Raw genomic sequence first — 59,391 nt, 5'->3', positions numbered from 1 at the left:
TTTTTGTTGAGACAGTGTCACTCTGTTGCCCAGGCTGGAGTGCAGTGGCACCATCTCGGCTCACTGCAAGCTCCGCCTCCTGGCTTCACGCCATTCTCCTGCCTCAGCCTCCCGAGTAGCTGGGACTACAGGCGCCTGCCACCACGCCCGGCTAATGTTTTGTATTTTTAGTAGAAACGGGGTTTCACCGTGTTAGCCAGGATGGTCTCGATCTCCTGACCTCGTGATCTGCCCGCCTCGGCCTCCCAAAGTGCTGGGATTACAGGCGTGAGCCACCGCGCCCAGCCCATCTACCCTATTTCTATTGCTCTGTTTCACTTTATTGATATCACATTATTGCTATTACAATTGTCTTAGGTGTTTGCTTATTTTCTCTCTTCTACTGATCGATAATGCTCCGCAAAGACAGAGACCTGGTACATCCCCTTTAAATTCTGAGTTTCCCAGTGCCTGGAACAGGGCTTGATTTCTGACAGGTAGTGTAGTGGGTTTGATTCCTGCACAAAAATCTGCTTAACTGCAGGCCTAGACTATAACTCTAGGAGGGTGGAGACCCAGTCTCCCTCCCACCCACGGCGTCCCCAATACTAACATGGAACCTACCCTGAAGCCCAGTCAATACTCTTGAAATGAATGATGGGCTGAACAGATGCTAAAATCACAGAAAAGCATCATTTAATCTTGTAATTATCAATCCCAGTTGACACATGGGGGAAACAGGCTCAATGCGGGGCTGATTTGTCCCTCCTCAAGCAAACAAAACAAAACAAAACATGGCTGAGAAGTGGAGAAGTCAAAATTAAAACCCAGGAGGCTAAGATCCAGCCTTTAAAGCTGAGCTTAATTAATCCTAACCACAGGTGACAGAGCTATGCCGCCAGCCTCGTCTTACTTCACCCCAGATGTGCGGGTCATTTGTTAATTTTTTTATTTAAAAAAATTTTTAAAAATTATTATTGCTTTTTTGAGACGGAGTTTCACTCTCGTTGCCCAGGCTAGAGTGCAGTGGTATGATCTTGGCTCACTGCAGCCTCTGCCTCCAGGGGTCAAGTGATTCACCTGCCTCAGCCTCCCGAGTCACTGGGATTACAGGCGCGCACCACCATGCCTAATTTTTTTATTTTTAGTAGAGATGGAGTTTCACCATGTTAGCCAGCCTGGTCTCGAACTCCTGGCCTCAAGTAATCCACATACCTCGGCCTCCCAAAGTGCTAGCTCACTTCAGCCTCAACCTCCTGACCTTAAGGGATCCTCCCACTTCAGCCTCCTGAGTCAAGTTGTTGGGATTATAGGAATGAGCCACCACACCCAGCTACGTTTTTTTTAGATCTCCTTGTGTTACCCAGGCTGATCTGGAACTCCCAAGCTCAAGCAATCCTCCCATCTCAGCCTCCCAAAGTGCTGGGATTACAGTCCTGAGTTACCACACCCAGACAATTACTAGAAGAGTCAATGTTGTTACCACTCCCTAATTTCTGTATGTAATATCCTCCCAACCAGGATACCCTACCCCCTCCCCTCAAAGTTCCTCCACTGGGCCAATATCCTTTCATCTATTCGATTCACAATTTAAAGTCACCTCTTCAAGAGGAAGCCAGCACCCTCGTATCCAGGTGATGGCCCCTGTCACAGCAGCCTATAAACCTACTCACAGTACAGTACAGTTGACGTGGAATCATCAGTTGCAATAATGATCTGTGCACGCCTTTGCTTAGTATTTACCTTCCTGGGGTTTATAACACACCCATACGCATGTGGAGGACAATGATTCTCCCCTCCCAACATGGTCTAAGTGTCTGTGAAAGGTAATACTTTCCTCAGTTTGACTCCAGACTGGAACCTTGCCTGGCCAGAGCCAGGTCCTCAAAATGAACATTAATTGGAATATGAAGAAATAACAAAGAATGGGCAGGAGGCGGAAGGGCATCAGGACAAATAGCTAATGGCTGTGAGGCTTAATACCTAGGTCAATAGGTTCAGCAAACCACCACGGCATGAATTTACCTATGTAGCAAACCTGCACATCCCGCATGTGTATCCCAGAACTTAAATTAATGAAAAAAGAAAGAAAGAAGTAACAGAATGAGGGCCTGGCGCAGTGGCTCACGCCTGTAATCCCAGCACCTTGGGAGGCTGAGGCGGGTGGATCACCAGGTCAGAAGTTTAAGACCAGCCTGGCCAACATGGAGAAACCCCATCTCTATTAAAAATTAAAAAAATAAGCTGGGTGTGGCGGTGGGCGCCTGTAATCCCAGCTACTCGGGAGGCTGAGGCAGGAGAATTGCTTGAACCCGGGAGGTGGAGGTTGCAGTGAGCGGAGATCGCACCACAGCACTCCAGCCCGGGCGACAGTGCCAGACTCCATCTCAAAAAAAAAATAAATAAATAAATAAAAGAAAGGAAAGAAAGAAAGAACAGAATGAACAAGCCAAAAGCTTTTTAATGCAAATTTGAAAGCTAGTGGAGGGTTTGGGAAACCAGACAGGCCTGCAGAGATCAGGGCTATTTCAGGGCTGATTTGCAAGACACTGAACTTTACCCTGATTCTATAGTCGCCCCACCCTCTCCAAACACTCCTAAATACAGGCGAGCACTCTCTGAATGAAGTTTTCTTTCTCTCTTTTTCCAAATACCCAGCCTTCAAAGAGATGAATGGATTTCTTTGTGACACTCTATTTACTGTTTTAGAACCTTCACTCCCTAAACTCTTCATTCTTCCTGAAAATCTTTTATGGATCATCTCGGGGCTATAATCCCATTTTGTGGAGAGCAGGAAGTTTTTTAAAAGGTCCCGAATCACTTTTTAGCCGGGGGGCGAGGAGAAACCAAGGGAAGTTGGGAGAGAGAAATTCTTCCTTTCTTTTTTTTTTGAGACAGGGTCTCAACTGCCTCCCAAGCTAAAGTTTACTGGTACAATCAAGGCTCACTGCAGCTTCAACCCACTCCTGGGTTCAAACAGTCCTTCCACCTTTGACTGCCAAGTAGCTGGGACTACACCATGCGTCTGTAATTTTTTTATTTTTTGTAGAGACGGAGGCAGGGGGGAGGGAGGAGGGGGAGGCAGGAGGAGGGAGGGAGGGGCACTATGTTGCCCAGGCTGGTCTTAAACTCCTGGGCTCAAGTGATCCGCCTGCCTCGGCCTCCCAAAATGTTGGGATTACAGGCGTGAATCACCTGAGCTCACCTCAGCTTTAATACTGAATATTAAGCTCCTTGAGAAGTTGGATGTATCCATTTTGTCCACCAAGGCATCCTGATACTTAAAAGGATTCCATGTGTGTTTTCAATTCTGGGTTTAGAATGTCTTCATCTACATGAGGAAAACCACCTCCACTTCCTGTATTTGTCTCAAAAGTCACCTTTGATTTGGTGATTCCTCAGAAATTTAAATATCACTTCAGTTAAGTTTAGGGGGGGAAAAGTTAAATACAGAATTACAGAATGATCTACTGGGCGCGGTGGCCCATTCCTGTCATCCCAGCACTTTGAGAGGCTGTAGCGGGCGGATCACGAGGTCAGGAGTTCGAGACCAGCCTGGCCAACATGGTGAAACCCCGCCTGTACTAAAAATACAAAAAAAAAAAAAAAAAAAATTAGCAGGGTGTGGTGGCAGGCGCCTATAATCCCAGCTCCTCACTGCAGGAGAGTCGTTTGAGCCCAGGAGGCGGAGGTTGCAGTGAGCCAAGATCACACCATTGCACTCCAGCCTGGGAGTGAGACTCTATCCCACCCCCAGCAAAAAAAAAAAAAAAAAAGGAGGAATTGCAGAATGATCTAGCAATGTCACCCCTGGGTATATCCAAAAGAAGTGAAACAGGGTCTATTTTTTTTTTTTTTTTTTAACTTAGGGCTACCTCATCTCTCCAGTAAAAAGCAGGGTTTGGGCCAGCGTGGTTGCTCATGCCAGTAATTCCAACACTTTGGGAGGCCAAGGTGGGTGATCACCTGAGGTCAAGAGTTCAAGACCAGCCTGGCCAACATGGTGAAACCCTATCTCTACTAAAAATACAAAAATTAGCCGGGCATGGTGGCACGCGCCTGTAATTTCAGCTCTTCAGGAGGCTGAGGCAGGAGAATTGCTTGAACCTGGGAGGCGGAGGTTGCAGTGAGCCAAGATCACGCCACTGCACTCCAGCCTGGGTGACAGAGCAAGACTCTGTCTCCAAAAAAAGTTTGTTTTGGTACTATCACGGAGATCATAATTTTAAAAAATTTTATATATATATAATTTTTATATATAATTTATATATATATGTATACACACACAATTACAAATAAATAAATAAATAATAAAGTTTGACTTTTTCCCCAACTGACATTTGACTTCATATAATTCAGTTCCATTTAAATGACTTCAGAAGCTTCTAGGCTGTGGAAAGGGGCTCCCTCTCCTGGTTAAGATCTGCCAGCTCTTACAATTTCCTTTTCAGGTCTACAAACCACTCCGCCCTTGTGCAGCCGTCACAGCCCTCCCTGCTTATCTCAAGACAGACTCTAGGTTAACTGGTGAATAGAGCTTTACTGAGCTATGTGCAGAGAAAACACGGAAGATTACAGCACAAAAAGAAACAACGGAAGCCTGAATATCAGACGTCATTGTTCAGAAATTCTTCAGGTTTAATGCATTCTCTGGGGTCTCACAGACTGTCCTTTGGTCCTTTTCCACCTTTTTTTTTCCTTAAATATTCTCCTATCCAGCCTCTCTCATCTTGTAGCCCCATCCGTACCCTCCGTGATGGTAGGACCCATTATTTCCTGAGCAAGTCTGATCTACCTCTTCTGAAGATTCCAGATCTCAAACAACTGCCATCTCTGGATCTCAGTCCCTTTTGCATTGGAACAATCTTTCCACACCAGAGGGGATCCCTTTTTAGGTTACTATGCCCAACAGTTCTCACTTTATCTTCAATTCTCCATTCTAGGCTATGTTTTGGAAATTGTCTTTCATAGCTATAAGACAGAGAAAGGCTATGCAAAACTACATAACATGGCTACATAATATCAACATTTATTTATTTACTTTTTTTTTTTTAAACAGAGTCTCACTCTGTCACCCAGGCTGGAGTGCAATGGCACAATTTCAGCTCGATGCAACCTCCGCCTCCCGGGTTCAAGCGATTCTCCTGCCTCAGCCTCCTGAGTAGCTGGGACCATAGGCGCCCGCCACCATACCTGGCTAATTTTTTTATATTTTTAGTAGAGATGGGGTTTCGCCATGTAGGCTAGGCTGGTCTCGAACTGACCTCTGGTGATTCACCAGCCTTGGCCTCCCAAAGTGCTGCGATTACAGGCGTGAGCCACCGCACCCAGCCATGGAGAGGTACTTGCCATAAACAAGACCAAACCCATGTTAACACAGAGAAAGCGCCAAAAACCTCCAGAGAAAAGAACAGAGGGAAACAGGCCAGAACGGACCTTAGGGAGCTGCTAGTTCAAGATCTGCATAAAATAAGATGAGAAGTGGCTGCTGAATTTGATTCAGAGTCAATGCAATGCCCCTTCCTCCTGATTCAGTTTCGCTATGAGAAAATGCAGGCCCACATCTTTGTGGAGAATGCCAGCATCGCCTAGGCACGGAAGAATGTCAGTGGCAAGATTAGGGACGAGGATAACAAAAATATGTCAATCTTTGTCAACCCCACTGATACCCCCTGCAGAGAAAGCTGAAGTCGGAAAAGGCAAAGCAGATAAAGCTGATGGTGAAGAAGCGATGTGATTCCTCCCAGTCCAGTCTTGACAGCCAGAGACTCCCCTTTGACCCAGACCTGGTGACCAGTGACTCTAAGACGGCATCGAAACCTAGAAAGTGCATGGCTGCCTTTCTGCACGTCCTCCAAGACAACATGCCTGAGGCGGAGTCTGTAGGACAGATGGACAGGGGAAAGGGCTGGAGCCAGGAGACGTGTGCAGACAGGAACTTCCTGTCTACCACTTTCCCAGACAAACAAGTCTAGCAACATAACCTCCATCCTGGAATTGTTCCCCAAATTATTATGCCTGGATGGTCAGCCATCACCTAGACCAGCTCTGTGTGGTATTGGAGTCCTCAAGGTTACCATCTTGCAAGGGAAGCTTCTTTGGATCTGACATGCTGCAGAATCTGCTCCTGCAATTTCTGCAGTAATAATTGCTTGCTCTACATCTACGGAGATTTCTGCAGTAATAATTGCTTGATCTACGTCCACGGAGATTTCTGCAGTAATAATTGCTTGATCTACGTCTACGGAGATTTCTGCAGTAATAATTGCTTGCTCTACGTCCACGGAGATTTCTGCAGTAATAATTGCTTGATCTACGTCTACGGAGATTTCTGCAGTAATAATTGCTTGCTCTACGTCTACGGAGATTTCTGCAGTAATAATTGCTTGATCTACGTCTACGGAGATTTCTGCAGTAATAATTGCTTGATCTACGTCCAGAGATTTCTGCAGTAATAATTGCTTGATCTACGTCTACGGAATGGCTCAGGGCGTGTATCTTACTGTGAGCCCATGCATTGCCAGATCTCCATCTTGCCACTGATGGCATGATGAACGGTGCATGCCAGCACTGACTGGTTTGGACCAATTGCTAGATCTCCTTTGTAAATACCCAACATCCTGCTCTTCTTTGAACTGGGTTACCTTGGTGACTGTACCTATGGTGTGTCCTGAAGGCAGTGACCTTTCACCAATGTCCACCCAGGACACTCATGAGTGCCCTGTCAATCTCTAGCAGTCTCCTAGCTGCTTACCATGACGGGGCCTGCCTCTGCCTGACCACTCCCCTCACCCAGAGAAACCAGCCTGGTACAGGTACTTCAAAAATAGCAGGAAGGCTGGCTATGGTGGCTCATGCCTGTAATCCCAGCACTCTGGGAGGTCGGGGAGGGTGGATCACCTGAAGTCAGGAGTTCAGGACCAGCCTGGCCAACATGGTGAAACCCTGTCTCTACTTAAAAAATAAAATTTAAAAACATACAAAAAAAAAAAAATTAGCCAGCGATGTGGCATGAGCCTGTAATCCCAGCTACTTGGAAGCCTGAGGCAGGAGACTCGCTTGAATCTGGGGTACAGACGCTGCAGTGAGCCAAGATCCCGCCACTACACTCCAGCCTGGGCAACAGAGTGAGACTCCGTCTCAAAAAAATAAAATTTAAAAAGACCAGACTGGTCAACATAATGAGACCCCATCTCTATAAAAAAATAAAAGAGAGTGGTGTTATCTGTTATGTCAAAAAAAAAATTTTTTTTAAAAGAAAAAGCGGCCGGACATGGTGGCTCCCACCTGTAATCCCAATACTTTGGGAGGCCAAGGAAGGTGATCACCTGAGGTCAGGAGTTTGAGATCAGCCTAGGCAACATGGCAAAACCCTGTCTCTACAAAAAAAAAATACAAAAATTGTCTGGGTGCAGTGGCTCACACCTGTAATCCCAGCGCTTTGGGAAGCCAAGGCGGGCAGATCATTTGAGGTCTGGCCATTCCTGGCCAACATGGCAAAACCCCGTCTCTACTAAATGTACAAAAATTAGGCGGGCGTAGTGGCGGGCGCCTGTAATCCCAGCTACTTGAGAGGCTGAGACAGGAGAATTGCTTGTACCAGGGAGGTGGAGGTTGCAGTGAGCCGAGATTGCGCCATTGCACTCCAGCCTGCGCAACAGAGCAAGACTCAGTCTCAAAAAACATAACACAAACAAACAAAAATATTAGCCAGGCATGGTGGCTGGCATCTGTGATCTCAGCCACTCAGGAGGCTGAGGTGAGAGGATCACTTGACCCCAGGAGGCAGAGGCTGCAGTGAGCCAAGACTGCACCATTACACTACAACCTGGGCAACAGAGTGAGACCCTGTCTCCAAAAAAGAAAAGAAAAGAAAAGAAAAGAAAAGAAAGAAAGAAAGAAAGAAAGAAAGAAAGAAAGAAAGAAAGAAAGAAAGAAATAAAGAAAGAGAAAGAAAGAAAGGGAAAGAAAGAAAGAAAGAAAGAAAGAAAGAAAGAAAGAAAGAAAGAAAGGAAAGAAAGAAAGAAAGAGAAGACTCCTTTTCTAATGATAGGGTGGAATGGCACAGGGCGTGTATCTTACTGTGAGCCATGCATTGCCAGATCTCCATCTTGCCACTGATGGCACGATGAACGGTGCATGCCAGCACTGACTGGTTTGGACCAATTGCTAGATCTCCTTTGTAAATACTGAACATCCTGCTCTTCTTTGAACTGGGTTACCTTGGTGACTGTACCTATGGTGTGTCCTGAAGGCAGTGACCTTTCACCAATGTCCACCCAGGGCACTCATGAGGAGAATCCGGTGGTCTGGAGATGGAAGTTTGGAGAGGATTAAGGAGGGCTGCTGCAGAAGGCAAGGGCAGGTGCGAGGCCCCTTTAACAAGATGGAGTTCTAACAAGGAATTCAACCCCCAAAGACAGAGAGAGGAATGTCCTAGGAGTCACAGAAGACCTGACTTCCCATTCTCACTGATACCTGACACCCAGGGAGCTACTGCTTTTCTTTTTTCTTTTTTTTCGAGATAGGGTCTTGCTCTGTCACCCAGGCTGGAATGCAGTGGTGCAATCTTGGCTCACTGCAACCTTTGCCTCTCGGGTTCAAGCAATTTTCCCGCCTCAGCTTCCTACATAGCTGGGATTACAGGCATGCACCAACATGCCTAGCTACATAGTTGCCCATAGCCTGGGCAACAAAAAAACAAAAAAAGAAACCCTGTTTGTCCTTTCATTTCAATGTTTAATTTATGGAAAACTGGAAAATACCCCTTTAAATTTAGTCAACATGTTTGCACACAGAATTTTTTTTGCAAGATTAGTTTTTACAAACCTTCCACAACTTGTTCAAACCGTGAGCTTATTCTTATCTAATTTAAAAATCACATAACCCTCTCAACTAGGTGAAAATTTACATTCTCCTGCCTTTTAAAAATATTTTACCAAAAACATGTTTCACTCTTCTCACACACTTTCCATGTAAAACTATTTTTTCAGTAGTTTCAATCATATGTTATAATGGTAACTAGCAACTTTTACTTTTGGTGGCTTAAATTTCCTTTCACGAACCCTTTCACGACTTTCCCAGACCATCTACAACATGCTTTGACTTTCTGACTTGTCCTTAACATCCCCTTTTTGAACAAACCAGTTATTTTACTTTAGAACAACAATTTACCATACAAGATGCTTTCTTATAGACCAAGGAGTCTAACATGTGCATGAGTCAGTGGCTCACACGAAAGCTGCCATGGCGCAATGAAGGTGAAGGCCAGCGTGCTATCCGGCTGAGGTGGGATCCCGTGGCCTCTTCAGTCCACTGAAGGTGCACCATCTCACCTGCTGTGCTGGGTAGGCGGAGCAGAACCACCTGTGGTTTTTGTTACTTAAAAAAAAAATCTCTTTTCTTTATAACCTTTGCATAGATAGAGTGCATGGCTAATTCCACATGTTCCCAGGCCTTATCTAGAATCTAATGCTCCCAAGTAGGTAAACTGAACAATTTTCAAAAGCCTAAGAAGCAGTTGATGACCTTAAAGCATCGAACAAACCTAATATCTGACCTGCCTAATTTAGACTAAATGTCTTCATTTTTCCCAATAATCTTTAAAACTTTTTATTTCCCAAAGATTACTAAAGTTATGTGAACTAAAAGGCATTAGTTTTTATTGTTCTTTCAAAATATTTGATTTAGGTGTTTATTTATTTGAGATTACTGGCTTTAGGGTGGAGTCCTTGGACAAAAAGGACCAGGAAAGCATGCAGTTTCTAGGGCCCAATATAATAAGTGGGCACAGCAGAAAGCAAAACAGGTCTCCAAAAATTAAGGGTCCCATTTTTACACCAGATCCTGAATCCCAAAAAGAACAGAGCCTTAGATTTCTGAAGGGGAATCTATCCATTTCTAATTCCTGTGGTTCCATGAGGAAAACAGGTTTTTTTCCAAAATGGCATCTCTGGTGCCTCCTGTTTTTCCCAAGGAGTCCCAGGCTGTTAGAATTTGAATATACACATTGCCGGGCACGGTGGCTCATACCTGTAATCCCAGCACTTTGGGAGGCTGAGGCGGGTGGATCACCCAAGGTCAGGAGTTCAAGACCAGCCTGGCCTACATGGCGAGACCCTGTCTCTACTAAAAATACAAAAATTAGCTGGGCATGGTGGCAGGTGCCTGTAATTCCAACTACTCGGGAGGCTGAGGCAGGAGAGTCACTTGAACCCAGGAGGTGGAGGCTGCGGTAAGCCGAGATCGTGCCATTGGACTCCAGCCTGGGTGACAAGAGTGAAACTCCGTCTCAAAAAAAAAAAAAGAATTTGAATATACACACACGTATATATATTTTATATACTTTTTTATTTTATATATATTATGTATATTTTATTATATATATTTTATTTTATATATATCATATATATTTTATTATATAAATATTTATATTTTTTAAATGAAAACCACAATTTTGTTTTTGGGTGCCACTTGTTTTTGCTTAGATTCACACTATTTCTTTAGTGCTAGTTAGCAGATACAGAAATGATCTTGCCAGGATGCACAAAATATGGAACGCTTCATGAATTTGCATGTCATCCTTGTGCAGGGGCCATGCTAATCTTCTCTGTATCATTCCAATTTTAGTATATGTGCTGCTGAAGCGAGAACTACACTTTTATTTTATTTTATTTATTTTATTTTATTTTATTTTAATTTAATTTAATTTATTTTTTTTGAGACGGAGTCTCGCTCTGTCACCCAGGCCAGAGCGCAGTGGTGAAATCTTGGCTCACTGCAAGCTCCGCCTCCCGGGTTCAAGCAATTTTCCCGCCTTCCTGAATAGCTGGGATTACAGGCGTGCACCAACATGCCCAGCTAATTTTTTTTTTTTAGTAGAGATAGAGTTATGCCATGTTGCCCAGGCTTGTCTTGAATTCCTGACCTCAAGTGATCCGCCTGCCTCAGCCTCCCCAAGTACTGGGATTACAGGCATGAGCCACGACGCCAGGCCAAATATCCACTTTTAATGTACCTGAGTTTTAACTATAGCTCTTGTTTTAAAAAGTCCTTTTAAATCTTTTATTACCCAACCTTGGCTAGGCCAAACAGCTAGTATTTCTGTGTTCTATAAGAAACAGAGGGAAGAGAATCAACACATGGTAAAGGTGACACCAGAAAGTACTCGCTGAGTAAGCCGGGAATGGAACCCTGAACCTGGCCTGCCGTTGTGAAAAGAGAAAGCAGGGCCACATGGTATTAGGAGGTTAAGCTTCCAAGGACATGATTGACCAGTTTGCTGGGCCGTCTTGAACAGGGGGCTTATGCGGCCCTAGGCACGCATTTTATCTGAAGGTACCCCTCTTCGTGACAGAATACAGAAAGACACAAAGCATACCAGATTTATTACAGCTTCCTAAGACCAACCTCAGAATTCTTTTTAGCACACCAGATTTATTACAGCTTCCTAAGACCAGCCTCAGAATTCTTTTTTGTATTAATGAAAGCATTACAGAGGAGATAAACAGTGATTTTTACTGTTCGTGTAACCAGTTTGCACAGAGAGGCCACGTCTAATTGGTAAGAAATACTTTACCTTTTGCCAGCATGCCAGGCTTCTAGGTTCCCTTTACCCAGGTGGCCCTAGTGACTCTGCTTGCCACACTATAGTCCTGAGGGCCAAGCCTGCGGCATCATAAAGGAAATTCTTTTTCTGTTTTATGGAACCTTAAGCAAAAGCCTCTTAGTTTTGCAAGTGTGGCCCAAGGGGTTGCGTGGGGTAAGCCAATTAACATTTTTTCATTATGGCGCCAAAGCAAAATACGTGACAAAACACAGACACTGGCCACTGTGCTTAGCACCCAATATTGAACTCGCAAGGCTCAAACTTGACCCCAGCTGGGCCCTGTCATCTTTAACCCATTTTTAACCAAGGGGGACTTTACTGAGGGGAGGGCCTCTAACCCAATCCCATACTTTACTCAGGTAAAATGGACCCCATTACGTATCCAAAGTCAGCCAACTGGCACTGCAGTCTGCTTCCTTTGGATCAGGATAGTAACGAAGCTGAAAGATTAGCAGATTTAACTTTTGGGAGCCCTCATTTTAATTTTTTAATTTTTATTTATTTATTTATTTATTTTCGAGACAGTGTTTCGCTCTTGTTTCCCAGGCTGGAGTGCAATGGAGCAACCTTGGCTCACTGCAACCTCAGCCTCCTGGATTCAAGATTCTCCCGCCTCAGCCTCCCAAGTAGCTGGGATTACAGGTGCATGCCACCACACCTGGCTAATTTTTTGTATTTTTAGTAGAGACAGAGTTTCACCATGTTGGCCAGGCTGGTCTCAAACTCCCGACCTCAGGTGATCCACCTGCCTTGGCCTTCTAAAGTGCTGGGATTATAGGCGTGAGCCACTGCGCCCAGCCATTTTTATTTTTTGAGACAGAGTCTCGCTCTGTCACCCAGTTTGGAGTACAGTGGTGCAATCTCCACTCACTGCAAACTCCGCCTCCTGGGTTCAAGCAATTCTCGTGCCTCAGCCTCATAAGTAGCTGGGACTACAGGCACAAGCTACCATGCCCCACTAATTTTTGTCTTTTTAGTAGAGATGGGTTTCACCATGTTGGCCAGGCTGGTTTCGAACTCCTGAGCTCAGGTGATCCACCCACCTTAGCCTCCCAAAGTGCTGGGATTACAGGCGTGAGCCACCACGCTCAGGCAGATTTTGCCATTTCTGTAAGTCTTTGCTCCTTCCCGTGCCTAATGTATAAGCCAGAAGGAACTCAGTTTTTCAGAATTTAAGGATCCCATTTTTGGCAGGGCGTGGTGGCTCATGCCTGTAATCCCAGCACTTTGGGAGGCCGAGGCAGGCAGATCACGAGGTCAGGAGATCAAGACCATCCTGGCCATCACAGTGAAACCCCGTCTCTACTGAAAATACAAAAAAAAAAAATTAGCCGGGCGTGGTGGTGGGCGCCTGTAGTCCCAGCTACTGGGGAGGCTGAGGCAGTAGAATGGCGTGAACCTGGGAGGTGGAGCTTGCAGTGAGCCGAGATTGCGCCACTGCACTCTAGCCTGGGCGACCAAGCGAGACTCCATCTCAAAAAAAAAAAAAAAAAAGGATCCCATTTTTACCTAAAATATTGGCATTCATTACTCTCAGGTTCCCTTGATTAACTTACCCAGTAATTTTTTTTTTTAATACCTAAGTGCACAAGAAAAATGAAACAAAGGGGTAGAACACAAACATCCCTGTTAATTTTTAAAAGCCAAATTTTACACCTCCTGCAATATTACCATTTGCTACCAGTTTCTTTCTGACCCAGTCACACGTAAGAGGCCTCTAACTGGGTCCAAGCCAGCTAATTACCACATCAGATCCGTTCCCAGAACCAGTCCAGTTTCTGTCACAGCTTCCAAACCCAGTTTGGATCAGATATTTGCTCAATGAAACTCGGAGAGCTCAAAACACAAATCTGTGGAGCTCTGAAATCCGAGAGGGAACTTACCCACGATCCCCGGCCACTCGGAGAGGTCAATGGACACAAGTGTGTTCCGCAGGCACCTTGCGTGTTCACTCAGCACTCCCGAAGGTTCCTAGAAGCTCTACTCTGGACTCCGCTTCTGACACCATCTGTTAAAAGAAAAACTTCAGCCGAATTACATTTAAAGGGGGCCAGGTACAGTGGCTCACACCTGTAATCCCAGCACTTTGGGAGGCTGAGGTGGGCAGATCACTTGAGGTCAGGAGTTCAAGACCAGCCGGGCCAACGTGGTGAATCCCCATGTCTACTAAAAACAGAAAAAATTAACCAGGTGTGGTGGTGGGCACCTGTAATACCAGCTACTCGTAAGGCTGAGGCGGGAGAATCACTTGAATTAGGAGGCGGAGGTTGCAGTGCGCAGAGATGGTGCCATTGCACTCCCGCCTGGGCCACAGAGCGAGACTCCATCTCAAAAAAATGAAAATAAAAATAAAATAAAATAAAATAAAAATAAAATAAAATAAAATAAAAATAAAATAAATAAAATAAAAATAAAATAATACATAAAATAAAATAAAATACATAAAATAAATAAAATAAAATAAAATAAATACACAAAATAAATAAATGTAAAGGAGTTCAACTGAACAATGAACCTCTCGCAAATCGGGCAGCTCCGAAAGTCACGGCAGATTCAGACGGACTCCAGGGGTGCCTCGTGGTCAGAACAAATTTATGGACAAGAAAAGGAAAGTGACATACAGAAATCGGAAGTGAGGTACAGAAAGAGCTGGATTGGTTACCGCTCAGCGTTTGCCTTATTTGAACACAGTTTGAATGCTCAGCAGCCTGTGAGTGGATGAAGTACAGCTGCTGGGCTGCTAGGATTGGCCAACACTCAGTGGCGGTTACAGGCGCATAAAACGTAAGTTAGCCTTCCTTTTTTTTTTTTTTTTTTTTTTTGATACGGAGTTTCCCGCTCTTGTTGACCAGGCTAGAGTGTGCAATGGCGCAATCTCGGCTCACTGCAACCTCCGCCTCCCGGGTTCAAGCTATCCTCCCGCCTCGGCCTCCCGAGTAGCTGGGATTACAGGCATGAGCCACCACGTCTGGCTAATTTCGTATTTTTAGAAGAGACGGGGTTTCTCCATGTTGGTCAGGCTAGTCTCAAAGTCCCGACCTCAGGTGATTCCCGCGCCTCGGCCTCCCAAAGTGCTGGGATTACAGGCGTGAGCCACCGCGCCGGGCCTAATTTAGGTTTTCAATCTTTTGTACCTATTAAGTTAGATTGCAGTTCATCCACAAGGACTCAAATATAGAATTACGGAGTCCTTCTCAGGCCATATTTAGTTTGCTTTAACACAAGGGTCTCAACAAACAAACAAACACAGGGGTCTCACTGTATTGCCCAGGCTGGTCTCAAGCGATCCTCCTGCCTCGGCCTCCTACAGTGCTGGAATTGCAGGCCTGAGCCACCACGCCCGGCCTGGACTACCCTTTTTTTCCCCAAGACGGAGTCCCACTCTGCCGCCCAGGCTGGAGTGCAGCGGCACAATCTCGGCTCACTGCAACCTCCGCCTCCCGCGTTCAACCGATTCTCCCACCTCAGCCTCCCGAATAGCTGGGATTACAGGCGCCCGCCACCACGCCCTGATAAATTTTGTATTTTTCCGTAAAGACGGGGTTTCACCACGTTGGCCAGGCTGTTCTCGAACTCCTCACCTCGGGTGATCCTCCCAAAGTGCTAGGATTAGAGCCACCGTGCCCGGCCTGCACCCCTCTTAACTGGTGCTCCGATGCGAACTACCGCGCCCAGCCTGGACCCCTCTTAACGGGTGCTCTGATGCGAAACACCGTGCCCAGCCTGGACCCCTCTTAATGCGCGCCCTGATGCGAACCACCGCGCCCGGCCTGGATCCCTCTTAATGGGCGCCCTGATGGGAACCACCGTGCCCAGCCTGGACCCCTCTTAATGGGTGCTCTAATGCGAACCACCGTGCCCAGCCTGGACCCCTCTTAATGGGTGCCCTGATGCGAACCACCGTGCCCGGCCTGGACCCCTCTTAATGGGTGCCCTGATGCGAACCACCGTGCCCGGCCTGGACCCCTCTAAATGGGTGCCCTGATGCGAACCACCACGCCCAGCCTGGACCTCTCTTAATGGGTGCCCTGATGCGAACCACCACGCCCAGCCTGGACCCCTCTTAATGGGTGCCCTGATGCGAACCACCGCGCCCGGACTGGACCCCTCTTAATGGGTGCTCTGACGCCGTGGTTTCCCGAGGTCTAGCGGGCCAGATGGGCCCTGGACTTCCTGGTTGGATGAAGGGCTGTGGCTGCAGAGCTGTCTGCTGGGGGGTTGGGCGGGGCGAGGTGGCGATACTTCCAGGCAGCGAGCGAAAGGGAAACCTGTTAACTAGGGGCCCATGGCCCGGGGGGCATCGTGGGGGATGCATACTGACCTGCCGCGTTGGCACCGGAAGACTGTCGCAGGGCTGGACAGCAGAACTCTGAAGTTGGAATAGAGACGGCAGAAAAATTCAGAATTGTGCCGTATTCCAATTAAACAAGTTCTGATCCCTCAAAAGGGAACCAAGATGTTGGTTCCAGGTGGCAAAGAAAGGTGTCGCCGGGCCCGGGGTGGATGGGCCGGGAGACGCGCGCCAGCGCCTCGTGGCGCACCGAAACTCCTAAGGGACGTGCAGCGGGCGCGCAGCTCTAGAGACCTCGGTCCAGGGCGTGGCGGCGTCAGGGGGTGTGGAGACGTCGGCAGAGGAAACAGCGGTCAGGCGAGAGGGCGTGGAGTGCGCCGGGGGGGCTTCAGAGGGCATGGGGGATGCATGAGCAGCCGCGCGTTCCAGGCAGGCGGCAGGAAGTGAGCCTGGCATTGGGGTATGGTAGAGGGAGGAGGCCGCGGCGGGGGGCTTTGCAGGTAAAGAGGCCAGCCTTGCAGAGGGGTTAGGGATGTGGAGACCCTGAGAGCACACCTAGCGCTGCAAGTGAGATCCACGCCCAGGGTGTCCCAGGTGAGAAGGTGGGCAAACGTACCCGCTTGGGGGGCAGTGGAGACAAGAAGAGGGACAGGGTCACGGTCGTAGGGGCAGAGGAGATGCTCGAAGCGCCTTGTTCCGCAAGAATCAACACACATAGAGAGATCGCAAGCAGGCAAAGCCGTCAGTGTGACTCATGTCTCTCTCAGGTTTGGAGATTGGAGAGGAGACTGGTTCCTGCTCTGGCTCTCCAGTGTTATCGTTTTGTTTTGTTTTCTTGAGGCAGGGTCTGGCTCTGTCGCTCAGGCTGGAGTGCTGTGTCTCCATCTCAGCTCACTGCAGTCTTGACCTCCCAAGGCTGAAGCGATCCGCCTGCCTCAGCTTCCTGAATAGCAGGGACTACAGACACATGCCACCACACCTGGCGAATTTTTGTAGTCAGGGATCTCACCATGTTGCCCAGGGTGGTCTGGAACTCTTGAGTTCAAGCGATCTGCCTGCCTTGGCCTCTCAAAGTGCTAGGATTACAGGCGTGAGCCACCGCACATGGCCTAGCTCTTAAGTTCTTGAACCAAATCTGGGAAGAGAGAAAATGTGAGAGGCAGGGCACAGTGGCTCTTGCCTGTAATCTCGCCACTTTGGAAGACCAATGTGGGCAGATCACCTAAGGCCAGGAGTTCCACACCAGCCTGGCCAACATGGCAAAACCCCATCTCTACTAAAAACACAAAAATTAGGGCCGGGCGCAGTGGCTCACGCCTGTAATCCCAGCACTTTGGGAGGCCAAGGCATGTGGATCACGAGGTCAAGAGATCGAGACCATACTGGCCAACATGGTGAAAACCTGTTTCTACTAAAAATACAAAAATTAGCTGGGTGTGGTGGTGGGCGCCTATAGTCCCAGCTACTCGAGAGGCTGAGGCAAGAAAATCACTTGAACCCGGGAGGCGGAGGTTACAGTGAGCCAGCGAGCCGGGATCACGCCACTATACTCCAGCCTGGCACAGAGTAAGACTCCGTCTCAAAAAAAAAAAAAAAAAAAATTAGCCAGGCGTGGTGGTGTATGCCTATAGTCGCAGCTACTTGGGAGGCTGAGGCAGGAGAATCACTAGAACCGGGAGACAGAGGTTGCAGTGAGCCGAGATCACACCATTGCACTCCAGCCTAGGCAACAGAGCAAGACTCCATCTCAAAAAAAAAAAAAAAAGTGAATCAGGGTGATTCAATGGGATAGGGTTCCTTAGGAGAGGCCACATTTTTCCCAGGACAGAAGCTCCCTTACTGAGAATAGCATACCCATCTGTTTTTCTCTATACCCAGTTAGCGGACGAATCCCCAACTCCCACCTGCACTTATGTTACAGGAAGGAGGGCTGGAAAGGGATGGAACAATGGGTTAGTAAAAATGCCATCAGGGCATAGGAACATCCTAGCATGGTTGGGGAACATATGGAAAATCAGAGCTCTCTTTCCTGTAAGAGACTCTATGGTAAGGAAAATTGCTTTTCCTTTGATCTTTGCAAAGATGCTGACTTATTTACTAGTGGGAAGTGACTGACCTAGGGACCTTTGGGGTTTTTTTTTGAGGTTTGCGGAAATATAAATGAGAAAAAAATCTGGGGCTGGGAGCAGTGGCGTCCGCCTGTAATCCCAGCACTTGGGAGACCGAGTTGGTGGATTGCTTGAGGCCAGGAGTTGGAGACCAGCCTGGGCAACATAGTGACACTCCATCTCTACAAAAAATACAAAAACTAGTTGGGTGCAGTGGTGCACGCCTGTATTCCCAGCACTTTGGGAGGCTGAGGTGGGAGGATTGCTTGAGCCCAGGAGGTTGAGGCTGCAGTGAGCTGTGATCATGCCACTGCTCTCCAGCTTGGGCGATAGAGTGAGATCCTATTGCCAGAAAAAAAAAAAAAAAAAAGAGCTGCATAGAACAGCCACAGCAAACCTTAATAACATGGTTATATAGAACAAGTTCTAAAGACAGTTCCTTACATTTTGAATTTGTTAGGTAGTGAGTCGTACTGAATGTTAATTATCGTAGCTAGTTTTAGGTCAAAGTGATTCTGGTCTGGCACTGCAAGTGAAGCAACAGATGAAGAAAACTGAGTTGGAGCCACACACAATTCATGGTCTGCCTTGTCTTTTTCTTGGGACTTGAGACTGGGACACCCCAATACCAGACACTGACACTGTGCCTTGCACAGCTAAATGTTGTTTGGTCCAGGGCATGTCCAGGACCATTCGATCCAGCCTCAGTTTTCCCACAATTCAAATTAAAAAAATGAGCCTGGCAAGCATTCGCTTTGAGACCAGCCTCGAGAACATGGCAAAACCCTGTCTCTACGAAAAATACAAGAATTAGGATTGGTTGCTTGTATCTGTAATCCCAGCTACTTAGGAGGCTAAGACAGAAGGATCATTTGAGTGTAGGAGGTGGAGGTTGCAGTGAGCCAAGATCCCCACGCCATTGCACTCCAGCCTGGGCGACAAGAGTGAAACTGTCTCAAAAAAAAAAAAGAGAGAGAGACAGAAAAAGGAAGGGAGGGAGGAAAAGTATACTAGCTGGCATTTTTTTTAATTGATTTTTAATTTTTTATTTTTTATGTATTTTTTTTTTGACATAGAGTCTCACTCTATCACCCAGGCTGGAGCGCAATGGCATGATCTCAGATCACTGCTACTTCTGGCTCCCAGGTTGAAGTGATTCTCCTGCCTCAGCCTCCCAAGTAGCCAGGATTACAGGCACCCGCCACCACACTCAGCTAATTTTTTTGTATTTTTAGTAGAGATGGGGTTTTGCCATGTTGGCCAGGCTGGTCTCAAACTCCTGACCTCAGGTGTTCCACCTGCCTCGACCTCCCAAAGTGCTGGGATTACAGGTGTGAGCCACCGTGCCCCACCTAATTTTTTTTTTTTTTTAGGCTCGATCTTGCTCTGTTGCCCAGGCTGGAGTGCAGTGTCATGATCTGGGCTCACTACAACTTCCATCTCCTGGGGTCAAACCATTCTCCTACCTCAGCCTCCTGAGTAGCTGGGAATACAGGCTCACACCACCACACCCGGCTAATATTTGCAATTTGGTAGAGATGGGGGTCTCGCCATGTTGCCCCAGCTGTGTAGGACTCCTGAGCTCAAGTGAACTGCCTGCCTCAGCCTCCCGAAGAGCTGGGATTACAGGCATGCATCACTGCACCTGGCTGGGCCTATAATTTTAAAAGGGTTATAAAAGCAGAGAATGAGGAGGATGACATATAACAGGGAGGGTGGGATGCTTGAAAGTGGGGGACCCAAGGAGTGGGGAATGCTTTGCAGGGGAGGGGGAGAAGAAGAAGGCATGGAAGGTGTTGAGGCCAAGGTGAAGGCTGCCTTTGGCTCTCTGAAGGTTGGCTGAAAAGAACTGATAGGAAGCAGGTTAGCAGGAGAAAAGGCTTACAAATGTATTTAACCTGGGCATGGGGAAAGCCAGTGATCGCCCATCCCCCAAGGGGGTTCAGAAGCTTATATGTTCTCCTGGCAAACTGATTATGGGAGGGGGCTAGAGGAATTCCATTGAGAGCAATAAAGGATTACTAGAGAGCATGAATGGGTCCTGGAAATCATTCCTGTTGACAGTGATGGGATCTGTTCAGGTGTGGTTAACATTCTTTGTCTCACAGGGAGGAGAAGAAAAAACAATTATTCCCCTTGGCAGGTCTGGATCTTACACAGATAAAGGCCTGTGCTTTGGAAGAGATGATGGGGGGAGGTCAGAGACCTTGAGGCTCATTTATTTATTTATTATTATTTTTTGAGACAGAGTCTCGCTCTGTTGCCCAGGCTGGAGTGCAGTGGTGTGACCTCGGCTCGCTGCAACCTCTGCCTCCCAGATTCTCCTGCCTCAGCCTCCCAAGTAGCTGGGATTACAGGCGTGTGTCACAGCACCCGACTAATTTTCTTTTTCCGTATTTTTAGTAGAGACAGGGTTTTGCATGTTGGTCGGTCTGGCCTTGAACTCCTGACCTCAAGTGATCTGCCTGCCTTGGCCTCCCAAAGTGCTGGGATTACAGGCATGAGCCACTGCACCCGGCCCTTGAGGCACCTTTAACGTGCTATATTTAGGGGTATCAGTTTCTGAGCCCCAACAAGGGGGAGAGGGTCATGAAGAGGGAGGACTCTAGAAGAGGGACAGGTCAAGGACTAAGAGGATGAAAGGAGGAAGACCAGACCAGGCACAGTGGCTCACGCCCATGATCCCAGCATTTTGGGTGGCCAAGGCAAGAAGATTGCTTGAGGCCAGGTGTTCAAGACCACCCTGTGCAACATAGGGAGACCCCGCCTCTACAAACAATAAAAAATTAGCAGGGCATGGTGGTACACGCCTGAGGTCCCAGCTACTTGGGAGGGTGAGGTGGGAGATTGCTTGGAGGGGCCAGGTTGTCGAGGCTGCAGTGAGCTGTGATTGTGCCACTGCATTCCAGCCTGGGTGACAGAGCAAGACCAGTCTCAAAAAATAAAAATAAAAATTAGACGTGCACGGTGGCATGTACCTGTTTGTCCTAGCTACTTGGAAGGGTGAGGTGGGAGGATCACCTGAGCCTGGGGAAATTTATTTGGGCTGCAGTGACCTATGACTGCATCTTGGCATTCCAGCCTGGGTGACACAGCAAGACCCTGTCAGAAGGAAAGAAAGAGAGAAAGAGAGAGAGAGAAAGAAAGAAAAAGAAAGAGAGAGAGAGAGAAAGAAAAGAAAGAAAGAAAAAGAAAAGAAAAGAAGGAAACAAGGAAAGAAGGAAGGAAAGAAAGAGAGATAAAGAAAGGAAGAGGGAAAGAAGGAAGGAAGGAAGGAAAGAAAGGTGAGAGAGAAAGAAAGAAACAGAAATAAAGAGAAAGAGACAGAAAGAGAAAGACAAGAAGGAAAGAAAGAAACAAAAGAGAGAAAGAAAGGAAAGAAAGAGCGAGCAACCAGGGCAAGAATATGTGACGGACTGTGCTTGACGGTGAGGTATTGTTCCTCACAGGAGGGCATTAGCTGCCAGGGGCCGCCCACAGACCGTGACCCAAACGACGGCTGAATAAAACGCACACTGACACACAGATATTCTGCTTTGCCAGTCCAGCTGAGTGTCAGTGTACGAGAATGTTTAAAATATTTACTCTGTGGCTCTTTCCATAAAATGTTGCTGACCCTGAAGGTTAAACTTTGAGCCCCACCCAGAATCTCTAGAGCAGTCATGCTAAAAGTACCCAGTCTTTGAGGGAAGTTTGAAGGATTGGGTTCCTGGCAAAGAAGAGGGCTGAGCCAGGGCAGCTTATACTCACGGGAAGAATTCAAGGACTTGGATGCTGGATTTACCCTGGTATCCATAGGATCAAAGGTGTTTGTGGCATCACCACGATGGGCGTCCATAGACAAGGCAGGTGGGGGTTTTTGGCAACTGTGGATAGCACAAGAGTGGCCTGTAGAACAAAGGGACATTGTGGTTCATTCTTTTATTTCTTATTATTTATTTATTTTTTAAAATTATTATTATTATTTTTTTTTGAGACGGAGTCTTGCTCTGTTGCCAGGCTGGAGTGCAGTAGCATGGTCTTGGCTCACTGCAACCTCCCCCTCCTGGGTTCAAGCGATTCTCTTGCTTCAGACTCCCAAGTAGCTGGGACTACAGGCACGTGCCACCACGCCCGGCTAATTTTTTTTTATTTTTAGTTGAGATGGGGTTTCACCATGTTAGCCAGGCTGGTCTTGAACTCCTGACCTCGTGATCCACCCGCCTCGGCCTCCCAAAGTGCTGGGATTACAGGCGTGAGCCACCACACCCGGCCTAAATTATTATTATTATTATTATTATTATTATTTTTTGAGACACAGTTTCACTCTGTCCCCAGGCTGGAGTGCAGTGGCACGATCTCGGCTCACTGCAACCTCCGCCTTCTGGGTTCAAGCAATTCTCCTGCCTCAGCCTTCCGAGTAGCTGGGATTACACCTGCCCGCCACCACACCTGGCCAATTTTTGTATTATTAGTAAAGACGGAGTTTCACCATGTTGGCCAGGCTGGTCTCAAACTCCTGACCCCAAGAGATCCGCCCACCTTGGCCTCCCAAAGTGCTGGGATTACAGGCGTAAGCCACCACACCAGGCCTTGGGAGACTGAGGTGGGAGAACCGCTTGAACCCAGGAGGTGGAGGTTACAGTGAGCCGAGATCGCACCACTGCACTCCGGCCTGGGCGACCAGAGTGAAACCCTGTCCCAAAAAAAAAAAAAAAGATAAACTAATGATTCCTTCTAGGGAGATATAGATGATATCACAGAGCACATTTTGTAAGAACACATAACAGAATGAGAAAAGCCCCACCGTAGGGGAATTACCCTCCCCACCCATTCATCAGGTGAGGAAGTTGAGACCAGGAACAGTGAGGACATGAGGGGTGGCTTCAGTCAATAGTTCGCCCAGGGAGGAGGCTGGGTGCAGGGCCAGCATTGGTGTCTCTACGTATTCACACCCCCTGGACTGGGAATTCACACCCAGCCCCCAGACTATGGTTCACACTCACACCCTAGCTGGCTGGGTGCAGTCCTCACCCTTTTCCCTGCTGTTTCCTCTGGGAACTTTCTCTGGGAACTTCTTTCTCTCTCTCTCTCTTTTTTTTTTTTTTTGTAGAGATGAGGGTCTCACCATGTTGGCCAGGCTGGTCTCCAACTCCTGGGATCAAGCGATCCTCCTGCCTTGGACTCCCAAAGTGCTGGGATTACGGGCGAGAGCCACTGCGCCTGGCCGGTATTTCTCTTTTTCATCTTCCCTAAGAAGTCTTGAGTCTCCGGATGGCTCGGGTTTTGATTGTACCTCCTGGGTTTTGAACTTTGTTAAATGCAACCCCAGGGAAAAATCATGCCCACACCTGGGAAGCATGCCCCTGTCTGGTCTTGGAGTCTGGGTTTTAACAGCTCCCCAGATGATTCTTATTATTCTCACGTTGGGGAAATACTGGGCTAGAAGGTGATGAGAGGAAGACAGGATTTGATGTTAGTGAAGACCTTCTCCAAAGATGCTTGGAAGCTGTTCCTTTTCTTTTCTTTTCTTTTTGTTTTTTTTTTTTTTTTTTTGAGATAGAGCCTCGTTCTGTTGCCCAGGATGGAGTGCAAGGGTGCAATCTCGGCTCACCACAATCTCCACCTCCCAGGTTCAAGTAATTCTCTTGCCTCAGCCTCCCGAGTAGCTGGGATTACAGGCACACACCATCACTCCCAGATAATTTTTGTATTTTTGGTAGAGACGGGGGTTTCACCATGTTGGCCAGGCTGGTCTCAAACTGCTGACCTCAGGTGATCCGCCACCTCGGCCTCCCAAAGTGCTGGGATTACAGGCATGAGCCACTGTACCCGGCCTCTGTCTCTTTCCCTTTGTCTTCATCTCTGTGTCTCCCTTCCCTCTCCCTTCCTGTCTCCCTCTCTCACTTTCCTCTTCCCCTACTTTCTCTTCCTACCCCCTCCCCTTCTGTTTCTCTCTCTCTTCCAAAAATATATTTTGAATACATACTTGGTGACAGGCACTGTTATGGGAACCGCGACACAGTGGGGAATGACTGGGGTCCCTGCACACATTAAAGAGTGAGGTTCCATGGCCAGGCGCAGTGGCTCACGCCTGTAATCCCAGCACTTTGGGAGGCCAAGTTGGGCAGATCATTTGAGGTTAGGAGTTCGAGACCAGCCTGGGCAACATGGTGAAACCCCGTCTCTACAAAAAAAAAAACAAAAAACCATAAAAATTAGCCAGGTGTGGTGGTGCATGCCTATAATCTCAGCTACTCAGGAGGCTGAGGTGTGAGACTCGCTTGAACCCAGGAGGCGGAGGTTGCAGTGAGCCGAGATCACACCACTGTACTCCAGCCTGGGCGACAAAGCGAGACTCCTTCTTTGTGTTTTTGTAGGGACAGGGTTTCACCATGTTGCCTAGGCTGGTCTCAAACTCCTGAGTTGAAGCAATCCACCTGCCTCAGCCTCCCAAAGTGCTTGGATTACATGCGTAAGCCACCGTGCCCAGCCTGTTTTTGTTATTCATTTAATAATTGTTCGTGATAATGTTTGTTTTGGTATAGGGGCTCGCTCTGCCACCCAGGCTGGAGTGCAGCGGTGCAATCACAGCTCACTGCAGCCTCAACCTCCTGGGCTCAAGCAATCCTTCCGCCTCCCCCTCCACCTCTGAAATCCCCTGGGATTACAGGTGTGGACCGCCGAGCCGGCATGCTGTTATTAAGATTGTTTTTAACGTTTGTCCTGAGCCCCAACCCATCAAATATTCGCCTATGGCTAAGCAATGGCTGCTGCCCATTCATCTATTATAGCTTTGTCCTCTTTCTAGTCAGCCGTCCTATAGATAAGATGTGTTGAGATACTCAGTCATAGAAGCTGCCGCCGGCACCACCTAATCCAGACCTTTCTCTTCCTTTGATTCTATCTGAAATTACTCAACTCCAAATCCTACAGTAGGTTCCTTTTTTTTTTTTTTTTTTTGAGATGGAGTTTCACTCTTCTTGCCCAGGAGGCTTGGAGTGCAATGGCGCAATCTCGGCTCATGGCAACCTCCCCTTCCCGGGTTCAAGCAATTCTCCTGCCTCAGCCTCCCCAGTAGCTGGGATTACAGGCATGCGCCACCATGCCCGGCTAATTTTGTATTTTTAGTAAAGACGGGGTTTCTCCATGTTGGTCAGGCTGGTCTTGAACTCCCAACCTCAGATGATCCGCCTGCCTCTGCCTCCCAAAGTGCTGGGATTACAGGTGTGAGCCACCATGCCGGGCCAGTAGGTTCTTTCTAACACTCATGTTTATTTTATGTTTAAATTTTAATCTATTTATTTATTTTGAGACCAGTATATGAGACTGGCTAATTTTTATGTTTTTGGTAGAGATGAGGTTTTACCATGCTGGCCAGGCTGGTCTCGAACTCCTGGGCTCAAGCCATCCGCCCGCCTCAGCCTCCCAAAGTGCTGGGATTACAGGCGTGAGGAACATTGGCAGAGGACGAAGGTTCAAGGGGATGGAGATTCTCTGATGGTTGCGAAGTTGCATCAGAGTACAGCCAGGGAGGTTTAGGAGAGCTTGCTTTTTCTGAGAATTTTCTAGGAACTTGAGATTTTTAGGAATTTTGGGGGTGGAATCCCAATTGACTCAACTCTCAGAGAGGGAATGCTTTAGGTTCTCCACAGGGTGATTTTGTGTTGCCAACCTCCAGGCCTTGAGGAAGGGTTTGCATTGATTCAAAAGGCTAGGTGGACCTGAACTATATGCCCAGGCATTTTGAGTTTTAAGGACATTTTCTGGTCTTCCAAATATTCCAGCTGGTCCTCTGTGCTTTCTTTTTTCTTTTTTTTGAGACAGATTCTTGCTCTGTCACCCAGGCTGGAATGCAGTGGCACAATCCCCTCGGCTTACTGCAACCTCTGCCTCCTGGGTTCACGCCATCCTCCTGCCTCAGCCTCCCGAGTAGCTGGGATTACAGGCACAAGCCACCACGCCCGGCTAATTTTTGTACTTTTAGTAGAGATGGGCTTCGCCATGTTGGCCAGGCTGGTCCCAAACTCCTGACCTCAGGTGATCCGCCTGCCTTGGCCTCCCAACGTGCTGGGATTAGAGGCATGAGTCACCGCGCCCTGCCAGGATGAGGCGTATGACGAGGGGCCCGGAGCTTCCATGCCCTCCCCGGATATGCCACCCTCCAGGTACGTCCGCATGCTTAGCTGTCAGGGATCTCTTCAAACCCTGTCCTCCTGGGTTTTGATGGATGCTTCCTTACCCAGACATGACTGATGAAACCACTGGCCAATGGTGATCAGCCTCACCCTCAGCTTCCTTCCCCTCCCAGAAGTTTGCCCTCTAATCCTACTGGGGTCTTTCCAGAGACCAGTCCCCATCCTGAAGCTATCGGTCAACATTAGCACACAAAATAGAAAAAGATGGCACTTTGGAGACTCCGTGGAATTCTGGAGCTGCTTTCCAGGAAACAGGCACGAAGACCAAATGCAAATGTCACAGTACCACACACACACCATTACAACATGTGACTTTTTGTATTTATCATCTCTCTCGACTTTGGTTAGATGAACAGGCAGGAGAGCCAGAATGGAAGCGTGGAGCGCAAACTTGGGATTCCAAAATGGGGTAGAGGCAGTATATATTAGGATCTCGGCAGCAGCCAAAATGGACTATTCTGTGGCCAATGAAGTCATTTGCAGGGACCTTGAGGTTGGGGTACAGGATCAGCTGGAATGAGGGGACTCGATGACCCGTGTACACCAGGCCGATCGGGTGAGCAGCGTTGGGCAATCTGGGTAGTGTGTCTGCATTTCTCAGGCCGACACTGGTGGAGACCCTACCCTCTGGTATTGGCGGTTGTGCAGTTTCTTGTTTTTGATGAATATGCTTGCATTTCGCTTTCTTGAGTTTTGCTCTGTGATTCTTGAACCAGACCTGAAGGGAAGAGAGAGAAGAGAATGGGGTGGAATTCAGATGACTTGTCATTCTATTTTTTAAAAATTTTTACTTTTTAATTTTTATTTTGTTAAACGTATTTTATTTATTTATATTCTTTTTTTAACCTTTAAGTTTTTAACTTTTCTTTTTTTTCCTTTTTTTGGCCCTTAAACTCTCCTAATATTTATTTATTTATTTTTATTTTATTTTATTTTATTTTTGAGATGGAATCTCACCTTGTCGCCCAGGCTGGAGTTCAGTGGCACCATCTCGGCTCACTGCAACCTCCGCCTCCCAGGTTCAAGCGATTCTTCTGCCTCAGCCTCCTGAGTAGCGGGGACTACAGGCTCACACCACTATGCCTGGCTAATTTTTGTATTTTTAGTACAGACAGGGTTTCACCATATTGGCCAGGCTGGTCTCGAACTCCTGACCTCATGATCCGCCCGCCTCAGCCTCCCAAACTGCTGGGATTACAGGCATGAGCCACCATACCCAGCCCAAGTTTTCCTTTTAGTTGATAATATGAGTACTTCTAGGTGAGAACAGCTAGTGCCACAGCTTGGCCACTTACATCCTCTTTGTGGAACCCTACTCAATCTACTCCCAGGAAGGAGCAGAAATGAGAGATTTTGGGGACAGAAATTGAGACAGGGGTCAGAAAACCCAGAGCAGGGGATAGGAGAGCAAGGGGATCAGTCACAGGGGCTGCTCTGGGGCTCAGGCCAGCCAGCTAAGGCTCGTGGCCAAATCTGACCACCCCCTGTCTTTGTATCACCCATGCACTAAGAATAGGCTTTACGTTTTAAAATGGTTGAGAAAAAACAAACACAATAAGAGTACTATTTTGTGTTGTATGTGTGTTGGGACTGAAAGAAAAAAGAGAGAAAATAAGAGAATACTACTGGCCAGGCACAGTGGCTCATGCCTATAATCCCAGGACTCTGGGAGGCTGAGGTGGGTGGATCACTTGATTTCAGGAGTTTGAGTCCAGCCTGGGCAACATGACGAAACCCCATCTCTACAAAAACACACGAATTGGCTGGGCCTGGTGGTACACACCAGTAGTATCAGCTACTCGGGAGGCTGTAGTACCACACACCTGTAGTCCCACTTACTTGGGAATCTGAGTGGAAGGATGGCTTCAGCCCAGGAATTCAAAGCTGCAGTGAGCTATGATCGTGCCACTGCACTCCAATGTGGGCAAGAGCAACATCCTGTCTTAAAACAAAACAAAACAACACTATTTTGTAATGTGAAAATTGTATAAACTTCAGGCCAGGCGCAGTGGCTTACGCCTGTAATCCTGACACTTTGGGAGGCCAAGGCAGGTGAATTACTTGAGACCAGGAGTTCAAGATCAGCCTCCTGGGCAACATAGCGAAACCCCATCTCTACAAAAAATAAAATACAGCCGGGCTCATGCTTGTAATCCCAACACTTTGGGAGGCGTAGTGTGCACCTGTAGACCTGTAGTCCCAGCTACTTGGGGGGGGGCTGAGGTGGTAGGATTGCTTGAGCCCGGGAGGTCGAGGCTGCAGTGAGCTGTGATTGCACCACCGCGCTCCAACCTGAGTAAAAGAGTTTCTGGGAACACAGATGGGCCTCTTGTTTACGTTGTCTGTGACTGCCTTCGCACTGTGGTGGCATAGTTAAAATAGTTGCTAGAGAGACGGTATGGCCCACAAAGCTTCAATTATTTACTACCTGGTCCTTTACTGGAAAAATTTTCCCATTCTTGCTCTAGGGGGTTGAAGAAAGGTTTACGGGGACGTGAGTAGGAGAGTGTGGGTTTGGGGAATATTGGCAATTGGAATGAGACCTCAGGAATTATCCTAGAGGGACTCTGAATTTAGATTAGATCAGGAAGGCAGTTTAGTGAGAAGAGGGATCATTTTCCAACCTGCAGTACTGTTGGGTGTATGTCTATTTTCGAGGCCATTTCTTTCTGAAGGCTGGGGTTTGGGTATGGGTTCTCATTGAACAAGATGTTCAGATCTTCCAGTTGCTTCTTAGTGAACATGGTTCGTTTCCTGTGTGAATGCATCTGGTCCTTGCCTTGAAAGAGGAGGAAAAAGACACAAATGGGAAATGCTAACAACTCCATTCTCAAAAGCCTGAACTTCCCTTTCCTTTCCACTGAGGTACAATGTGATGATCAAGTGACTGAGGTTCTGTCACCGAGGCTGGAGTGCGGTGGCACAATCTCAGCTCACTGCAACCTCCACCTCCTGAGTTCAAGCGATTCTCCTGCCTCAGCCTCCCGAGTAGCTGGGATTACAGGCACACGCCACCATGCCCGGATAATTTTTGTATATCTAGCAGAGACACGGTTTCACCATGTTGGCTAGGCTGGTCTCGAACTCCTGACCTCAGGTGATCCACCCGCCTCGGCCTCCCAAAGTGTTGGGATTACATGTGTGAGCCATCGTGCCCGGCCGTGACTGAGGTTCTTAGATATGGAGACACTGCTGGCCGGGGTCGTGCCTCAGGCCGCAGTCCCAGTACTGTAGGAGGCTGAAGCAGGAGGACAACTTGATCTGCCTTTTGTCCTTGTTTTTCCAAGCCTCGTTTGTCATTTTCATAGGAAAGGGTTGTTCCTTTCCCCCTTGGTTCCTCCATCCTTTTTTTCTGTTATCATTTAAATATGGGATCCCTTGCTCACGCCTGTAATCCCAGCACTTTGAAAGGCCAGGGCGGGCAGATCACATCAGGTCTTGAGTTCGAGACCAGCCTGGCCAGCATGGTGAAACCCCTTCTCTATTAAAAACACAAAAATTTGGCCGGGCACAGTGGCTCACGCCTGTAATCCCAGCACTTTGGGAGGCCAAGGCGGGCGGATCACGAGGTCAAGAGATCAAGACCATTCTGGCTAACATGGTGAAACCCCGTCTCCACTAAAAGTACAAAAATTAGCTGGGCGTGGTGGTGCACGCCTGTAGTCCCAGCTACTCGGGAGGCTGAGGCAGGAGAATTGCTTGAACCAGGGAGGGGGAGGTTGCAGTGAGCTAAGATCGTGCCACTGTACTCCAGCCTGGCGACACAGCAAGATTCCGTCTCAAAAAAAAAAAAAGAAAAAAAAAATACAAAAATTAGCTGGGTGCGGTGGCGCATACCTGCAATCCCAGCTACTCAGGAGGCCGAGGCAGGAGAATCGCTTGAACCTCAGAGGCAGAGGCTGTGGTGAGCTGAGATTATGCCACTGCACTCCAGCCTGAGACAGAGGGAGACCCTGCCTCAAGAAAATAATAAATAAATAAATAAATAAATACGTAAATAAGGGATCACTTGTGCCTTACATCTTGGGTTCTATTTTCTTTGTGTAGAAATAGGCAACTCAATCCAAGGTGAAATGGGTGGACATGGTTTTATTCTTATCATTTATTCAATGTTTATTAAGTATATTCTTTTAGGAATATAGCAAGGAAATAAGCAGAAAAATAACATCACTGCTGTCACGGATGTCACCTTTTACTTTCTTTTTCTGGAGACAGTGTACTGCTGTGTTGCCCAGTGGCATGATCACAGCTCACTTCAGCCTCAACCTCCCCAGGCTCAAGCGATCCTCTCACCTCAGCCTCCCGAGTAGCTGGAACTATAGGACACTGCCATGCCCGGCTAATTTTTGTATTTTTTGTAGAGACAACGTCTTGTTTTGTTGCCCAGGCTGGTCTTGAACTCCTGGGCTGAAGTGATCTGCCCGCCTCGGCCTCCCAAAGTGCTGGGATTACAGGCACGAGCCACCGCATGCCTCACTCTAAAAGATCCGAATCGCATCATGCCTGAAAATGGTTTGGCAGCAGCCCCAGAGTCTAGTAAGTGCTCATGAACATGAGATTTCCAGCTTGGCTAAGCCTATATTCTATCCAGGACCTAATCATCCTCATAGGAATCAGATTCCCCTGTGCTCAAGAACAAGCATCGGGGTGGGAAGAATTAGGACACAACTACAAGGGAGAAGATTTCGGATTTGAAGGCAGAAACAGGCTTCCCTGCATTTGCCTGTGCTGTCAGATGACAGCCACGGCCGGGCACCGTGGCTCATGCCTGTAATCCCAGCACTTTGGGAGGCCGAGGCCAGCCAATCACATGAGGTCAGGGGCTTGAGACCAAACTAGCTAACATGGTGAAACCCCATCTCTATAAAGATACAAAACTTGGGCCGGGTGCAGTGGCTCACGCCTGTCACCCCAGCACTTTGGGAGGCTGAGCCAGACGGATCACAAGTCAGGAGTTCGAGACCAGCCTGGTCAATATGGTGAAACCCCCGTCTCTACTAAAAATACAAAAAAAAAAAATTAGCCAGGTGTGGTGGCGTGTGCCTGTAATCCCAGCTCCTCGGGAGGCTGAGGCAGGAGAATTGCTTGAACCTGGGAGGTGGAGGTTGCAGTGAGCCAAGATCGTGCCACTGCACTCCAGCCTGAGCGACAGAGTGAGACTCTGTCTCAAAAAACAAACAAAACAAAACAAAACAACAACAACAAAAACGATGACAGCCTCTGTGGGAAGTCCCTGCCACCCACGTGGACGAAGCACCAGCTTTAGCCGCCTGGTCCCTCTGCCTTTTCCCGCCGCCAGCTGCTTTCCACTTCTTCACGTGTCTTTGCTTCGGTTCTCATTTTTTCTGGCTTACCTTTACGAAGATCCTCTGAGCCCGGCATCTTCTAATCCAGATGTACGCCTGGGTTCAGGTCCAGGGATAAGAACTAGCAAAGATCAAATCCGGACTTAAGTAGCTTCCTCCACAGCCACACCCGACTCCCACCTCCTCCACCTTTCTCTGCCCTATCTGCCTCCAATATGATCCCTCGGTCCTCCAGAGCCCCCTGGATTTCTCCCAATACTGTCATTTTATCTAATATTGATTGAGCGGAGACCAACGACTCAAAGGCGAGTCCACAAACCAGCCCCACTAACGCTCCTGGGAGTTGTTAAAATGCACAATCCTGGCCCACTCCAGACCTCCTGAGCAGAAGCTGCAATTTCTTTTCTTTTTTTTTTTCTTTGAGACAGATTCCCACTCTGTCACCCAGGCTGGAGTGCAATGACACCATCTTGGCTCACTGCAGCCTCTGCCTCCCAGGTTCAAGGGATTCTCATGTCTCAGCCTCCCGAGTAGCTGAGATCACAGGCCTGTGCCACCACGCCTGACTAATTTTTGTATTTTTAGTAGAGACGGGGTTTCCGCCATGTTGGCCAGGCTGGTCTTGAACTCCTGCCCTCAACGTTTCTGACTCGATCTGGGGTGGGATCTGATGATTTCCATATCTAACAAGCACCCAGGTGACCAGGCTCCGTAATGGGGACCGGGAATGTGATTGTGAATAATGAAGTCCAGGTTTAAACCCTAAAGGAGCTTTCAGGCAACTTATATATTCTTTAGTGGCTAACATATGCTTGGCATTGTTCTGCATATCCTGATTTAGTTAATTCACTCAGAAATCATCTCATTTTATTTATTTATTTATTTATTTATTTATTTATTTATTTATTTATTTAGAGATGGAGTCTCACTCTGTCACCCAGGCTGGAGTGCAGTGGCGTGATCTCGGCTCACAGCAACCTCCACCTCTCAGGTTCAAGCAATTCTCCTGCCTCAGCCTCCCCAGTAGCTGGGATTACAGGCACCCACCACCAAGCCTGGCTAATTACTGGTGGCTCACACCTGTAATCCCAGCACTTTGGGAGGCCGAGGCAGGCGGATCACCTGAGGTCAGGAGTTCGAGACCAGCCTGGCTAACATGGCGAAACCCCATCTCTACTAAAAATACGAAAATTAGCTGGGTGTGGTGGTGGGCACCTGTAATCCCAGCTACTCAGGAGGCTGAGGCAGGAGAATTGCTTGAACCCAGGAGGCAGAGGTTGCAGTGAGCTGAGATCGCGCCACTGCACTCCAGCCTGGGTGACAGGAGTGAGACTCCATCTCAAAAAAATAAAAGAAAAAGCTGCAACACCTTTCAGATGCCCAGGCTCACACCATGTATACCTTTTATCTTGACGACAAGGGCAGTTTGACTTCAGGTTCACAGAAGTGGCAGTTTTTCTTGCCATTCCATCCATTTGAATCTCAGTTCTGCACATCTCTATTTGTGATAGTGGTTAGCCTTTGCATAAATGAGCTTGTAGCTACTTTTTTTTTTCTTTTTGAGACAGGGTCTTGCTATGTCTCAAAAAACACAGCTGACTGCAGCCTCGACCTACTGGGCTCAAGTGATCCTCCTACATTAGCCCCCAAGTAGCCGTGACTACAAAGGCCCAGGCCCAGCCTGGAGTGCAGTGGCAAAATCATAGCTCAATGCATCCTTCACCTCCTGGGCCTAGGTGAGCCTCTCACCTAAGCCTCCTGAGTAACTGGGACTACAGGTGCACACTACCATACCCAGCTAATTTTTGCATTTTTTGTAGAGATGGGATTTTGGCTAGGCTAGTCTCAAAGTCTTAGGCACAAGCCATCCTCCCACCTCAGCCTCCCAAAGTGCTGGGATTAGTAAGAGGCAGTCTGTGTTGCTCAGACTGGAGGGCAATTCACAAGCTGATTCCACTACTGACCAGCATGAAAGTATTTTTTTTTTTTTTTTTTTTTTTGAGATGGAGTCTCACTCTGTCGCCCAGGTTGGAGTGCAGTGGCGTGATCTCGGCTCACTGCAACCTCTGCCTCCTGGGTTCAAGCAACTCTCCTGCCTCAGCCTCCCAAATAGGTGGGATTATAGGCACACGCCACCATGCTCAGCTAATTTTTTTTTTGTATTTTTAGTAGAGACAGCGTTTCACCATGTTGGCCAGACTGGTCTGGAACTCCTGACCTCAGGTGATAGGCCCGCCTTGTCCTCCCAAAGTGCTGGGATTACAAGTGTGAGCCACTGTGCCCAGCCAGCATGAAAATTTTGACCTGCTCCATTTTCAACCTAGACCATTTCCCCACTTCTTAGGCACCCTGGTGGGAGGTCACCATATTGATGCCGAACTTAGTGTGGACGCCCAATTGGCAGAGCACATTACAGCCTAGAACTCCCGGGTTCAAGCCATCCTCCCGCCTCAGCCTCCCAAAGTGCTGGGATTACAGGTGTGAGCCACCGCACCTGGCCTGATGAACAGTATATCTTTAGAGGTGAATAAGACATACCAAGCAACAATTTTAAACCACATTTTTATCTTGTGATAGTGTCAGAAACCAATTTTAAAAGAGCCTGTAATCTGCCATCTGTTTCTCTGGATTTATCTTTTCCAGGTATTTCGTAAAAAAAAAAAAAAATCATAGGCCGGACACAGTGGCTCACACCTGTAATCCCAGCAGTTTGGGAGGCCAAGAAGGGAGGATCGCTTGAGCCCATGAGACCAGCTTTTCAAAAACTAAAATAAAATTACATTATACAATATGTAACCTCTTGTGTGCTGGCTTCTTTTACTGAGCATGTTGTTTTCAAGGTTTATCCTCATGGTATAATGTGTCGGTATCTCATTCCTCTTTTTTTTTTTTTTTTTTTTTGAGACAGAGTCTTGCTCTGTTGCCCAGGCTGGAGTTCAGTGGCTTGATCTCAGCTCACTGCAACCTCTCTGCCTCCCAAATTCAAGTGATTCTCATGCCTTAGTCTCCTGAGTAGGTGGGATTACAGGTGTGCACTAACACGCCTGGCTACTTTTTGTATTTTTAGTAGAGACCTGGTTTCACCACGTTGGCCAGGCTGGTCTCAAACTCCTGGCCTCAAGTGATCTGCCCGTCCCCGGCCTCCCAAAGTGCTGAGATTACTGGTGTGAGCCACTGCACCAAGCCCCTTTTACAGCTGAATTATATTCCATTGTATGGATAAACCATATTTGTTTAATCCATTCATTTGCGGATGGACAGGCCGGGAGGAGGAGGGAGTGGGGAATACCTGCTTATGGGACTTTATTTTAGAGTTAGGAAAGTGTTTTGGGGCCAGGCATAGTGGCTCACATCTGTAATCCCAGCACTTTGAGAGTCCGAGGCGGGTGGATCACCTGAGGTCAGGAATTTGAGACCAGCCTGACCAACATGGAGAAACCTCATCTCTACTAAAAATACAAAATTAGCCGGGTGCGGTGGCACATGCCTGTAATCCCAGCTACTCGGGAAGCTGAGGCAGGAGAATCATTTGAACCTGGGAGGCAGAGGTGGCGGTGAGTGGAGATCATGTCATTGCACTCCTGCCCGGGCAAGAAGAGTGAAACTCTGTCTCAAAAAAAAAAAAAAACAGAAAGAAAAAGTTTTGGAAATACCTAGAGGTGGTGGTTGCACAACACTGTGATGTACTAAATGCTACCGAACCGCTTATTTTTAAATGGTTAATTATATGTTATTCGTATGTCACCACAGTTAGAGAAAAACACTAAGAAGTGTCAAAGTTCACTTATCAGAGCTACAAAGACCTGCTTTCCCTCATGCTGGTACCATTAGTCCAAAGATGCTAAACCCACGGACTGCTGATTTTTATTTTTATTATATTTGAGACAGGGTCTTGCTCTGTTGCCCACGATAGAGTACAGTGGTATTTTATTTTATTTTAGGTTTCAGAGACAGGGTCTCACTGTGTTACTCAGGCTGGTCTCAACCTCCAGGATCAAGTAATCCTCCCACCTCAGCCTCCCAAATCACTGGGATTATAGGCGTGGGCCACTGCACCCAGCAACTTTGATTGCATGTATCTTTGGGTATATTTTTGCCCCTTATCCTGGGCTAAATGTAGGGCCAGCTACTGTATGTTGACATCAGAACAGCCCAAGTGCTTGCTTTAGAAATTTTTTTTGTTTTTGAGATGGAGTCTTACTCTGTCGCTCAGGCTGGAGTTCAGTGGCTTGATCTCAGCTCACTGCAACCTCCGCCTCCCGGATTCAAGTGATTCTCATGCCTTAGTCTCCTGAGTAGGTGGGATTACAGGTGTGCACTAACACGCCTGGCTACTTTTTGTATTTTTAGTAGAGACCTGGTTTCACCACGTTGGCCAGGCTGGTCTCAAACTCCTGGCCTCAAGTGATCTGCCTGCCTCGGCCTCCCAAAGTGCTGAGATTACTGGTGTGAGCCACTGCACCAAGCCCCTTTTACAGGTGAATTATATTCCATTGTATGGATAAACCATATTTGTTTAATCCATTCATTTGCGGATGGACAGGCCGGGAGGAGGAGGGAGTGGGGAATACCTGCTTATGGGACTTTATTTTAGAGTTAGGAAAGTGTTTTGGGGCCAGGCATAGTGGCTCACATCTGTAATCCCAGCACTTTGAGAGTCCGAGGCGGGTGGATCACCTGAGGTCAGGAATTTGAGACCAGCCTGACCAACATGGAGAAACCTCATCTCTACTAAAAATACAAAATTAGCCGGGTGCGGTGGCACATGCCTGTAATCCCAGCTACTCGGGAAGCTGAGGCAGGAGAATCATTTGAACCTGGGAGGCAGAGGTGGCGGTGAGCGGAGATCGTGTCATTGCACTCCTGCCCGGGCAAGAAGAGCGAAACTGTCTCAAAAAAAAAAAACAGAAAGAAAAAGTTTTGGAAATACCTAGAGGTGGTGGTTGCACAACACTGTGATGTACTAAATGCTACCGAACCGCTTATTTTTAAATGGTTAATTATATGTTATTCGTATGTCACCACAGTTAGAGAAAAACACTAAGAAGTGTCAAAGTTCACTTATCAGAGCTACAAAGACCTGCTTTCCCTCATGCTGGTACCATTAGTCCAAAGATGCTAAACCCACGGACTGCTGATTTTTATTTTTATTATATTTGAGACAGGGTCTTGCTCTGTTGCTCAGGATAGAGCACAGTGGTATTTTATTTTATTTTAGGTTTCAGAGACAGGGTCTCACTGTGTTACCCAGGCTGGTCTCAACCTCCAGGATCAAGTAATCCTCCCACCTCAGCCTCCCAAATCACTGGGATTATAGGCGTGGGCCACTGCACCCAGCAACTTTGCTTACTTATATCTTTGGGTATACTTTTGCCCCTTATCCTGGGTTAAAGGTAGGGCCAGCTACTGTATGTTGACATCAGAACAGCCCAAGCGCTTGCTTTAGAAATTTTTTTTTATTTTTGAGATGGAGTCTTACTCTGTCGCTCAGGCTGGAGTTCAGTGGCTTGATCTCAGCTCACTGCAACCTCCGCCTCCCGGATTCAAGCAATTCTCCTGCCTCAGCCTCCTAAATAGCTGGGATTACAGGCAAGCGCCACCATGCCCAGGTAATTTTTGTATTTGCCACGTTGGCCAGGCTGGTCTCGAACTCCTGATTGCAAGTAATCTCCCCACCTTGGCCTCCCAAAGTGCTGGGAGTACAGGCGTGAGCCACCGCACCCGGACAAAAACTTTTTGTGTTAAGAAAAACATCTCGGCTGGGCACAGTGGCTCATGTCTGTACTCCCAGCACTTTGGGAGGCCGAGGCGGGTGGATCACCTGAGGTCAGGAGTTCGAGACCAGCCAGGCCAACATGGCGACAGCCCGTCTGTGCTAAAAAAGTACAAAAATTAGCTGGGCATGGTGGTAGGCGCCTGTGATCCCAGCTACTGGGGAGGCTGAGGCAGGAGAATTGCTTGAACCTGGGAGGCAGAGGTTGCAGTGAGCCAAGATCACGCCATTGCACTCCAGCCTGGGCAATAAGAGTGAACTCTGTCTCCAAAAAAAAAAAAAAAAAGAAAGAAAGAAAAACATCTCTCCCTTCTAAGTCCTTCTCCAGGAGTTCTTCCAGTCCTTCCCTCTTGTGAGAGGCCTCAGTATATTAATTAAATGTTCTCAGTGATACTCACTGGAGTCTGAAAAAGCACACCTCAAGGATAAGCCTGCTTTTAAGGGGAGAAAAGAAGACTTGAATGAACAAAGTTTACAAGTCTTAGTGGTGGTTTTCAACCACAGCTGTATATTATCATTCTCAGGATTACAAGAAAATGCCTTCGGCTTCACTCCAGGCTCAGTCCACTTGAATCTCTGCGGGTGGAGTCTAAGTATGAGGATTTGTAAATAATCCTTCTACTGCGCAAATAGGGCTGGAAACCACTGGCTCTGTTGCCATGTTTAGAGGGATTAAATTGGTGTCCTAAAGAATCACCTTGGAGGCTGAGAAGTCAAGATGTGCAACAGTGGGGCCACGAGCAGTCAACCCCAGCACTTTGGGAGGTCGAGGCAGGCAGATCACCTGAGGTCAGGAGTTCAAGACCAACCTGGGCAACATAGTGAAACCCTGACTCTACTAGAAATACAAAAAAAATTAGCCAGGAGTGATGGCAGGCGCCTATAATCCCAGCTACTCGGGAGGCTGAGGCACCAGAATTGCTTGAACCCTGGAGGCGGAGGCTACAGTAAGCCAAGATGACGCCACTGCACCCCAGCCTGGGAGAGAGTAAAAAGATGTCGAACAGAGTGCTTGAGACAGCCCATGAGAACCTCACGCCTTGACTAACACTCATTGCCAAACCGGAAGACCAGTCCTGGGAAGGAGTCTGGCCACCACTCCCAGAATATCACTGGGATTAATATGATCTGTGCCTGGGGCACAATCTCTAGTCTTTTTTTCTTTTTGGAGATAGGGTCTCCCTCTGTCTCCCAGGTTGGAGTGCAGTGCTGTGATCCCAGCTCACTGCAGCCTTGACCTCCTGGGCTCAAGCGATCAGCCTCCTAAGTAGGTAGCTGGGACTAGGGTGCCTGCCACCATGCACAGCTAATTAAAACGTTTTTTTGTAGAGATGGGGGTCTCACGGTGGGACGTGGTGGCTTATGCCTGTAATCCCAGCACTGTGGGAGGCAGAGGCAGGCGGATCACCTGAGGTGAGGAGTTTGAGACCAGCCTAGCCAACATGGTGAAAACCCACCTCTACTAAAAATACAAAAATTAGCTGGGGCCAGTCACGGTGGCTCACGCCTGTAATCCCAGCACTTTGGGAAGCCAAGGCTGGTGGATCGCTTGAGGTCAGGAGTTTGTGACCAGCCTGGGCAACATGGTGAAGTCTCGTCTGTACCAAAAATACAAAAAATTAGCTGGGTTTGGTGGCACGTGCCTGTAGTCCCTGTTACTCAGGAGGCTGAGGTGGGAGGACCACTTGAGCCTTGGAGGCAGATGTTGCAGTGAGCCGAGATTATGCCCCTGCACTCTAGCCTGGGTGACAGAGTGAGACCCTGACACACACAAAAAAGGGGGGGCACTGGGCACAGTGGCTCACACCTGTAATCCCAGCACTATGGGAGGCTGAGGCAGGCAGATCACCTGAGGTCAGGTGTTCCAGACCAGCCTGGCCAACATGGTGAAACCCCGTCTCTACTAAAGACACAAAAATTAGCCGGGTGTGGTGGCACACACTTGTAGCCCCAGCTACCTGGGAGGCTGAGGCAGGAGAATCGCTTGAACCTGGAAGGTGAAGGTTGCAGTGAGCCGAGATCACACCATTGCCCTCCAGCCTGGGCGACACGGTGAGACTCCCTCTCAAAAAAAAAAAAAAAGGAATTATGAGAAGAGGCAGAGGCATGAGATCTCTGTGTCTCATGTTAATGTTCTCCAGGGAGTGCTCACCACAGAGAAGATCCTGAGCAACCAGGAAGAGAGGGTGCCTTGTGCAGTGGGTATCAATGAGGCTCTGTCCTCAGACCACTGCTTGTGTAATGCACCCATGAACAGAGACGCGGTAGCAGGGTAGCAGGAGAAGAGACGAAGGATGTGCCTAATAGCATGAGCTGTCTCTCACGAAAGCTGAGCTCATTATCACAGCCTGGGAGTTTCTGGCTGTGATCAGGGCCAGACACGCTGGCTCATGCCTGTGATAAGAGTACCAGTGAGAGGCCGAGGCGGGAGGATCGCTTGAGGCCAGGAGTTTGAGATGAGTCTGGGTAAAAAAGCCAAATCCTGTCTCTACAAAAAAAAATTTTTAATTAGCCAGGCATGGAGGCATGCACCTATAGTCCTAGTACTCCAGAGGCTAAGGCAGGAGGATCGCTTGAGCCCAGAAGGTTGAGCTATGGTGGTGCCACTACACTCTAGGCTGGGCGACAGAGCAAGACCCTGTCTCAAAAACAAAAACAAAAAAAAGCCCACGATGACACCTTGATCTGCTATTGTCCTTTAAGGGGAATGACTGACTAGTTAGTGGTAAGTTGATTACATTTCATCCTTTCCCCCAGAGAGGGCAGTGGTGGAGGTGATTGATTTGTGCTTCCTGTTTCTGTAGCCATACCACCGGGAACACGCCCGATCTCATCTGATTTGTATTTCCTGGAATTGATGTGTTTTCTTTCTTTCTTTCTTTCTTTTTTTTTTTTTTTTTTGTGACTGTCGCCCAGGCTGGAGTGCAATGGCCTGATCTCAGCTCACTGCAATGCTCGCCTCCCGGGTTCAAGCGATTCTCGTGCCTCAGTCTCCCGCGTAGGTGTAAGCCACCAGGCCCAGCCATTTTCTAACATCCTTGTAATCTCAGCACTTTGGGAGGCCAAGGCAGGTGGATCACTTGTGGCCAGGAGTTCAAGACCAGCCTGGCCAACATGGTGAAACCCCGTCTCTACTAAAAATACAAAACAAAAGTCCGGGCACAGTGGCTCACGCCTGTAATCCCAACTACTCAGAAGGCTGAGGTAAGAGTACGGCTTGAAACTGGGAGGCTTCAGTGAACCGAGGTTGCAGTGAGCCAAGATCAAGCCACTGCACTCTAGCCTGGGCGACAGAGTGAGACTCTGTCTCAAAAAAACCAAAAAAACAAAACAAAAAAACAGCTGGGCATGGTGTCTCCCTGTGCCTGTAATCCCAGCCCTTTGGGAGGCCAAGGAGGGCAGATCACCTGAGGTCAGGAGTTTGAGACCAGCCTGGGCAACATGGCAAAACCCCATCTCTACTAAAAAAGTACAAAAATTAGCTGGGCGTGGTGGTAGGCGCCTGTGATCCCAGCTACTCAGGAGGCTGAGGCAGAAGGATTGCTCGAACCTGGGAGGCAGAGGTTGCAGTGAGTCAAGATTGTGCCACTGCACTCCAGCCTGGGCGACAGAGCAAGACCCTGTCTCCAAAAAAAAAAAAAGGTACAACAATCAGTGCATTAATATGAAATACACTCTTTACATCGCATATTTATTACCTTATACAGAAAGAGCTGCCATCATGGGATAACATAATGGTTGTTATTTATTTATTTATTTATTTGAGACGGAGTTTCACTCTTGTTGCCCTGGCTGGAGTGCAATGGCGCAATCTTGGCTCACTGCAACCTCTGCCTCCTGGATTCAAGAGGTTCTCCTGCCTCAGCCTCCTGAGTAACTGGGATTACAGGCGCCTGCCATCATGCCCAGCTAATTTTGTATTTTTAGTAGAGATGGGGTTTCACCATGTTGGCCAGGCTGGTCTCAAACTCCTGACCTCAGGTAATTCACTTACTTTGGCAAGCGTAATCCCAAAGTGTTGGGATTACAGGCGTGAGCCATTGCGCCGGGCCAGGAATGGCTTTTTTTTTTTTTTTTTGAGATGGAGTTTCACTCTTGTTGCCCAGGCTGGAGTGCAATGGTGCAATCTCTGCTCACTGCAACCTCTGCCTCCCGGATTCAACCGATTCTCCTTCCTCAGCTTCCCAAGTAGCTGGGATTATAGGCATGTGCCACCATGCCAGGCTAATTTTGTATTTTTAGTAGAAATAGGGTTTCTCCATGTTGGTCAGGCTGGTCTCAAACTCCCAACCTCAGGTGATCCGCCCTCCTCGGCCTCCCAAAGTGCTGGGATTACAGGCGTGAGCCACCAACCCGGCCAGGAATGGCCTTTTATTTATTTATTATTTATTATTATTTTTTTAAGACAGAGTCTCACTCTGTTGCCCAGGCTGGAGTGCAGTGGCACAGTCTCGGCTCACTGCAACCTCCACCTCCTGGGTTCATGCCATTCTCCTGCCTCAGCCTTCTGAGTAGCTGGGACTACAGGCGCCTGCCACCAGGCCCAGCTAATTTTTTTTGTATTTTTGGTAGATACAGGGTTCCACCATGTTAGCCAGGATGGTCTCGATCTCCTGACCTCGTGATCCGCCCGCCTCGGCCTCCCAAAGTGCTGGGATTACAGGTGTGAGCCACTGTGCTCGGCCCAGGAATGGCTTTTTAAAGGGCTCAACTGAAGTGTCAGCCCAGGTATAACATCCCATGGGGTTGGGGTGCTGTCCTCTAAGATGCAATATCTGCATATAACCAACAGTCAATATAAGGGGCTGTGACTCTAGTAGTTAGAATATACAGGTGTAGCTACCAGGGAGTGAAATAGAATTGGCATTTATCAATATCCTGTCTAGGGACCCACTTGAAGAAATTGTGCTTCTTGTCCCCAAACCTTATCTGGCGCGATGTCTTCATTTTTGAAGAGGGAACACTTTCATCAAGAAGCACAGTAAGGTTTTCTGCCTGGTGACTGTGGGCTCTTCAGGCTGATTAAGCACTGGGCAGAGAAATGAGGTAGTTGGCGGGCATGGATAATCAACCACGAGCATTATGAAGAGACTGGGTTGCTGCTGCATATTGGGGCAGGAAGGTTCTTGTCTGGAACTCAGAGAATTCCCCATGCCCAGCAGGAAGTTGCACAACCACAGCCTGTAAAAGTACAGTAACTGAGATAATACCAAGGGAGGGTGGAATCAGACTCTTAATAAGACGAGGTCTCATTATGTTACCTAGGCTGATCTTACGCTTCTGGGCTCAAGTGATCTTCCTGCCTCAGTCTCCCAAAATGCTGGGATTGTAGGCATGAGCCACCACGCCCAGCCCCTCTCTCTCTCTCTCTCTCTGTTAACTAAATATGTGACGCTGACATTTTCCAGTGGCTCATGCCCATAAACCCCTAAATTCCTTGTTTACTGCAAGACATCAAGAAAGAACAAGTACGTCCTGCCGAAAGCATCTCACAGATAAGAATCTCTGGTTGTTTTCCTCTAATAAATACCATGAGATCTGATTAGCATGTTTACAAAGAAGTTTGACCAAGGGATGCCTCCTCAGACATCACCAGGTTGGGAGAAAGAATGGATTATAGACTAGTTAACCTTTTCCTTCCTAGCAACACCGGACTCAGATCTCTCAGAAACAAAGGCCTGAGTCACCCCAGCAGGCAAATGAGTTACAAAAAATGAAGTACTGGCCCACCATGAGGAAATGTAGAAGACGTGGGGGAAACAGATGAGTATCAGTAATGGTTTGGGGCCCACATAACAATGAGGATTGTAGTTTGCCCTGGTAAACATATTGTATTGAAAATTTTAAACAGCTATAGCAGCCTACAAATGCGTGCCTAAGAATGTTCAGAACATATTTTTTTCTAGGAAAGATTGCCTTTTGTTTTTTTGGAACAGAGTCTTGCTCTGTTTCCCAGGGTGGAGTGCAGTGGCGTGATCTTGACTTACTGCAACCTCTACCTCCAGGTTCAACCGATTCTCCTGCCTCAACCTCCCTAGCAGCTGGGATTACAGGTGCTGACCACCATGCCTAGCTAATTTTTTGTATTAGCGTTTCACCATGTTGGCCAGGCTGGTCTGGAACTCCTGACCTAAAGTGATCAGCCTGCCTCAGCCTCCCAAAGTGCCGGGATTATAGACGTGAGCCACCATGCCTGGCCTGTATTGAAAATTTTATATAGATCGTAGCTGGATCTTTGCTTCAAGACTTAATGACTAAATGAACTTACATATAGAAATGAGGCTGGGTGCAGTGGCTTATGCCTGTAATCCCAGCACTTTGGGAGGCACAGGTGGGAGGATCGTTTGAGGCCAGGAGTTCAAGACCAATCTGGGCAACATAGCAAGCCCTTGCCTCTACAAAAAATAAAAAAATTAGCCGGGCACTGTGGCATGCAACTGCAGTCCCAGCTACTCCAGAGGCTGAGGCAGGAGGATTGCTTGAACCCAGGGGGTTGGGACTTTAGTGAACCTTAATTGTGCCCCTGCAATCTAGCCTGGGTGACACAGTGAGACCTTCTATCTGAAAAAAAAATAAAAAATAAAAAATATGGAAATGAGCATTTTCAAGAAACACAAGGATTGTTCAGTAGCAGATGTCCATATCATACTCTTGTACACCTCTAATTTTAACCTGAGCCTCACTGTTCAGTCTCATGAAAGCAGAGACTCACTTGATTCTACCATACTCTCACCTCATGCACGTGCCATACATCTTTTAGTATTTTGCTCTGGGGTCCTTTCTGCTGTCATTTATCCCATAGAAAATAGCTTTGGCAGGCTGGGCATGGTGGCCCATGCCTGTAATCCCAGCACTTTGGGCGGCTGAGGCAAGTGGATCACCTGAGGTCAGAATTCGAGACCAGCCTGGGCAACAAGGTGAAAACCCGTCTCTACTAAAAATACAAAATTTAGAGATCGTGCCACTGCACTCCAGCCTGGGCAGCAGAGTGAGACTCGGTCTCAAAACAACAACAACAAAAAATTAAAAATGGAAAATAGCTTTGGCCGGGCGGGGTGGCTCACACCTGTAATCCCAGCACTTTGGGAGGCCAAGGCAGACAGATCACTTGAGGCCAGGAGTTCGAGACCAGCCTGACCAACATGGTGAAACCCCATCTCTACCAAAAAATGCAAAAAATTAGCCGGGCATAGTGACGCATGTCTGTAATCCCAGCTGCTCAGGAGGCTGAGGCAGGAGAATCTCTTGAACCCAGGAGGCAGAGGTTGCAGTGAGCCAAGATCACACCACTGCACTCCAGCCTAGGGGACAGAGGAAGACCCTGTCTAAAGAAGAAAATAGGCTGGGTACGGTGGCTCACACCTGTAATGTCAGCACTTTGGGAGGCCAAGGTGGGCGGATCACGAGGTCAGGAGATCGAGACCATCCTGCCTAACATGGTGAAACCCTGTCTCTACTAAAAATACAAAAAAACAGCCAGGCAAGGTGGCAGGTGCCTGTAGTCCCAGCTACTGGGGAGGCTGAGGCAGGAAAATGGCGTGAACCCGGGAGGCGGAGCTTGCAGTGAGGCGAGACCACGCCATAGCACTCTAGCCTGGGGGACAGAACGAGACCCTGTCTAAAGAAGAAAGTAGCTTTGAATTGCAGGAAGTCAACATGTCTCAGGGAAGGCCTCACCCAATGTGGGATGAAATTTGGCACAGAAATGTCCTAGTCTTTCATCTCTGTGACAGGGGATGAGGCAGGGGATGATAAGAGGAAGCGTAAACAGTCTTCAACAGGCTTCAAAGGAATCAAGCCCTCATTGTCCACTTCACACACTTCAGCAACTTATCCTTTTTTTTTTTTTTTTTTTTTTTTTTTGAGATAGAGTCTCACTCTGTCACCCAGGCTGGAGTGCAGTGGCGTGATCTCGGCTCACTGCAACCTCCGCCTCCCAGGTTCAAGCAATTCTCTTGCCTTTGCCTCCCGAGTAGCTAGGACTACAGGTGTCTGCCACCAGGCCCAGCTAATTTTTTCTGTTTTTTTTTTTTTTTTTCTTTGAGATGAAGTTTCACTCCTGTCGCCCAGGCTGGAGTGCAATGGCACGATCTTGGCTCATCGCAACCTCCGCCTCCCGGGTTCAAGTGATTCTCCTGCCTCAGCCTCCCAAGTAGCTGGGATTACAGGCATGCACCACCACGCCAGGCTAATTTTTGTATTTTTAGTAGAGACGGGGTTTCTTCATGTTGGTCAGGCTGGTCTCCAACTCCCAACCTCATGTGATTCGCCCATCTCGGCCTCACAAAGTGCTAGGATTACAGGCGTGAGCCACCGCACCCGGCCTGTTTTCTGCATTTTTAGTAGAGACAGAGTTTCACTATGTTGGCCAGGCTGGTCTCAAACTCCCGACCTTGTGATCTGCTCGCCTCGGATTCCCAAAGTGCTGGGATTACAGGCGTGAGCCACCACGCCTGGCCTCAACATGTCCTTAGATGCTCCCCATCCTTCCCTGTCTTACTCTCCCTGCTACCTCCCTCTTGGTTTAGGATCACATTCTAAATAAACCTCTGGAACTCAAGCCTTTGTATCAGTGTCTGCTTTAGAGAACCCAAATTAAGTCAGTGTCATTCTGATCAACAGAATGGAGGCAGAGATACAATCAACGGGGATGTAAAAAGGACATGAAAATGAAAGGTCTCCATTTCCCTAGAAAAGATTAATCTGTTACAAGGATAAAAGACTACTGGCCGGGCGCGGTGGCTCACACCTGTAATCTCAGCACTTTGGGAGGCCGAGGCGGGTGGATCACCTGAGGTCAGGGGTTCAAGACCAGCCTGACAAACACGGCAAAACCCCGTCTCTGCTAAAAGTACAAAATTAGCCGGGTTTGGTGGCGTATGCCTGTAATCCCAGCTACTTGGGAGGCTGAGGCAGGAGAATTGCTTGAACCTGGGAGGTGGAGGTTGCAGTGAGCCAAGATTGTGCCACTGCACTCCAGCCTGGGTGACACAGCAAGTCTCCGTCCAAAAAAAAAAAAAAATCTGGAGACAATATGAATAATTTCCATTTTTCTATCTCTGAGTCTTTAGTACTTTTTTTTTTTTTAGAGATGGGGTCTTGCTATGTTGTCCAGACTGGTCTCCCAACTCCTTGAACTCCTTGGTTCAAGCGATCCACCCACCTTGGCATCCCAAAGTGCTGGGATTACAGGCATGAGCTACCATGTCCATAGTAGTGTTTTTTTATTTTTTATTTTTTCTTATTTTGTTTTTTAATTAGTATTTATTTCTGTTCCTTTCATACATGTTATTGTTCAGGCAGCAGTCTTACATACCTATCTGAAATAATCTACCATCACACACTCTAGTTAAAGCCAAAGCTCCGTAGGTAAAGCTGACCAGCTGTCCAGAGTTCTCAGCTCATGGAATCTTGCTTCTTGATTTTATGTTAATTTCTGAAAGTCAGAAATGTCATCTCCAAAAAGTGTTAATGGGGTTGTAAAAAATAATCACTATATTTGCTATTATAGTTGTAGGTATGCAGTATATTTTCTTTTCTTTCTTTCTTTTTTTTTTTGAAACAGAGTCTCGCTCTGTCGCCCAGGCTGGAGTGCAGTGGCAGCGATCTAGGCTCACTGCAGCCTCCGCCTCCCAGGTTCACGTGATTCTCCTGCCTCAGCCTTCCAAGTAGCTGGGATTACAGGTGCCCCGCCACCACCACGCCCGGCTAATTTTTGTATTTTTAGTAGAGATGGGGTTTCAACATGGTGGCCAGGCTGGTCTGGAACTCCTGACCTCGTGATCTGCCCACCTTGGCCTCCCAAAGTGCTGGGACTGCAGAAGTGAGCCACCGCGCCTGGCTTGTATTTTCTTAAAGAAATAAAAAACTAAGAAGAAAATGCCGCTCATCATCGTTGGTATAGCAATATGGTCAGCAGGAAAAGAAAATACTGTGATAAATTTGTCTCTTTAATAAAGAAGAAATTCTAGTCCAAGCTTCAATACACTTCCGGGTTTTTCACTAGATATTTCTTTTACTGCTGCTCTTCCTTCTTTTCTACATCTCATATTAGAGGATTGGACAGCCTTTAAAACTTCATTGACAGGAGCAAATCCAGTATGCACTGATTTCTTCTTCTTTTTTGTCTTTTTTTTTTTTTGGTGAGGCGGAGATTTACTCTTGTTGCCCAGGCTGGAGTGCAGTGGCGCGATCTCGGCTCACCGCATCCTCCGCCTCCCGGGTTCAAGCGATTCTCCTGCCTCAGCCTCCCGAGTAGCTGGGATTACAGACATGTGTCACCACGCCCGGCTAATTTTGTATTTTTAGTACAGATGGGGTTTCACCATGTTGCCCAGGCTGATCTCGAACTCCTGACCTCAGGTAATCCGCTCGCCTCGGCCTCCCAAAGTGCTGGGATTACAGGCGTGAGCCACTGCACCCAGCCTGATTTCTTCTTAAAGGCACTCTAACCCATCAGAGAGCCCGGCAGTTTCATTCTCACGAATACTCTAGCCTTGAAAAAAACTCAATAGGACACAGACGAATCCAACGAATAGAAGAAGAAATCTATTGAGTTTTGGGATATTTGGTGCATTCGATCGGTCCAGGATTATGAAACCTAAACCTCCCATTGTAAACAGGAAGCTGGATCCAAGTCCTTCCATAATAATATTGTCCACTTACTCTGTAGGCCAAGAAAGCTACTGGCCTCTGATGCCCTTGTTCATCAGTCATAGAGCCAACACCCGGTGGTTCAACAATAACATCATAAACGATTCCTCTGGTGATGAGGAAATAAGACACCACCACCAGAGCATACATAGTCATGGCCAACGGCATGTGCAGCCAGGGCGGCTTCTTCAGCTTCAGGTTGGGACATTCAAGCACTAAGAACGGGACACGGTACAAAGTCTCCATGTTGGTGGCAGCAAGGGCCATTCTGGCCTCTATTTTTTCTTAATTTTTGAGACAGAGTTTCGCTCTTGTTGCCCAGGCTGGAATGCAATGGTGCGATCTTGGCTCATTGCAACCTCTGCCTACGAGGTTCAAGGGATTCTCCTGCCTCAGTCTCCCGAGTAGCCGGAATTACAGGCATGCACCACCAAACCTGGCTAATTTTGTATTTTTAGCAGAGATGGGGTTTTGCCATGTTGGTTAGGCTGGTCTTGAACTCCTGACCTCAAATGATCCACCCGCCTCAGCCTCCCAAAGTGCTGGGATTACAGGCGTGAGCCACCATGCCAGGTCCAGTACAGTCTTTTAAATAAATGACACTGGGACAGCTGAACATCCATATGGAAAAAAGGTGTTTGACCTCCACCCCATGCTGTATATACGGAAGATTAATTCTAGTGGGTTGTAGATTGAATTGTAAAGGCAGAACAATGAAGTTTACAGAAGAGCTTCATGTCTTCACGCTAGGGAAACACTTCTTTTTTATTTTATTTTTTATTTATTTATTTTTTTTGAGACAGAGTTTCACTCTTGTTGCCCAGGCTGGAGTGCAATGGCGCAATCTCGGGTCACTGCAACCTCCGCCTCCTGGATTCAAGCGATTCTCCTGCCTCAGCCTCCCGAATAGCTGGGATTACAGACATGCACCACCACGCCCGGCTAATTTTGTACTTTTAGTAGAGACAGGGTTTCTCCATGTTGGTCAGGCTGGTCTCGAACTCCTGACCTTAGGCGATCCACCCGCCTCGGCGTCCCAAAGTGCTGGGATTACAGAGGTGAGCCACCACACCCAGCCCCGCCTTTTTTAATTTTTAATTTAAAAAAATTGGAGACAAGGGTCTCACTATGTTGCCCAAGCTGGTCTTGAACTCCTGGGTTCAAGTGATCCTTCCACCTTGGCCTCCCAAAGTGCTAGGATTGCAGGTGTGAGCCACCACACCCAGCCAGGAAACACCTCTTAAACAGAAGAAAAAAATGCTAACCATGACAGGAAAAATCAAACTTTTCATTATATTAAAATTAAGAAAAATAAAAAGTAATAAAAGAGAGAGGACTGTAGTAAAAAAATAAATAAAAATAAAATTAAGGATTTATATTAATCAGAAGGAACTAGGAAAAGATTTCCCATAACATAATAGCAGGAACCTAAATCTGAATCTTCATACATTCTTTAAAATTAGACAGATCTGGGCCAGGCACGGTGGCTCGCACCTGTAATCCTAGCATTTTGGGAGGCCGAGGCGGGCGGATCACTGGAAGTCAGGAGTTTGAGACCAGCCTGGCCAACATGGCAAAACCCTGTCTCTGCTAAAAATACAAAAATTAGCCAGGCGTGGTGGCATGCACCTGTAATCCCAGCTACTCAGGAGGCTGAGGCAGGAAAATCGCTTGAACCCAGGAGGTGGAGGTTACATTGAGCCAAGATCACGCTACTGCACTCCAGCCTGAGTAACAGAGTGAGACTGCGTCTCAAAGAAAAAAAAATTAGACAGATGTGGCTGGGCACGGTAGCTCATGCCTATAATCCCAGCATTTTGGGAGGCTGAGGTGGGTGGATCACCTAAGGCCAGGAGTTCGAGACCAGCCTGGTCAATATGGTGAAACTCTGTCTCTACTATCAGTCCAAAAAATTAGCTGGGCATGATGGCATTGAGAGGCTGAAGCACTCCAGCCTGGGTGACAGAGGAAGAATCTGTCTAAAAAAATAAAATTAGATAGATCAACAGAACAAAGTAAATTACAAATTAAACACCCACAACTATAGCACCACAAATGATCTTTTTAAAAGTATATATTTAACTGAAAAAAAAAATAGAGAGACAGGGTCTTTCTATGTTCCCCAGGCTGGTCTGAAACTCCTGGGCTCAAAAGATCCTCCTGCCTTAGCCTCCCAAAGTGTTAGGATTACTGGTGTGAGCCACCATGCCTGGCCACAAATGATCTTAACCCTACCTAATCCTAGACACAAAAATCTACAAATGAACTGCAGACCTAAAATCAGAAAATAAAACAATGTTTTGTTTTAGAAGACAACACAGAAGAATGTCTTTATTACATAGAGGTAAGCTAAGATTTGCTAGATAGGACCCAAAAATTTTTACAATGAAGAAAATATATAAATTAGACTATATTAAAATTAAGGACTTTTTGCTATAACAAGATGTCTTAGAAAATAAAATAAAATTAAGGACTTCTGTTTCATTAAAAATTTTTTTTTTCTTTTTCAAACTTTTGGAGAGATGAGGGTCTCGCTATGTTGCCCAGGTTGGTCTTGAACTCCTGGTACCAAGCAATCCTCCCACCTAGGCCTCTGAAAGTATTGAGATTACAGGCGTGAGCCACCGTGGTCCGCCTATTAAGGGTTTTCTTCCTCTTTCACCCAGGCTGGAGTGCAGTGGTAAGAGCATAGCTCATTGCTGCCTCAAACTCCCAGGCTCAAGGGATCCTTCCTTCTCAGCCTCCAAGTATCTGGGACCACAGGCACGCACCATCACTCATGGACAATTTAAAGATTCTTTTAGGCCAGGTGCAGTGGCTCACGCCTGTAATCCCAGCACTTTGGGAGGCCAAGGCGGGCAGATCACGAGGTCAGGAAATTGAGACCATCCTAGCTAACATGGTGAAACCCCATCTCTACTAAAAATACAAAAAATTAGCAGGGCATGGTGGCGGGCACCTGTAGTCCCAGCTACTCAGGAGGCTGAGGCAGGAGGATGGCGGGAACCCGGGAGGCGGAGGTTGCAGTCAGCCGAGATTGCGCCACTGCACTCCAGCCTGGGCAACAGAGAGAGACTCTGTCTCAAAATAAATAAATAAATAAAAAATCAAGATTGTTTTAGGGATGGTGTCTCCCTATGTTGCTTAGACTTCTGTTGAACTCCTGGCCTCCATCCATCCTTCCTCCTCAGCCTCCAAAAGTGCTGGGATTACAGGTGTGAGTCACTAAGCCCAGACAGGACTTCTGTTTTTATTATTTTTTATTTTTTTCTAGGACTTCTTTTTTTTTGTTTTTTGTTTGTTTGTTTGTTTGTTTTTGAGATGGAATCTTGCTCTGTCGCCCAGGCTGGAGTGCAGTGGCGCGATCTCAGCTCACTGCAACCTCTGCCTCCCGGGTTCAAGTGATTCTCCTGCTTCAGCGTCCTCAGTAGCTGGAATAACAGGCATGCACTAGCACACCCAGCTAATTTTTGTATTTTTAGTAGCGACGGGGTTTCACCATGTTGGCCAGGCTGGCCTTGAATGCCTGACCTTGTTATCCGCCTGCCTTGGCCTCCCAAAATGCTGGGATTACAGGCGTGAGCCACCGTGCCCAGCCAACTTTTGGTTTTAAAAGGACATTATTGAGAAATTGAAAAAGCAATCCACAGAGTGGGAAAAGACGTGCAACCAAGGAATTATATCTAAAATGTAAAGAAATTCAGTCAGGCACGGTGGCTCACGCATGCAATTCCAGCACTTTGGGAGGCCGAGACAGGCAGATCACCTGAGGTCAGGAGTTCAAGACTAGCCTGGCCAACATGGTGAAATCCTGTCTTTACTAAAAGTATAAAAATTAGCCAGCCACAGTGGTGCATGCCTGTAGTCCCAGCTACTTGGGAGGCTGAGGAGGGAGAATCGCTTGATTCCGGTGGGTGGAGATTGCAGTGAGCTGAGATGGCGGCACTGCACTCCAGCCTGGGCAACAGAGCGAGACCCTGTTTTGAAAAGAAAAGGCCAGGCGCAGTGACTCACGCCTGTAATCCCAGCACTTTGGGAGGCTGAGGCAGGTGGATCACGAGGTCAGAAGATCGAGACCACGGTGAAACCCCGTCTCTACTAAAAATACAAAAAAATTAGCTGGGCGTGGTGGCGGGCGCCTGTAGTCCCAGCTACTTGGGAGGCTGAGGCAGAAGACTGGCATGAACCCAGGAGGCAGGGTTTGCAGTGAGCTGAGATCATGCCACTGCACTCCAGCCTGGGCGACAGAGGGAGACTCTGTCTCAAAACAAAAAAAAAAAAGAGAGAGAGAGAGAAATAACTTCTATAGAAAAGAGAAAGGAAGAAAGAGGGAAGGAAGCAAGGAAGGGAAGGAGGGGGGGAGGAATGGAGCGAGAGAAAGAAATACTAACCAATGGGCTGGGCGCGGTTGCTCACGCCTGTAATCCCAACACTTTGGGAGGTTGAGGCAGGGGGATCACCTGAGGTCAGGAGTTCGAGACCAGCCTGGCCAGCATGGTGAAACCCTGTCTCTACTAAAAATACAAAAATTAGCCAGGTGTGATGGTGTGGACCCGTAGTCCCAGCTACTTCGGAGGCTGAGGCGGGAGCACTGCTTGAACCCAGGCGGTGGAGGTTGCAGTGAGCCGAGATCAGGCCACTGCACTCCAGCCTGGGCAACAGAGTGAGACTTTGTCTCAAAAAAAAAAAACAAAGGAAATACTACCCACTGGAGAAATGGGCAAAAGGCTTGGACACATATTTTACAAAGGCAAAATATCCACATGGCCAATAAACATAGGAAAAAAAATCCTCAACCTCCTTCGTCATTAGAGAAGTGGTACTTGAGAATTATTTAGCGGGGCTTATTAGGGGCCATGCTCTGTCCCAATTCCGTATGAAACTCTCGTTATGTGGGTTTGAGATGATTCCAAACACATTGTTTGGGGTTGTGGAGTACACTCTTCCCCTCCTTCTAGTGCGTGACTTCTTATCAGATCTCACACGAGGCCAGGCGCAGTGGCTCATGCCTGTAGTCCCAGAACTTTGGGAGGCCGAGGTGGGCAGATTGCTTGAGGTCAGGAGTTTGAGACTGGCCTGGCCAACATGGTGAAACCCCCGTCTCTACTAAAAATACAAAAAAAAAAAAAAAATTAGCAGGGCATGATGGCACGCACCCATAATTCCAGATACTTGGGAGGCTGAGGCAGGATAATTGCTAGAACCTGGGAGATGAAGGTTACAGTCGAGCTGAGATGGTGCCACTGCACTCCAGCCTGGGCGACAGAGCGAGATTCCATCTCAACAACAACAACAACAACAAAGATCTCACACGTGACAACGTGCAGTGACCTCCCCCCTCCTCTTGGACCCCATATGTGAGCTGTTGATTTTGGTCTTTGAAATACGTAGATCCACGAGAGTTTGACAGGCACTTTGAAAGCTTAGACTGTGGCAGGCTAATATTGGGGATCAGAAACCGATAACCTCAAAAAGAAGGCTTCCGAAGCAGCTTCAGAAGCGGAAGTTTCTTCCTGACCCTCCTTCTCCCCCAAGGCTAGCCATAGAAACTAGAAACTGTCTTTCCCAAAGTGAGCCATAGACACGAGAATCCCTTTTCCCCAAATCCTGCCATAAAACCTAAAATCTCTGACTCTAATTTTCCCTCCATCTTCACTGTAAACACTGACCATAAAGGAATTCCTGTCCTATCTTGTTTGGTTTTAGGTCTATGACCCTCATTCCAGAGAGGCTTCTGCCCTCTGCCCAGCAGGAGGGAAGGCTGCTCAGAGAGCCCAGGAGGAATGCAGAGAGACAGGTTTGCTGGGTTCCCCGTCCACCCGACCCCTGCAGTCTATGACCTTCAGATCAGATCCGTTTTGTCCAATCCTATTTCTTTTCTTTCTTCCGTTTTTAAAAATATTCTTTAACATAGAGAGGGGGTCTTTTTTTTCTTTTTTTATTTTTGAGACTGAGTCTCACTCTGTTGCCCAGGCTGGAGTGCCGTGGCACAATCTCAGCTCACTGCAACCTCCGCCTCGTGGGTTCAAGCCATTCTCCTGTCCCGGCCTCCCAATTAGCTAGGATTACAGGCGCCTGCCAGCATGGCCGGCTAATTTTTGTATTTTTCATAGAGACGAGGTTTCACCATGTTGGCCAGGCTGGTCTCGAACGCCTGACCTCAAGTGATCCACCTGCCTCGGCCTCCCAAAGAGCTGGGATTACAGGCGTGAGCCACCGTACCCGGCCACGTCCAATCCTATTTCTATGCTGCTGTCTGCTTTTTTGTGTTTTGTTTTTGAGACCAGTTTCACTCTGTTGTCCGGGCAGTGGTAGGATCATAGCTCACTGCAACCTCAACCTCCTGGGTTCAAGCCATCCTCCTGTCTCAGCCTCCCAACTAGCTGGGACTACAGGTGTATGCCACCACGCCCACTCAGTTTTAAATTTTTTGTAGAGATGGGGTCTTCCTATGTTTCTCAGGCTGGTCTTGAATTCCTGGGCTCAAGCGATTCTCCTGCCTTGACCCCCCAATGTGTTAGTGTTACAGGCGTGAGCCACTGCACCACCCAGCTTACTTTTTTTTTTGAGGTGGAGTCTCGCTCTGTCACCCAGGCTGGAGTGCAGTGGCACGATCTCGGCTCACGGCAACCTCCACCTCCCAGATTCAAGCGATTCTCCTGTCTCAGCCTCCCGAGTAGCTGGGATTACAGGCGCCCACCACCATGCCCGGCTAATTTTTGTATTTTTAATAGAGATGGGTTTTCACTATATTGGTCAGGCTGGTCTCGAACTCCTGACCTCAGGTGACCCACCCGCCTCGGCCTTCCAGAGTGCTGGGATTCCAGGCGTGAGCCACCGCGCCCGGCCGGTTCACCTCAAATTTGAATTAGTCTTTACTTTTCGCATAGTCCTTCCTCCGTCCTGTGAGCAACAGGACTTTAAAAATTTGGAACTCACTCACCATTCGGTTAACGTACTTTGCCTACAGAGTGCATTCCATGAAGTGTGTTCGTGTTATTCTCCTCCTCCTTAAGCATTGTCAATGTTTTTTTAAAAAATCTCTTTTTATGTCAATAAACTGTGGAAGGCATGAAATCATACCGTAATCATCTCCTTATTTCCACCATAAATATTAGGGCCAGGCGCGGAGGCTTGTGCCTATAATCCCAGCACTTTGGGAGGCTGAGGCGGGGGGATCACTTCAGCCCAGGAGTCCAACACCAGTGTGGGCAACATGGCAAAACCCCATCTGTACCAAAAATACAAAAATTATCCGGGTGTGATAATGTGGGACTATAGTCCCAGCTACTCAGGAGGCTCAGGTGGGAGGATGCCTTGAGCCTGCTGCACTCCAGCCTGAGTGACACAGCGAGACCATGTCTCAAAAAAAAATTTAAAAAAATTCTCATGAGAGCACTTTTTGTCTTGCAAAAAGGATTTTTTGTTTTTTTTTTTAGAAGGTCACTTTGTGGCTGGGCTCGGTGGCTCGCGCCTGTAATCCCAGTACTTTCAGAGGCCGAGGCAGGTGGATCACCTGAAGTCAGGAGTTTGAGACCAGCCTGGCCAACATGGTGAAACCTTGTCTCTACTAAAAATACAAAAATTGGTCAGGCATGGTGTTGGTTGCCTGTAATCCCAGCTACTTGGAGGCTGAGGCAGGAGAATCGTTTGAACCTGGGAGGCGGAGGTTTCAGTGAGCCGAGATGGTCCCACTGCACTCCAGCCTGGGAGACAGAGCGAGACTCCATCTCAAAGAAAAACAAGAACAAAACAGTGTACAGTGCTCTGTCTGAAGGTGGCCTCCTTATTTGTCTACAATCAGCGGTGTCCAATCTTTTGGCTTCCCTGGGCCACATTGGAAGAAGAAGAATTGTCTCCGGGTACGCATAAAATACACTAACGATAGCTGACGGGCTGAAAAAAACCCAGAATCACAAACAAACTCATAATGTTTTAAGAAAGTTTCTGAATTTGTGTGGGACCGCATTCAAAGCCATCCTGAGCTGCAGGCAGCCCATGGGCCGCTGGTTGGACAAGCTGGGACTCCACATCAGCCCTGCACCCGCCCCCGGCAGAGCTCCAGCCTCAGGTGTGTTTTTTCACTATAATTTACTAAACTCTGCAGCTAAGCTTTCTAAGTGGCAATATTTCACTTAGGGTGGTATAAAATTAAAACAGCCAATGAAGGGAACTTTTTTCTTATTTGATACATAATAATTGTACATATTAATGGGGCACATGATATTTTGATACATGAATGGAGTAGGTAATGATCATCATGTCACGGCATCTAGGATATCCAACCCCTCACCCGTGGATCATTTCTTTTTTCTTCTTCTTTTTTCTTTTTTCGAGACAGAGTCTTGCTCTGTCGCCCAGGCTGGAGTGCAACGGTGTGATCTCTGCTCACTGCAACCTCTGCCACCCAGTTTCAAGCAATTCTCCTGGCTCAGCCTCCTGAGTAGCTGGGATTACAGGCATACGCCACCACACCCGCCTATTTTTTTTTTTTTTTTTGAGACAGAGTTTTGCTCTTGCCACCCAGGCTGGAGTGCAGTGGCCTGATCTCGGCTCACTGCAACCTCTGCCTCCCAGGTTCAAGTGATTCTCCTCACTCAGCCTCCCAAGTAGCTGGGATTACAGGTGTGGGCACCACCCCTGGCTTATTTTTATTTTTATTTTTTGAGATGGAGTCTTGCTCTGTTGCCCAGGCTGGAGTGCAGTGGCATGATGTCAGCCCACCACAACTTCCACCTCCCGGGTTCAAGCAATTCTCCTTCCTCAGCCTCCCAAGTACCTGGGACTATAGGTGTGTGCCACCACGTCCAGCTAATTTTTGTATTTTTAGTAGAGACAGGGTTTCACCATGTTGGCCAGGCTGGTCCCGAACTCCTGACTTCAGGTGATCTGCCCACTTCGGCCCTTCAAAGTGCTGGGATTACAGGAGTGAGCCACGGTGGCCAGCCGGTACACACGTGGATTTATTTCTGGATTTTCTATACTGTACCATTGCTCTATATGTTTGGGGGTTTTTTTGTTTCTGGTTTGGTTTTTTTTTTTTTTTTTGAGATGGAGTCTCGCTCTGTCGTCCAGGCTAAAGTACAGTGGTGTGATCTTGGCTCACAGCAGCCTCAGTCTTCAGGTTCAAGCGCTTCTCCCGCCTCAGCCTCCTGGGTAGCTCGGATTATAGGCGCCTGCCACCATGCCCAGCTAATTTTTGTATTTTTTGTAGAGATGGGGTTTCACCATGTTGCCCAGGCTGGTCTTGAACTCCTGAGCTCAAGGGATCTGCCCCTCTTGGCCTCCCAAAGTGCTGGGATTACAGGTGTGAGCCACAATACCCAGCCATATGTCTGTTTTTATACCAACACCATGTTGTTTTGGTTACCAGAGCCTTCTGATATGTTTTGAAGTCAGGTAACATGATGTCTCCAGCTTTATTCTTTTTGCTCAGGATTCCTTTTGCTATTTGAGCTCTTTTTGTTTCCAAATGAATTGTAAGGTCTTTCTTTTCTTTCTTGCTTGCTTTCTTTCTCTTTCTTTCTTTTCTTTCCTTTTTTTTTTTTTTTTTTTTTTTTTTGACAGAGTCTCACTCTGTCCGCCCAGGCTGGAGTGCAGTGGCGCGATCTCGGCTCACTGCAACCTCTGCCTCCCAGCTTCACACCATTCTCCTGCCTCAGCCTCCCGAGTAGCTGGGACTACAGGCACCCGCCACCATGCCCGGCTAATTTTTTTTTTGTATTTTTAGTAGATACAGGGTTTCACCATGTTAGCCAGGATGGTCTCAATCTCCTTACCTCGTGATCCTCCCGCCTCAGCCTCCCAGAGTGCTGGGATTACAGGCGTGAGCCACTGCGCCTGGCCTGAAATGAACCATTTGAAAGCATGCAGTTCAGTGGCATTTAGTACATTCACGACATTGTGCAGCTGTCACTTCCATCTAATTGGGAAACGTTTTCATCACCCCTGCGGGAAACCCTGCACCCTTTAGGCAGTCGTTCCCCATTCCCTTTGGCCCCTGGCAACCACGGATCTGCCTTCTGTCTCTGTGGGTTTATTTATTCTGGATATTCCATGTTTCCCACGGGACTGCTGGCTCTGGGAGCTCGGGAGTCAGCCTGGGGTTCCAAAGTCTTCACAGGTGTGAACCTTTTGGTTCTGAGCTGCGTCATTGTCTCCGGCTGCATCAAGGGAGATCTGCACAACTGGCAGCTCACAGACGCCGACTACAAATGGGCTGAGCTGGGGGGGTCCAACGACACCCACAGGTGAGGGCACAGGTTTATTTTATTTTATTTTTATTTTTTAATTTTAATTTTAATTTATTTATTTACTTTTTTTTTTTTTTTTGAGATGGAGTCTCACTCTGTCACCCAGGCTGGAGTGCAGTGGCACGATCTCGGCTCATGCAACCTCTGCTCCCGGGTTCAAGCGATTCTCCTGCCTCAGCCTCCGAGTAGCTGGGATTACAGGTACCTGCCACCATGCTCGGCTAATTTTTGTATTTTTAATAGAGATGGGGTTTTACCATGTTGGCCAGGCTGGTCTCGAACTCCTGATCTCCAGTGATCTGCCCACCTCTGCCACCCAAAGTGCTAGGATTTCAGGTGTGACCCACTGTGCCTGGCCTGTCTTTTTATTTTAAAATTTACCTTTATTTTTATTTTTTGAGACGGAGTCTCGCTCTGTCACCCAGGCTAAATTTCGGTCGCACAATTTCAGCTCACTGCAACCTCTGCCTCCTGGGTTCAAGCAATTCTCCTGCTTCAGCCACCTGGGATTACAGGTGCCTGCCACCACACCCGGCCAATTTGGTTTTTTTTTTTTTTTTTTGGTAGAGATGGGGTTTCACCATGTTGGCCAGGCTGGTCTCAAACTCCTGACCTCAGGTGATCTGCCCACCTTGGCCTCTCAAAGTGCTGGGATTACAGGTGTGAACCACTCACTGCTCCCAGCCTAAAACTTATTTTTATTTTTTGAAACAGGGTCTTGCTCTGTCCCTCAGGCTAGAGTGCAGCAGCACGATCATGGCTCACTGCAGCCTCTGCCTCCCAGGCTCAAGCAATCATCTAGAGTAGCTAGGACTAGAGGTGTGCACCACCACACCTAGCTAAGTTTTTAAATTTTTGTAGAGATGGGGTTTTGCCATGTTGCCCAGGCTGGTCTCAACCTCTGGGCTCAAGTGATCCACCTGACTCAGCCTCCCAAAGTGCTGGGATTATAGGCGTGAGCCATTGCAACTGGCCAGAGGTGCCTTCTTGGACACAGGAGTGGGGCCTGGGGTGCAGAACCTGGACTATTGTGGGAATAGGGGGAATCTGGGTTGACAGAGCCAGATGATGGGGAGTGGGGATGGCAGTGGGGGCCCAGGGCTTGTGGAATTAACTGAGCAGTTGGAGTTAACTGAGTCGTCCCAGAAAGACGGCTGCACACCTTACCAATGTTTCTTGTTCCTTCTGTCCCCATAGCTTGGGCTCCCTGGGCTCTGGAGGGTTTGTGCCTTTTGGCTTTGGC

At 47.7% G+C, this 59,391-nt stretch overlaps 2 protein-coding genes and 1 non-coding gene across 3 annotated transcripts; all 3 read right to left on the bottom strand.

The window, feature by feature from the left end:
- Positions 1–10,525: 10,525 nt before the first annotated feature.
- Positions 10,526–10,632, bottom strand: LOC115931668 (U6 spliceosomal RNA). The gene has a single exon (XR_004068116.1). It is a non-coding gene; the product is annotated as a U6 spliceosomal RNA (small nuclear RNA).
- A 15,830-nt stretch (positions 10,633–26,462) lies between these two features.
- DPRX (divergent-paired related homeobox) lies at positions 26,463–31,653 on the bottom strand. The gene is made up of 3 exons (XM_031003852.2): positions 31,518–31,653; positions 28,788–28,942; positions 26,463–26,881 (listed from the first exon to the last, which is right to left on the bottom strand). Exons 1-3 carry the CDS (start codon positions 31,543–31,545, stop codon positions 26,489–26,491), a joined length of 576 nt encoding a protein of 191 aa, XP_030859712.2. The 5' UTR covers positions 31,546–31,653; the 3' UTR covers positions 26,463–26,488.
- Positions 31,654–47,673: 16,020 nt separating this feature from the next.
- Positions 47,674–48,141, bottom strand: LOC101135427 (oligosaccharyltransferase complex subunit OSTC-like). Its single transcript, XM_055370465.2, has one exon. It carries the CDS (start codon positions 48,139–48,141, stop codon positions 47,791–47,793), a length of 351 nt encoding a protein of 116 aa, XP_055226440.1. The 3' UTR covers positions 47,674–47,790.
- Positions 48,142–59,391: the final 11,250 nt, after the last annotated feature.

Source organism: Gorilla gorilla, chromosome 20 (genome assembly GCF_029281585.2).
Source record: "Gorilla gorilla gorilla isolate KB3781 chromosome 20, NHGRI_mGorGor1-v2.1_pri, whole genome shotgun sequence".
In the NCBI taxonomy this organism is placed as follows: domain Eukaryota; kingdom Metazoa; phylum Chordata; class Mammalia; order Primates; family Hominidae; genus Gorilla; species Gorilla gorilla.
Note: the sequence above shows the minus strand (reverse complement) of the source record. Positions and strands in the feature narration are given on the sequence as shown.

What these genes read in the sequence shown, in the direction of transcription:
- DPRX (XM_031003852.2), bottom strand. Translation starts at nt 31,545, where the DNA reads ATGCCGGGCTCAGAGGATCTTCGTAAAG. An exon ending in CTCAGAGGATCTTCGTAAAG is followed by an intron (nt 28,943 to 31,517) that starts GTAAGCCAGAAA and finishes TCCTCTTTCAAG; the next exon opens with GCAAGGACCAGATGCATTCA. An exon ending in TACACCCAACAGTACTGCAG is followed by an intron (nt 26,882 to 28,787) that starts GTTGGAAAATGA and finishes TCTTCCCTTCAG; the next exon opens with GTCTGGTTCAAGAATCACAG.
- LOC101135427 (XM_055370465.2), bottom strand. Translation starts at nt 48,141, where the DNA reads ATGGAGACTTTGTACCGTGTCCCGTTCTTAGTGCTTGAATGTCCCAAC.